General features: G+C 34.3%; 7 protein-coding genes across 10 annotated transcripts in view; 4 read left to right on the forward strand and 3 right to left on the reverse strand.

The window, feature by feature from the left end:
* Window positions 1-1,294: 1,294 nt before the first annotated feature.
* On the reverse strand, window positions 1,295-8,051 carry LOC133291422 (kinesin-like protein KIN-7E). The gene is made up of 13 exons (XM_061489687.1): window positions 7,723-8,051; window positions 7,233-7,322; window positions 7,019-7,119; window positions 6,825-6,938; window positions 6,673-6,754; window positions 6,460-6,527; window positions 6,298-6,363; window positions 6,063-6,187; window positions 5,263-5,599; window positions 3,508-3,612; window positions 2,469-3,419; window positions 1,887-2,206; window positions 1,295-1,769 (listed from the first exon to the last, which is right to left on the reverse strand). The coding sequence occupies exons 1-13, from the start codon at window positions 7,931-7,933 to the stop codon at window positions 1,448-1,450; spliced, it is 2,892 nt and encodes a 963-aa protein (XP_061345671.1). The 5' UTR covers window positions 7,934-8,051; the 3' UTR covers window positions 1,295-1,447.
* A 14,764-nt stretch (window positions 8,052-22,815) lies between these two features.
* LOC133291393 (glyoxylase I 4-like) lies at window positions 22,816-23,927 on the forward strand. The gene is made up of 3 exons (XM_061489656.1): window positions 22,816-23,054; window positions 23,149-23,266; window positions 23,364-23,927. Exons 1-3 carry the CDS (start codon window positions 22,885-22,887, stop codon window positions 23,649-23,651), a joined length of 576 nt encoding a protein of 191 aa, XP_061345640.1. The 5' UTR covers window positions 22,816-22,884; the 3' UTR covers window positions 23,652-23,927.
* Window positions 23,928-26,350: 2,423 nt separating this feature from the next.
* LOC133291383 (B-box zinc finger protein 18-like) lies at window positions 26,351-29,185 on the forward strand. The gene is made up of 6 exons (XM_061489642.1): window positions 26,351-26,530; window positions 26,647-26,769; window positions 27,186-27,282; window positions 27,368-27,483; window positions 27,579-27,821; window positions 28,702-29,185. Exons 2-6 carry the CDS (start codon window positions 26,677-26,679, stop codon window positions 28,705-28,707), a joined length of 555 nt encoding a protein of 184 aa, XP_061345626.1. The 5' UTR covers window positions 26,351-26,530; window positions 26,647-26,676; the 3' UTR covers window positions 28,708-29,185.
* Window positions 29,186-30,919: 1,734 nt separating this feature from the next.
* LOC133291368 (ethylene-responsive transcription factor 1B-like) lies at window positions 30,920-31,246 on the reverse strand. Its single transcript, XM_061489624.1, has one exon. It carries the CDS (start codon window positions 31,244-31,246, stop codon window positions 30,920-30,922), a length of 327 nt encoding a protein of 108 aa, XP_061345608.1.
* A 1,818-nt stretch (window positions 31,247-33,064) lies between these two features.
* Window positions 33,065-39,461, forward strand: LOC133291389 (probable serine protease EDA2). Of its 2 annotated transcripts, none has more exons than XM_061489650.1 (12): window positions 33,065-33,288; window positions 33,964-34,089; window positions 34,326-34,481; window positions 35,514-35,696; window positions 35,822-35,938; window positions 36,066-36,119; window positions 36,229-36,300; window positions 36,972-37,177; window positions 37,338-37,432; window positions 37,852-37,926; window positions 38,199-38,282; window positions 39,162-39,461. In XM_061489650.1, exons 1-12 carry the CDS (start codon window positions 33,106-33,108, stop codon window positions 39,248-39,250), a joined length of 1,440 nt encoding a protein of 479 aa, XP_061345634.1. In that variant the 5' UTR covers window positions 33,065-33,105; the 3' UTR covers window positions 39,251-39,461. The 2 variants fall into 2 exon arrangements, with proteins under 2 accessions (XP_061345634.1, XP_061345633.1); XM_061489649.1 differs by having other exon boundaries at window positions 39,129-39,458.
* A 3,199-nt stretch (window positions 39,462-42,660) lies between these two features.
* LOC133291387 (PHAF1 protein At3g51130) lies at window positions 42,661-49,580 on the reverse strand. 3 transcript variants are annotated; one of them, XM_061489648.1, is made up of 15 exons: window positions 49,292-49,580; window positions 48,784-48,866; window positions 48,498-48,572; window positions 47,245-47,312; window positions 46,868-46,973; window positions 46,701-46,761; window positions 46,451-46,617; window positions 46,239-46,301; window positions 46,045-46,092; window positions 44,693-44,806; window positions 44,508-44,607; window positions 44,322-44,398; window positions 43,997-44,101; window positions 43,842-43,894; window positions 42,661-42,862 (listed from the first exon to the last, which is right to left on the reverse strand). In XM_061489648.1, the coding sequence occupies exons 1-14, from the start codon at window positions 49,386-49,388 to the stop codon at window positions 43,847-43,849; spliced, it is 1,212 nt and encodes a 403-aa protein (XP_061345632.1). In that variant the 5' UTR covers window positions 49,389-49,580; the 3' UTR covers window positions 42,661-42,862; window positions 43,842-43,846. The 3 variants fall into 3 exon arrangements, with proteins under 3 accessions (XP_061345632.1, XP_061345630.1, XP_061345631.1); XM_061489646.1 differs by having other exon boundaries at window positions 44,322-44,401; XM_061489647.1 differs by lacking the exon at window positions 42,661-42,862 and adding an exon at window positions 42,885-43,524 and having other exon boundaries at window positions 44,322-44,401.
* A 15,346-nt stretch (window positions 49,581-64,926) lies between these two features.
* Window positions 64,927-70,630, forward strand: part of LOC133291355 (zinc finger CCCH domain-containing protein 44) — a 6,488-nt gene continuing 784 nt past the window's right edge. Inside the window, exons 1-10 of the mRNA XM_061489608.1 lie at window positions 64,927-65,578; window positions 65,828-65,907; window positions 66,298-66,485; window positions 66,683-67,613; window positions 67,710-67,837; window positions 67,963-68,022; window positions 68,105-68,155; window positions 68,579-68,649; window positions 69,188-69,342; window positions 69,441-70,630. The exon at window positions 69,441-70,630 is cut by the window's right edge and continues 784 nt beyond it. Coding sequence (XP_061345592.1) covers window positions 65,244-65,578; window positions 65,828-65,907; window positions 66,298-66,485; window positions 66,683-67,613; window positions 67,710-67,837; window positions 67,963-68,022; window positions 68,105-68,155; window positions 68,579-68,649; window positions 69,188-69,342; window positions 69,441-70,630 — 3,189 coding nt within the window. The 5' untranslated portion in view covers window positions 64,927-65,243. The remainder of the gene's footprint in view (window positions 65,579-65,827; window positions 65,908-66,297; window positions 66,486-66,682; window positions 67,614-67,709; window positions 67,838-67,962; window positions 68,023-68,104; window positions 68,156-68,578; window positions 68,650-69,187; window positions 69,343-69,440) is intronic.

The following is a 70,630-nucleotide window of genomic DNA, read 5'->3' on the forward strand; positions in this document are numbered from 1 at the left end:
GATCTATATTTGACCATAACCTATTAGGATTTTTTTTAGCCCTAACACTCAAAGTCCTATAATTTAGAGAGTTGGGTTAGGGTTGGATCAACTCTTTTCCTTCATCAAAATTTTGATTATTTGAAAAACTAAAAACTATATAAATTTAAATATTTATAAATATAAAATAAATTGTAAACATAATATAAATAAAAAAATTGTGAATTTGATGGAGAATATAAGAGAAAGTTAAATATGAAAGAAATGAAAATGAAGTGTAGAAAGAAAATCAAAGAAAGAATAAGATAAGAATAAGTATCAGCTCTTGAAAGTAAGTAAATATTATTATATTCTGAATTCACCAAATATCACTTTTTCCATCAAATATACGTCCTTATAGAGGACTCTAAACATAATTAGGGGATTAATTACTAATCAACACACCATTAGTGTGATGGTTATAGAATACATCAGAGGTCATGAAAAACAAAAAGTCACATGTTATAAACCATATAAAAGGTCATCCATAATATTTTACAATATTTCCCCTTAAATATATTCTACATTTCAACACCTCATTAGTATGATGGTTATAGAATACATCAAAGGTCATGAAAAATAAAGAGTCGCATGTTATTTGGCACTGTGGATTTTTGACCCTTATCTACACAGACTAAAGCGTAGGGATGGACTGTCGCATTTTGACAACTTTAGTTGCACTACAGCTTAACTTATTTCCGGATTTTTTGAGTTAATCCACTCAGTAAACAAATAAACATACACCGTTAAAAAATCTCATTTGACTAAATATGCTAAGGTTTAGGTATTTAAATTTAATGTTTATTTATTTATTATTAAATGAAAAAAGTATTTCTCCAATTATCGGAGATAAAGTTATCTCTAGTGAGCTCAAAACGACGTTGTTTTGGGTTTATAAAATTAAAAAATTATAATGATAAAGACTAATATAACTCTGCAATATATTATAATTACAAAAACACCTGATTTTCATTCTAAAATAATGTCATTTTGAGTTCACCGAAGATAACTTATCTCCATTGACAGGAGAAATACTTTCCCGTTATTATATATACATATAGGGTGGTTATTCTTACCCTCAGTTTATACTTACAATTTCTTGCTGTCATCTCTAACATCATCTCCATTGAGGAGCAATTCTATTCACCTAAATTGTTTTTAAATTAAATACAAAAAAATGCACGTAACGATATGTATTTAACCATTTATGATATTCCACCTGGACACAGTCTAAACAGATGAACCAATCTTTAACCTGAGAATTGCACATCCTTTAAAAACCACTTTACAATCAATAGCAATCAGAGTTAGAAACACAACAGAAATCAATTGTTTCTAAAATAGGGGGGAAAAGGAATTATCTATGTTATATATAGAGCCAGGAAATCCTTACATGGCTATAAAAAACTACCTAAAAAGTAATCCAAACTCACAAAATATGCCTCATACTGGCTGTCCATTTAAAAGATTTCCTACTTGTGGGGCTTGGGGCAAAGTTGAGTCCAAACATCTCCTTAATAGCCTGCTCTGGCTCTACTGAACCAACCAGCTTTACAACAATGGCTGCACTCTCTCTAATGTGGTCCATGTCTTCTGTGTTAGTCCAGAGGCGATTGGCCAACTGCAACCTCCTATCCTTCGAACTCAAACGAATGCCCCATTTCAAGTATAGGTTCTCCCTATCAGATTTAGAAAGCCTCCTCCCCATTTGCTTGATCAACATTTGCCTTTCTCTTCTAAGATATCTCATGCTGTTCTCAAGTGAAAGGATTTATAAGTTTTATCATTATACAAAATGCAAACTTCTAAAAATTTCAAATCTTTAAAAATAAAATAAAATAACAAAACTTCAATACTTGAAATGTTACCTTGACTCAGGGGTAAGGGTTCGTCCATCATACACTGTCTGATTGCCTTGAGAAAAAGTTTGCTTAAGATAGGATAGCCTTCTCAGCTCTACCTCCATATATATAGAATCTGATGGATCCCCTTTGAATAGAAGGAAAAAGTAAGTTCTGTGAACCAATGAAACATTACAAGCATCCCAGAGTTCTATTATCTCTTTTTGTAGTCTATTAAATTTTGAAGGCCAGTCTGATAGACTTTCTCCATCAGCTTGCATTGGGTCCAAGCCAACATCTTTGACATCCTTTGCAGACATGATGGGATCCAATCCTGTCGCCGAATCCTGTCATGCAAAATAACTAAAAGAATCACTGCCTGAATTCTCAATAGAGTCAATACAACCAGTCTAGGCTTTTGGTATGTATACGTGCTACTTATATCAATAACATGGATGGTTAAGCTTAATTATAACTATGAATCCATACAGCAATGGCTCAAAAAAATTATCAATTGGATTTAATAACTGACATTTGGCCCATCAAGGCTGGGAAATAAGACCAAGAGAGGAAGAAACAAACGAAGGAAGATCTGCAATAGAAGCTTACCTCATGATCAGCCAGTAAATTGAAGCTCTTAAGACTTTCCTTTTCCATTCTTTCTGAAGCTAAAGGACCATTACTCTCACTTTCCATTTCAGTGGAGGATTTCATATTCTGTACATCATCAACAGCAGAACTTTCCACAGAATTCTCATGGCCATTCCTTGACAGTTTCTCTGAATTGGCATTATAATCTAGTGCATAAACCTTCCATTGAAAGCCCTCTGGTCTTCCAGAAAAGTCTTTCTCATTCCCTATTGGGGGGGTGTTCTGAATTTCGTCTTCCTCTTCAAACCAATATGAGGATAAACTCCTCATGAGACTTGCTCTACAACTTCTACTTCTGCTCAACTTTAAGCTTCTAGAACTACTTGCACTGTTTTCTGTCAGCCAAGGAGAAGTTATTTTTGGAGAGGGAAGAACAAAATCTAGGCGTAAATGGTTCAATCTTTTGTCTTCCTTTAACCCAGATGAAGACAAATCCATATTTTTTGTGTCTTCATTATCAACTGCAACCAATCCTGAGATAGCTGTATTTGCACAAGGAGATGATGCATTAGAATCGGTGTATGTATTTGATCTTAAATCTGCGGGGTTAGAGTGTGTATGTGTGTTTGTAATTAGGTCTTCTAACTCAATGCTCCTAACTTCCTTACTACAGTCCTCTTCATGCTGATCTTCAATGTTCTTCTGATCCAGATCATTCCGTATAGCATCAATGCTTGTAACTGACAGCCCTGGGGAAGAACTTCTGACCAGAAGATTCTTTTCAAGGTCAGGGAGTTGGAACAAGTTCTCATCAGAACTAAAACTATGTCCATCTGAATATTGGGATGCGTTAAAAGACCTGACACTCTCCTCGCAGTCAAGACTTAATGCATTTGGCTCCTGTCTTTGATTTTGAAAGTCCCATGAATTTCTCACACGTAATTTGGGATACTGACGATCCAAACTTTCCTGGAGATTTGGCAGGAAAATGAATTAGATTAAAAAAAGGCATACCAGCTTATACTTTTAATGCTTTTGGGTGGGAAAATATACTCACCACTTCCATTGAAGACATATCAACTCCAGGCACTTGGAGCATGTCCTTAATTTGAGAGTGTGCAAGGTCCCGCTGCAAAGTCACCTCTTTAACCTCTTTCTTTAACTGCATGTACAGAGGGCCGATAAGACAGTTCATATTTACAGCCAAGAAGAAAAACATGCTCAAAGGTAGCAAAGCTCCAATGTCCTCGTATCTCAGGGTTAAATATTGAATGTTCAGGGACTATATATATAAAAAAGCACATTTGAAGTGTAACCTCAAAATTAAAAGAAGACCAACATAAATTGGTTGAAAATTGGTTGTTTCAGGGCAGAGTATTAAAATGGGAACCCCTTTGCCTAAGTTTACCTTTTGCTCTAGCTGTTGAAAGCCATTCCACAGGTGTTGACAACAATAAGATATTTGAGGTCCAGATAAGGTTTTACTCTTTTCAACATAGGATCAGAATGAGCTTGAAACCCATTATTTTGTAAAAATGAAAAGAAATTATCTCAAGTAGACTTTACCATTGAAGTTTTCCATAAAATATTCGGCATAATCCAATAAGCATGTAAAATAGCAGATGAAGTCAAATATTCTCAAAGTATTAGGACTTAACGGATCTTTTGACTCCAATATAAGATTAAAAAATTTTATCCCTCATCTCAGCCATTAATTTCTGTCCATATGATAGTGATAGTTTATTTAAAATTAATCATTAATTAATAGATATAATTTCATACACTACTGTGACTAGATGGACGGAAATTAACGGCTGAAATAGAGAATACTACTTCTTGATCTTACATTGGAGTCAAAAGGTTCTCCTCAACCCCCCCCCCCTCCCCTCTCTCTCTCTCTCTCTCTCTCTATATATATATATATATATATATATATATTGTAAAAAACCAATTCAATCCAAAAGCTTAAGATAATAAGTGATTGCCTTTTAATGGTTTTTATATATCTCCAACACGCCCTCTCACACGAGAGTCCATTGGGCTTGAAGGGTGGAGAATGTACAGACACAACTACCTCTGCTAAGAAATTCCACAACACTTAATTAATTATTAACTAAATGGGGGAGCAGTGAGGATCGAACCCGTGACACCGAGGCTCTGATACCATATAAAGAACCAATTTAACCCAAAAGTTTAAGCTGATAAGTGATGGCCTTTTCAATGGTTTTTATATATCTTCAATATATATATATATATATATATATATATATATAGATAGATAAACCAATATTTCAACTCAAGCTTCTACAAAGATTATGATGGATTACCCAGGGGTCCAAGTAGGAGGGAGTGCCACAAATCAAGTTAAAGAACCCATGATTAATGACTAAAGAGCATCAAATGGTCCATTATTTGCTATTGGAAGGAAATAAGAATAATTTAGGTTTTAATCTTTCAAATTTTCAGCATAAGTAGAAACACTCCAGGAAATAATATTAGGTGGAAACTTTATATTAGAAATAGTAGGTAACCAAGGAGATGTGATAATACAGTACAGAAGGTATGTGATTAGACGTGGACAGAATAACATTGCAGAATCAGTAACAGATTGTTGAATCAACAATCAGTGACAACATATACTACACTCACAAATAGTACAAATATATTATATGAAACTTCATGGCTGATATATTTATCAATTTATCTATCTGGAGTTTTGGTATTTTTCCTGGATGTTTTGTCAGATACATACTGCAAACCTATATTAGACCATAAAAAATAATGAATTTTGTTACAAAAGCTTTAATATTACCATCTCAATTTGGCGGTCTTTTTCTGTCAATAATGCTGCAGAATCAAATGTAGGACGGGCTGCCCCTGAATTTCTCAATTCACTTTCCAGTCTAGCCAGCTCTTTTTGTAATTGCTTGACCAGTGCTTTATCAGACATCACTACATTGACTTGTGCATTAGTTGCCACTTCTTTAGCACAACTTGCAAATAAGAGGGTGTTTCTGGTTTGTTCGACATGGCTCCTTGCAGGGCTCATGGTACAGATGATTGCAGTTCTAGCATTGCCTCCTAATGAGGACTGCAATATGCGGGTTAGCTTTGAATCTCTGAAAGGAATATGTCCATTTCTCCCCTTACTGCAACCAAATTCATCACTTTTAGCCTAAAACTAAAACGAAAGAAATATTAACCTTCCCCACCCCCCAGAGAGTCTTTCTATTAATTCTTTGGTATTCAATACAGCTATATGTGGTGGGTGCTATTGGTAGAATTAGAAAGGTCAGTCATAATTCATAATTTCATATGTGAATAGGAGACTAAAAAGGTCAACAAAGGAGATTATAAGAACATTAATCTCATGTAGCTAAAGAAAGCCATATGGTTATAAAAGTGAACGATATTATAACATCTCTGAATCCAGATTGTGTCTCTCTGCTTTTTCGAACTTCCCAAAGCTCAATTGCATGGGAAGCAAAGGTTCTGCTTTGGCTCCATGGCAAGAGAACTAAAAATTCTGGTTAAGCCTGAATGAGCACACTCATGTTCTGAATTCAGGGCTCTCACAAATATTGAAACACAATCTAATCTACATTATCTAACCTGAGTTTGCGGATAACGGTTCCTAGAGTTAGTAAACTACGATTTATGTGGCAACCCTCTTTCAATCTTGTGCCAGCTGAATTGGTTTGGGATGCCCGCTCACTTCCAGCAAGATCAACGAAATTCTGTCCCCAGAAAAAAAAAAAATTTATCATTTGATTTCCTATGGATGTTCTTCAACATAATAAACTGAGACTTGAACTGTTTTCCTCTTAAATGAGCAAATCAGTCATACCACTGAAGCGGAAAGAGAGCTAGACTTGTCATTTCCAAGGAATTCACGTGCAGAACTTTCAATTGTCTGAAGAAAGATATAGTATAGGAAATATAAGAGAAGATGTAACATAAAAGTTCACAAAGTTGGGAGCCCTTTAGCGAAAATAGTAACATATAATACCAGTCTTAGAATCTGATGAGATCTGGAGCTTGCTTCATTCAGTGATGTCTCCCCTATCTGCCTTTGAGCTGCAAAAATGCAATCAATTGAAGGATAATTATGCAGTTTGCTCTAGTTGGACAAAATTTCTGTAAAAGGGGAAATGAAAACATAAGGAAAGAAATTCAATCCAGGTAACGGGGTTGAAGCAAGAGTCATTCAAACTCTCCTTACTTTCGCAGAAAGAAATAAGTTCTGTAAAATGGTTCCAGTCTCTCAAAGTTTCCTCGGTCAGTTTCTCAACAACAGTCCCTCGCTGTTAAATTTACAAACTGTAAGTAAAATGCACATATACTAGGTCTGCAGAGAATGATGAACATATTTACCTCTGGATCATCAAGAAGTCTGAGAGGAGTACAGTCTGGACTAAGGAGGTCCCTGACAGATTCATTATAAATCTCAATTGCCGAAAACTTCAAAACGAATTCTCTTTCCATGTGCTATAAAAATGTAAAACCAAATCAAGAAATGGTTTTGAGATAGACAAGTTAATGCAATGATGTGTTCAAGTATCATTTACCTTTTCAATGTAGCTAAAAATATCTGCTACAGTGTATTCAGTTATACCACTCATGGTGTATGTCTTTCCGCTGCTTGTTTGTCCATATGCAAAAATGCTTGCTGACCAAGTAGAGACCAGGGGAGATCAAAAGAAAATGTTAACATAGAAGTTCCATGGATGCTGATGCTGATGCTGAAGAAGGAGGGAAAGCAGACAAAGGAAAGAAACTCACAGTTGATGCCACCGACAACCGAAAGAGCAACTTCCTTAGCTGCTTCTTCGTACACCTGCCTTGTTGAGCAATCTGACCTAAATACTCTGTCTATAGACAAAAGGAAAGCAAGACAGATCAGAAGATTGGAAGCAAAATTTGAAGGAATCAAGCCGAATATGATCTTGGCAGAATGGGTTCACCGACAAAAATAAATGAACCAACTTCAACTTCATGTCTATAACCACATTTTTAACATAACGACAGAAATATTCTCCCAAGTAGAATCATGATAACTCAACAAAACAAATAATATACACGCTGAACAAAGGGTATGAACAACATCAATTATGGTAAATTCCCACCTTATACTCCAAGCACATTAGTTCTTTCCTTAATTTTTTTTTTTTATTTTTTTTAAAAAAACACCTACACAGACAAATATATACACAATCCGGGGCTACATTATAGGAAGTAAATTAAATCAAATACGATGGTAGTGTGTTCATACCGAATGAATATGCTGTTGGGTAAAGGGACCTTTCAGAAGCTGAAAGGTTGCTCCTGTATATGATGGTAGTGTCATTAATGCATTCCCAGTCCGAAACATCATTTCTTGCAAGCTCCTTATCATTGAGAGGACGAAGACGAACAGAGACAAGAATTCTCTCCTCACGGCCTATAGGGTCTTGAATTGCCTCTTCCCCTCCAACAGAACCCATTTCTCACTCACTTCCTCCACAAAAACTTGCCTACACTCCAATTCCAACGATGAGAATGATCTCAAGTGTCATTGAACAAGAGCATACCAAAGATCACTTTGGTATTCAGTTAATTTATTACTGCTTTTCCATTTTTTTCATAACTCTTTTTGTTGCATTGTTGGGATGGTAATGGTATAGAAAACAAGGACCACTAAATGTTTCAGCCCCCAATCATTATCTGCAGCAACAAACTAATCAAAGGTTAAGGTTCCATCCAGCAGAAAAATAGATAAATATTCTAAACAATTTTATATTATATTCAGACATGTCAGAGGGAGGAAATAAATAGTAATTGACTGATATCACAAGGTCCTATAATTACAAGAACAAAATGCGGTTGTTTCTGTATTTTAAAGGAAAACTTGGAGTTTTCTGCAATGGTCCCCATCCCAAGAACAGACTGTCAAATTCTTCCTCACATGGAATGTGGAAAAAATTCAGAACTTTGGAAAAGAAAGTTTACCGAAGGTGATGATGATAAGGACTTGGGGAGTCGATTTTTCATGGGAAATTTTTCATCCAACTTTTTTGTGCAGATAAATTCAAAGAGAGAAAGTCTGAAAATGGAAGAGGTAAAAAATGAACGGATGTAATTGTCTCACTAAAAGTGCTATCTTTAAAAAAAAATTAAAAAAAATTTTAAAAAGAAAAAGCTGTTTTTTTCAGTTCTCCTAAAATTAGTCAAAGAAATTTCTACAAATAGTATATGGAATTATGGATAAAAACAAATCAATCCCAAAACTGTAAAATATCAGATTGAAACCACATTCTGATAGGATTGTTACTCTGACAGCAAAATTTGATATTACATCGGCAAACTCAAATGCAAGTAAATCTACAATTTTCACCATAAACAAAACTCCGTATCTGATTCTGGTCCTCATCATCAAAGACAAATACATCCTTAAACAGCTATAACAAGGAATAATTCAGTGAATTTTGGTCCTCCATTCTTGCTGTGGAGAACGCAATGTAGAAGTTCAAACTTCGAAGTTAACACAAACGAAATAATAATAATAATAATAATAATAATAATAAAGAAAGAAAGAAAGGAATTTCAGGAAATAAAAAATGTTGATATTCCTTCACCTCATGCAAATATGCTCTCAAATGGAAAAGAAGATCGTTGTGGTGCAAATGCAGGGAAAGAACAAAGGAGAGCTTAAAATTTAAGAGTAAAGAGAGAAAGCAGAAATAGCATTTTCTCTCTCTATTTTCCTTTCTCTGTCTAAAGGGATTGTGCGTCTGTGGATATCTCAGTGAAATTGAGAGCAGAGGTTATGGCGTCTCCCTCTTAATTTGTTTGTTGCATTTGTATTATATAACTCTACTGATCAAAATTAGCTGATGTTTCACCAAGTGTTTGAGAAGGTGTACGATAAATCATTTATGTAACAAACTTGCTATATGCTCGAATTTGAAGAAGAGTGTTGTAAATAATAGTTTAAATTACTAATATAAAAGTCTCATATTATATTTATCTTTTTGTATTTTTTTTCTTTTTAAATTATATAATAAACTTTTTGCTTTATAGTTAAAGGAAAATATAAGAATCATGTTACAGGAATGACACTGTTCATTCCTGCAACAAGGATCCGGCAACGTATCTTGAGGATACGGTGCCATATCCTGATTTTAGTTTGACTTTTTTTTTTAAGCGTAAAATCCATACTTGATTTGTGTGTACAAAAAAATGATCTTATCATGTCACATGAGATGAAACCAACCCATAGTTAAAACATACGACTTATTTATAAATCTTCTTGTCATATTCAACAAAACAAAACAACGTTAAAGCTAGACTATGATGATCCCAGATACCTCAAATTACCAATTTACCCACAGCCCTGTTTCTAATTTGCATTGCATGCATGGTGCTTCCAAATTTCAATAAATTGCTTATAATTGATAAAGCAATAAAAGACTCCATAATTTAGTGCAGGGAGCAGCAGGGAAAATAGTACTGAAAAAATAAAAGTAAGCTTTGAATCATGCAATTCTAGCCCATAAGTTGGGTGGAACACGTGATGCCTCATGCCTTATCCCCACTTTTCCACATCTTACAAGTGTATAATTACTTAAAGTTTCAAAAGACCTTTCCATCCTAGATTCAGTAATTTGAACATCAAGAATAATGCTTATTAAGATTCTTGCATCTAACAACCATATTGATTGGGATGATAGGAGATTTTTTTTTTTTTTTTTATAGATTTATTTAGTGTAAGAAATTATCCATCAAAACTACCAAACTTTTACGATAATAGAGGTGCACATTATTGTGGTCCTGTCAGTGTTGGTTGAGAGATTCTTATTTTTTTTTTATTTAGTTAAATACCATTCTCTCATAATATGTTAGATTTTCTTCTTGTGGTTAAACACCTTTGTTTGGGTATTACGTTCTTTCCCAATTATTCCTTGAGGTGAGGCAATTGAAAAAGGTGTTGGGGACCTTTTGACCTAAACAAGTAATGTAACTTCAACAGACCATGTGCATCTTGTGGTGGACATAGTTGGAGAGAGAAATTTCATTGACTAGGGACTGGAGAGACCCATTACTCATATGTTATGTGTACTATAAAATGGATGTTACATAATCGATTCCAAAGTAAAATACAAAACTATAATTTATGCATTTGGACTTGTATGTGCTCAAACAGCAAGCCTGCACGTTCATGAATCATGTCCCATTAACTTCATCCCTTATCTATCTACCTCTTTTTTTCTCTCCTATTCAATTGATTACATAGCCGACAGAGAATTTTCAAATATAATAAATACATATTAAAGAGTTTAAGCAACTAACGTTTGCTTTACAAGAATAGGAAAATTCTATTATAATGTATAGATTAGCGTGTCTTGAGTTAAGTTGGTTTCATATATAGTTTGTTTTTATTAAATTTTAGCAAAAATTATACGTGGTCATCTCGTTGTGTTCAGAACTCTTCAGATGACTTTTATTTAAGTGAGAAAGTGCGTTTCTGTTATACTTTTTCATATTTAAATATAAGATTAGTGTTTCTCGTGTTATAATCGATAAAATAGGAGATAATTGTATTTTTTTTTTTTTGGTGGGCAGAGATAAGTATATATTTAATGAATTTTATAAGAGTTATGTTGTAGGAAAAGTGATTGTGTAATGTTATAGAAATTCATTTTGCGTGCTTAATTTTTTATTTTTGTTTCAAAAAGTGCGGGCCTCACAAAATATTGTGTGGGTAAGAAAAAAATTTATGTCATGTAACATGATGAATGCAAATCCCACATTTAATACACATATAAAGTTTGTGATACCTTTTTTTTTTTTTTCTTCATATGGCCTCATATGAGCCTCATACTTTATATGCGTATAGGAGATAATTTTATTTATTATAACATGAAAAATATTAATCTCTTTAAATATATACATTATATATTGAGACAAGATCAACTTACACTCAATCTTAATTATTAATTTCTATCATTCAAGCAGTTAAGATTAATTGGATTATTTTTATTAATTAATTATTAATTTCTAATAAATTACAACCATCAAATTTACAAAAATCAATGATTAAAAGTGAATGTAAAATTTATTATTCTTACACCGATCTAAAAAAATATCCCTTATATATTAAATATGAGTCGGGAGTACCCTGCCTTTTATAGAGTATAACAAACTCAAATTAGGTAATAGTTACTAAAAGAATATGCTTAAATTTGAAAGAAAAATAATTAGATTTATTTTAAATTGAGCTAGTAAATATATTTTTACTATTAAAATTAATGAGTTGAAATTAAGATACACTTTAAATAAAATGAATGGTAGCTTTATTTAATTAAATTCAAATGTTGACTTCTGTATCGGAATACATGAAATAATATAACAATGAAGAGTATAACTATTTTCATAAATTAAAAAGAAAATCAATGTCACATATATGGTCCACAAATTGAAACCCAACCAGACAGTATGAACGTTGTCAATCATAGCCTGTACCTATGTATATTGTAAAAGTTTTTGAAGAACTATAATCTCTTAGAGACCACATGTTTGTGGGAGGAAAGGTGGGGAAATTAATTATTGAACCAAAATTGCACACAAAACGTTCGAGGGTATGCCAAATAGCATAAATTGTTATGAAAAATGAAACCGAAAACTCCTTAGACTGTAGGTAATGTTCCACGTATCGGAAGGGACACTACCCTATGTGACCCCAAGATACGGGACACCGCACGAACAGGTTATGATTGTGATTTATGAAGTAGAAACCTAATGCAGCATTGCGTTCTCAAGGTCGAACATCACACATGATTTATGATATTATTTTGTGTGTTTCGTTAACGTCCCCATGTTAATAAATAAAACTATTTATTATTTTTAATAAAATGTCTCAACTATTTAAAATAGAATATTTTTTAATATAAGATATAGAATATATTTTTAATAGTTTTAATTTTTAATTCCTTAAACGTTAACTTGTTAGGTATATCCATGTATTACCTTGGGAGAAAGACTTGTAAATCTCATGAAGGTTTTTCACAATATATATTATAATATTTCTTTTAAAGAAAATAACAAAGCAAGCTGCTAACCCTAATTAAAAAAAGGAGCAAGTATAACTATTTCAACTTATCATCCTCCTTTTACCTTTGCACCACTAGGATTAGCCTAGTGGTGTTGGGTGTGTGTAGTGTGTGTTAGGTTGCAAGTTCGATTCCTGTAATATTCAAAAAAAACTTATCATCCTTGTTTCAGTGATAATAACTATCAATCATAGTAAAAAAAAAAGGGGGGGACGAAATAATTGCAATAGCAAACATACGATGGTCGCATTTAGGTGTTAGTGAATGTGGATTAGGTGAGAGGATGATGTTCTCAATTAAACTTAAGTTTGATTGCAAACAGACAAACGAGTCCAGATGACTTTAGTAGTTAAATGAGCTAATTAACAGCGATTTATAGCCTAATATTTAGCATTTACTTTCGGTCCACGCTTGGATTAGGTTTGGCAAACGTGAAATCACTATCACATGCGACATTTGGACTTTATTTTGTTGCGTACTAGCCAGGTGGGAAGTATTCTCACCGCTAAATTATCAATTTTAGAAAAGTTAATTAAATCACATACATAAAAATACAAATACAATTTTTTTTTTCATCTATAAACAGACGAAAAGTATTCAAATCACATCAGAGATCACTTTACAAGTGAGAACAAATCATTATAAAAAATTGGTATTTTGTTTTTCATTTTTTCTACCGTAGATAACTTATTTATATTAAATCTAAAACGATGTTGTTTTGAGACAAAAATCAAGATATTTTTGTTATTATAATTTATTTTAGAATTATAATAGTCTTTTTTATTATAATTTTTTAATTTTTCAATTCAAAACGATGTCATTTTGGAAGCAAATATAGATAATTTATCTACATTTACCGTAGAAACATTAAAACTTTTATTTTTTAGTATAAAAATTTATTTTAAAATAGGACAGTACAAATTATTTTTATTTTTTTTGATGTAAAACGGCACGAACGGCACATTGATATTTGGGAAATATTACTCTCATGTTGCATGAGAGTAGTTCTCTCATGCTACAGAGAGAATCGAGGTGGGGTCCACCATTAAAAAACAAAAAAGAAAAAGAAGAAAAAGGGTGTGATTTTCGGAGGGAGACAAAATGAGATAACTATCTCATGTAAGATGAGAGTAATATTTCCCTTTATATTTTATATATATATGTATAAAATGGGACAGTACAAAATGGACAGAACTATTAATGGTTGAAGACCGCAAAGAAGTGCTACTCACTAATTACGCTAGCAGTTGAGCTGAGTTGATAAAATGTTATTCAACGAGTTGGAAAATTTCACCAAAACATATAGAAACTAATGTTGGGCTTCCTCCTTCAATGCTAAGCCCAAGCCCATTTGAGGGGTTTCCTAAAAACCCTAACCCTAATTTCCACCTCCTCTATATATACTCATTAGTTGTGGGTGGAGGCTATCTCAGATTTGAGAGAACAAATTTGAGAGAATTATTTGATTGTTTGAGCAAAGCTTTATGCTTTGCATTTGAAAGATCTCTAGAGAGAGAGTTTGAGTGAAACATCTCTAGGGTAGTTTGATTATCACCATTGTTAGAGAGGTTGAGTTAACCACCACATTGGTGTATTTGATTCGTTGTAACCATTATTTTCATAGTGGATTTCTGATCTGGACTAGGTCCCGTGGATTTTTTACTTCTTCATAGGAGAAGGTTTTCCCACGTTAAAAACTGGTTGTGTTCTTCTTCTCTCTCTCTCCTATTTTGATTTTTTCGTTTTTGATTGTTCCGCTGCGCTGCCTGACCTGGTGAAGTTCAGGTCGAGGTATTGTCGAGATCCGAGATCAGGATCTTGTTGATTGACTTCCGCACAAAGGCCCCTAAGCCGAGCTTGAGGGAACCGAGTTTTCCCAACAGTGGTATCAAAGCCCGAGTTCGACGGGTTCTGAGGGAGACGAGATGGAGACCAGTGGCATAACTCATGATGGAGATATGTTCAAGTTGACCGCTGATAATTTCACATATTGGAGACCGATGATGGAAGATCATCTCTACTGCAAAGATCTACATGAGTCCATTATCCTTGATGAGAGACCAGCAGGCAAGACAGATAAGGAATGGGAGATCCTGAGTCGGAAGGCGGTAGCCACGATCAGGAAATATATTGATAAAAGTCTCTTTGAGCACGTGTCCGAATTCACGAACGCGTATGAGTTGTGGACGAAGCTGGAGTCCATGATTCAGAAGAAGACTCCCAGGAACAAAGCACACTTGGTTCGCCGACTTGTTAAGCTTGAATACAAGGACGGCATGAGCATGATTGAACACCTGAACACCTACAAAGGTATTGTGAATCAGCTGTCAAAGGCTGATATGAAAATTGATGAAGAATTGCAGGCATTGCTGCTGTTGAGCTCGCTGCCAGAAAGCTGGGATACTCTGGTGGTGACCCTGAATAACTCGACTCCAGATGGAAAATTGAAGATGGATGTCGTGACAGACAGCCTCATAGGCGAAGAATCCAGGAGAAGAGAACGAGGTACTTCAAGTACGTATGAGGCCAACGTTGTTGAGAACAAAGGGAAATCCGACTCCCGCGGTAGAAGCAAAAGCCGAGGTAGAGGTCGTGACAGACAAGACAAGTCCAGAGGTCGGTCAAAGCCGAAATATGAGTTGAAGTGCTTTTACTGTGGAAAGACAGGCCATAAGAAGCCAGACTGCTGGACCCTGCAAAATGACGAGAAGAACGGCTCTGTGAAGCCGGATCAGATTATTCCCAAGAAGAGGGAAGACAAGAGCACCACTGCGGTGGCTGCAAACCCTGATGCCGAGATATTCCTCCTTGGCGAGGATAATTATTTGAATGTTGCATATGATGACTGCACTTGGATTGTTGACTCTGGTGCCTCCTTCCATGTTACTCCACACAAAGGTTTTTTCTCCTCTTATCGAGGTGGTGATTTTGGAGTCGTGAAGATGGGAAATCAAGTGACCAGCAAGATTGTTGGTGTCGGTGATGTAACTCTGACCACAGATGTCGGATGCCGACTTGTGTTGAAAGATGTGAGGCATGTTCCTGACATGCGTTTGAACCTAATCTCGGTAGGCAAACTTGATGATGCCGGGTTAGTGAACTACTTCGGTAGTGTGAGATGGAAGCTGGCCAAGGGAAACTTGGTCGTGGCCCGAGGTAAGAAAGAAGGATCCTTGTACGTGATGCAAGGAAAGATCAATGGAGGAGAAGCCAATTCTGTCCGAGATGAACCTAGCTTGGAGCTATGGCACAAGCGCCTCGGCCACATGAGCGAGAAAGGGCTACAGATCCTGAACAAGAAAGGATTACTGACTGGGTTGAAAGGCCAAGCGTTGGAGAGTTGCACGCACTGCCTAGCTGGAAAGCAGCACCGGGTTTCTTTTGTGAGACCGGATCAACCAAGACAACGCAGGTATATTCTTGACCTCGTCCATACTAATGTTTGCTCCATGTCGGAAAAATCTCTTGGAGGAGCTCAGTACTTTGTTTCATTTATTGATGACCATTCCCGCAAAGTGTGGGTATATTTGTTGAAGACTAAAGACCAGGTACTCCAATCCTTTAAAGAATTCCATGCTATGGTTGAAAGGGAGACTGGAAAGAAATTGAAGGTGGTCCGATCTGATAATGGTGGTGAGTATTGCGGCCTATTTGATGCATACTGCAGAGCGGCCGGTATTCGACTTGAGAAGACGCCCCCCAAGACTCCACAGTTAAATGGACTGGGTGAGAGGATGAACAGAACAATTGAAGAGAAGGCACGAAACATGATATCCAATGCCAGGTTACTGAAATCATTCTGGGGAGAAGCCGTCAAAACTGTTGTTGACTTGATCAACCTCTCACCATCACGGCCACTTGAAGGAGAAATTTCAGAAGAAGTCTGGACAGGTCGGAAAGCGGCCTATAATCAATTAAAAGTGTTTGGATGCCGAGCTTTCGTGCATATCCCTAAAGATGAAAGGACCAAACTTGATGCAAAGACCAAAGAATGCATTTATCTTGGTTCGCCGAGATGTGAGTTCGGGTTCCGACTTTGGGATCCAATCAATAAGAAGATAGTGAGAAGCCGAGATGTGATCTTTCATGAGCATGAGAACATTCATGACATCTCGAAGCCCAAAGTCCGGGTTACTGTTAGACATGAAGAACCCGTCCCTCCTGTCCGAGCTGAAGCAGGGGGAGAAAATCAAGAAAATGAAGAAATTGATAATCAGCAACAAGCTGAAGATGACCAAGACATTGAGGTCCGGGTTGATGATGAGAATGATGAACCGGGTTCTCAAGCTGAAGAACAGCTGAGATATCCAACTCAAGAAAGAAGACCCTCTACGAGATACCCATCTGATGAATACACCGTTGTTGCTGAAGACGGTGAGCCTCAGAGTTATGATGAGGCTGTGATGAGCTTAGAGAAAGAAGAATGGCAAAAGGCAATGCAAGACGAGATGAAGTCTCTGCACGAGAATCAGACTTATGAGCTGACCGAGTTTCCTAAAGGTAGACGAGCTTTGAAAAATAAATGGGTCTACAAGATTAAGAATGAAGAGAACGGGCAAAAGCCGAGATACAAAGCCCGGATTGTAGTGAAAGGCTGCAATTAGAAGAAATGAGTTGATTTTGAGGAGATTTTTTCTCCTGTGGTGAAAATGACCTCGGTCCGAACCGTGTTAGCCATGGCGGCTTCGATGGACCTCGAGGTAGAACAAATGGACGTGAAGACGGCATTTCTTCACGGTGACTTAGAAGAAGAAATATATATGGAGCAACCTGAAGGGTTCCAAGCTCCAGACAAAGATGACTTGGTATGTCGGTTGAAGAAGAGCCTCTATGGCTTGAAGCAAGCACCTCGGCAATGGTACAAGAAGTTTGAATCATTCATGACTGATCATAAATTTGAAAAGACAGATGTCGACCACTGCGTATTTGTGAAGAGGTATGAGGCCGGAGATTTTCTGATTTTGTTGTTATATGTTGACGACATGCTTATTGTAGGGAAAGACAAATCGAGGATAGCCGCCCTGAAAAAGGCGTTGAGCTCGTCCTTCGCAATGAAGGACCTCGGCCCTGCAAAGCAGATTCTCGGAATAAAGATTATCCGAGATAGACAGAAGAAGCTACTGTGGCCGAGTCAAGAGAAATATATTGAGAAGATTTTGAAGATATTCAGCATGGACAAAGCCAAAACAGTGAGCACCCCCCTAGCCGGACACATAAAGCTGAACCAAAAGCAATGTCCGAGATCTGATGAAGACAAAAATGAGATGATGAAGGTCCCTTACCAATCCGCCGTCGGATGCTTGATGTATGCAATGGTTTGCACTAGACCCGACTTGGCGTATGCTGTAGGAATGGTAAGCCGGTATTTGTCAAACCCCGGCAAAGAGCACTGGGAAGCAGTGAAGTGGATCTTCAAGTACCTCCGAGGTACGACCAACTTATGTCTCCGTTTTGGAGAAGGCAAAGCCGAGTTGCAAGGCTACTCGGATTCTGATTTAGGGGGAGACGCCGACTCGAGGAAGTCGACTACAGGATATTTGATGAGATTTGCCGGAGGAGCTGTCTCTTGGCAATCAAGACTTCAGAAATGTGTTGCACTATCGACAACTGAGGCTGAGTACATTGCCGCTACTGAGGCAAGCAAAGAAATGTTGTGGATGAAGAAGTTCCTCATGGAACTCGGCCATGATCAAGACAAGTACGAGCTGGGTTGTGACAATCAAAGCGCAATCCATCTTGCGAAGAATTCAACCTATCACTCTCGCACTAAGCATATTGATGTGAGGTATCACTGGATCCGGTATGTGGTGGAAGGTGGAGAGCTCGAACTCGTCAAGGTGCACACTGACCAAAATTGGTCCGACATGATGACAAAGCCGGTTCCAGCAAGAAAATTTGAAGACTGCTGTGAAGGAGCCGGGTTGATGTTGAAGCCGACACATTGAAGTCGGAGGGGGAGATTTGTTGGGCTTCCTCCTTCAATGCTAAGCCCAAGCCCATTTGAGGGGTTTCCTAAAAACCCTAACCCTAATTTCCACCTCCTCTATATATACTCATTAGTTGTGGGTGGAGGCTATGTCAGATTTGAGAGAACAAATTTGAGAGAATTATTTGATTGTTTGAGCAAGGCTTTATGCTTTGCATTTAAAAGATCTCTAGAGAGAGAGTTTGAATGAAACATCTCTAGGGTAGTTTGATTATCACCATTGTTGGAGAGGTTGAGTTAACCACCACATTGATGTATTTGATTCGTTGTAACCATTATTTTCATAGTGGATTTCTGATCTGGACTAGGTCCCGTGGATTTTTTACTTCTTCATAGGAGAAGGTTTTCCCACGTTAAAAACTGGTTGTGTTCTTCTTCTCTCTCTCCTATTTTGATTTTTTCGTTTTTGATTGTTCCGCTGCGCTGCCTGACCTGGTGAAGTTCAGGTCGAGGTATTGTCGAGATCCGAGATCAGGATCTTGTTGATTGACTTCCGCACAAAGGCCCCTGAGCCGAGCTTGAGGGAACCGAGTTTTCCCAACAACTAATAAGGTGAGTTGAGTTTGAGTTAACAGTGATATAACAACCGATCTCACCGGCCGATTCGGTCGGTTGAATCATAAACCAAATCCCCAACTAATCCGGTAAACCGATTTTCAATCGGGTTCAATCAATATTAAATATGCATCAATTTTTTTTTTTCAAAACTTTGATTTTGTGAAATTTTGAATAAAATACTTGAAAAATATCACTAATAAAATTTGAACTTAGATCATATTAATTATAACTCGTAGCTCTTATTACTAAACAAACTCTAATTATTAGTTTAGTTGAGGCATGAGCTGTCAAAAAGGGCTCAAGTCTTAGGGCCAACCCATCAAGCCCTAGGGCCAGCCCTATAAAATTTTAGCCCTCTATGTAATGGGGCCATTTTAAGCCCATCCTTTTAAAGCCCTCTCATTATAGGATTAGGTTGGGGCTGGCCCGCGGGCTACAATATTCAACCCAATTTACAAAGAAAAATTTCATCAAAAGTTTTGACGGAAAAAAGAATTCCTTCAAAAATTTTGACAGAATATTTTCCGTCCAAAATCTTCGATGAAAATGTGACCCAATGAAAATTACAACGGAAATATTTTTTTTCAAAATTTTTGAGGGAAATGTATCTGTGAAACTTTCGACGGAATTTAGATTTCGTAAAGATTTTCGACAAAATATTTTTTTCGTTGAAATTTTTTACAGAAATATTTTCGTCAAAGTTTTTTACAGAAATAATTTTCGTGGAAAATTTTTAACAAAAATGTGTTCCGTTTAAAATTTTGATAGAAATATTTTTTATCGAAAAATTTGTCAAAAATATTTTTCGTCAAAAATTTCGACAAAATCTTTTTTCATCAAAAATTTTGACGTAAATTGTTGTGTCAAAAATTTTGACGAAAATTTTTTTCGTCAAAAATTTCGACGGAAATTTTTTTCGTCAAAAATTTCGACGGAAATTTTTTCGTCAAGAATTTCGACGGAAATTTTTTCGTCAAAAACTTTTACGGATTTTAGATTCTGTAAAGAATTTTGACGATTTTTTTTTTTCGTCTATTTTTTAACAGAAACATTTTCTGTCAAAACTTTTTACGAAAAAATTTCTATGCACTAATTTTTTTAAAAAGTGACAATTTTCTAAAAACTATTTATTTTTATTTTTTCTAATAATTTCTATGCACCATTTTATTATAAATATTTTTAAAAAAAAATTCATATTATTTTTTTAGAAGTCCCGCGGGCTAGCCCTAACCCATAGGGCTTTGGCCCGTGTGGATCTATATCATTGTGGGCTTTTTGACCCTGCGGGTTTTTTGGCCCTAACCCACTTGGGCTAGGGCTAAATGGACCGGACTGGCCCATTTTGACAGCTCTAGATATACTTACCACCAAAAAAGTTTACCACTTTTACAACCAACCTAATCACCGTTGATTTCCGTCAATCTAACAGTTATAATTTATTAGAAATTACTGTATCACATTTATTAATTAATTATTAATTCTCATTAAAATCCAATAAATTATAATCGTTAGATTGACGGAAAACAGAAATCAACGGTGATTAAGCTGGTTGTAAATGTGGTAAACTTTTTTGGTGGTAAGTATATCCTTCCCCTAGTTAGTTAATATACTTCTAATTTTATATTTATTATATTTTATTATATATATTTAACGAATTTAAAATTTTTAAAATTATTTTAGATAATTTTATCTAATATTTATCAAAATACACACAGAAAAGTGTTTAGTACCCATATTCTCTTTTTTCTTTGCCCATATTTTTTTCTTTCTCTTTTCTCTTCACATGGATTTCACATGAATTTTTATGTGTATTTTGATGAAATTAGATAAAATTGTTTAAAATAACTTTAAAAAATTTAAATCCATATTTAATTTATACAATTGAATCAACAACTCATTAATTAAACCGGTAGCTTAATATCCAGACCGAATTAATTATCGGTTCGTAAATTTGATAACATTGATTGAGTATAGGTAATTAGCTATGATGGGAAGGAGCCCACTTAATTAAGAAATAAAGTTGTCTACCTACGACTTACAGCATATGGTTTGCCAATTGCCAGAGGTTGGGTTGACAAAATATCATCCCATCAATTAAGTGGGCCCTCCTGACTTGGCCGAATATATTGGCTAGATCGTTTTTTTAGGAAAATAATAATTAAAAAATTAAAAGCTTTTGTTTAATTTTTTAAAAATATAAATTATATTAATTTAAATACACAAATTTCCTGCTCTTTCGCTTTTTTAGTTTTAATCCTATAAAATGATAAAAAAATTATCTTATTGATTCAAAATCTAAATATTTTATTGATTAAAATAATATAATGAAACATGTAAAAGGTTGTGTATGTTTAAGTTACACATAAAGGGAGAGTACAACTCACACACAGTGAAGACGCACCTATCATTTGACGAGAGTTACAAGTTGTGATGGAGGTGTGCGCATTCAAGCACAATTTGCACTACGCACCGCTTGATAGTCGCACATTTGCATATGTATTTCACTCAATCGCGGACGTAGGTTGGTTCCATTGTCCGCATTTGCAGGCATAGAGTTGAGGAGAAATTTTTTTTCATAGGATGTGTGATTCAAATCAAGTAAAAAAAATAAAAAGATAGAAAGATTAAAAGGAAAAAGATAAAGAGTGGAGGAGAATCAAACGGAATTTTTCATGTTTTTTTATGAAACAAAACTGGTCAACTTTGGATCAAATAGACATCGACAAAGGTAAGTTTTTGATCGATTAACCCCTACAATCATATTATATTTTACAAATGTCTTTCTGTAGTGTTTATTTATTTTTTAATTATTATTATCGATTATTTCTTTAAAACTTTGGTTGATTCACCAAAACTTTACTTTTGAAGTGGAAGCAAAAATTGAATCATGATTATGATCTTTAAAAAAAAAACCGGGGGAGGCACCCCCAAACCTCCGGCTTGAGTATGCAGACATAAAAAAAAAATTCTGGGTCCGCCACTAATTCCACTGTATTATTTTAATAAAATTTAAATTTTTAATCAATCCAAAAAAGAAAATCCTATTCTTAAGATAAAATGACTGTTCTTTCAAATGGATAGCTAATAACGAGGAAAGAGGAGTAGGTGCTCCTAACAGTGTTTGTACATGTCATTATTGTATTTTGGGCTCACAAAGAGTCCAAGATTTGAAGTCCGAGTTTGCATAAAGCCCATTGAGCCCATATGGGGAAGATTTGCCAACTTGCTCTTCCAGATGTCCCCATACTACGTGTAAATAATACGTAGAAGAAAGAGTGGGTCCGTACATCACAGAGCAAACTACGTTACTACGTAGACAGAGTGAGTAGTGAGTAGTGGTCTTTGAGTAATACACAAAGGAAAAAAAAACGTAACAACGTGAAGTTTGTGCTGGGAAGCATCTTCGAAATTTCTCAAATGTTTTGAACCTTGTACTTTCTGTAGGGTACTAACCTCTACACTGGTCAGTGGCTGAAGTTATACGATACGACCACAATTGTGCCAATTTGTAAGCTTCAAGAGCAAACAAACATGCACAGAATGAAAAAAATAGGCTTAAATCTAGTATGTTAATGAGGGCAGTGCAGCATTAAAGAATCCTCCACGAAAGTTCCTACTTACATCGACAAAAAAAAAAATGGTGCATTGGTTTGGATAAAGTTCTGAGATATTACTAAATTCCTGCTATATATAAGAACCAACTTAGCCAATTGGATTCACTGCAAAGTTCAAACTTCAACACACAAGAGAAAGCTAAGCTGAGCTTAGTGCAGGTGCTTCATTAAGAGAACAAGAGTGGAACATGGAGATTGAGGAAGTTGGCAACTTTGAAGCACAAGCACTTCCCTTGCTCTCATTGAACCATGTGTCTCTCTTGTGTAGATCAGTGTGGGAGTCTATGAGGTTTTATGAGCAAGTCTTGGGCTTTGTTCTCATCAAACGCCCATCTTCTTTCAATTTCAATGGAGCCTGGTTAGCTTATCACTTTCTCTTCATTGCCCTTTTCTATATTAATTATCTTGTTACAAAGAATATTAATGTGGTTACTTTTATTTTATTTTTGTAGGTTTTACAATTATGGTATTGGAATACACTTGATTGAGAATCCAGACATAGACCAATTTGATACCTGCGTGAATGAATTACGGCCTATTAATCCCAAGGACAATCATATATCATTCCAGGTAATTAGGCTTTCAATTATAGTATCATTAATTAAATGTTCACATGGATCACGATAGCTATGTTTAAAAGAAATTTTTGCAATTTGGTTTTGGGCAGTGTACGGATGTTGGACTTGTTAAGAGTAGGTTAGAAGATATGGGGATGAGGTATGTAACAGCTGTGGTAGAGGATGGTGGAATCAAGGTGGAACAGGTGTTCTTCCATGACCCTGACGGGTACATGATTGAGCTTTGTAACTGTGAGAATATCCCAATCATTCCTGTTTCTTCATGCTCTTTCAAGCCTCGAGGCCAGAGCTTTAAGAAGTCTCCTACCAAGTGTGGACTCATGGAGAGTGTGATGATGGAAAGCTTGAGCATGGACATGATGAACTTCTCGTTTTAATTTGTCTATAGTTTTAAAACAACAAAGTGAAGGACATTAACTTCACTTCCTTTTATTTTTTGTTTGTAAGATAAGTAAAGAGTTTGTTGATCAAAACAGAGAAAAAAATGATAGGTTGGGGGATATGAAGAGAAGACTGATATTGATTTATGTTAAAATCTATCCAAAATCCTGTTTGTGGTCTTGAAGTCTTGGTTTGTGAAGGTTGGGCCAAAGAAAAACACTATTGTATAATGTGGTGTTTGAAATAATAAGAAATTGTGAGATTGCTCAGTTGTGTCTTATGTTCTCCAGCGGTTATGTCTGTATCTTTTGATTCTTTTCCGCATGAGGCAATGAGTTTGCAGCACTGTGTTGCTTCCACAAAGCACAGAGTAGAGCTGGCGAAGGCACAAGGTTACCAAATTCATGGTTCAAATTCAATGCAACAAAGTAGTAAGACTAGCGGTAATATATTAAGCTAGAATAAGGTTAAAGTACGAGGCCAAGTCATATTCTAACAGGAACAAAATTGAAGTTTTTCGACTATGAGCTATACTCGTAGCATCAGCTGAGAAAAAAAAAAGAAAAAGGGCAAGACATCTAAAGGTTGTTGGTGGTGAATACGGGTGTTAACGGACCGGGCCGAGCCGAGCTTTGGTCTTAAATGTGTCGGTCTTACCAAGCTCGTTACCTGTTACGAATATAATTATCGGTTCGTGGCCTGCCTTATTTACAAAAAATAAAAGCTAGATTTAGCCTGTTAGAAAAAAAATAAGACAACCAAAATTTATCCAAACAGAATATACAATCAACAACATTAATAATTCCATAAATATTCATAAATTCAATATATATCCAAACAACATAATATAGAACAAAATCATTCAAAAAATTTGTTTAACTAATAAAATAGGAGTGAAATATTGGATTGAGAGGAGAGAGAGAAAGAGCTATTACAAATAGTATAAAAAATATAAATAAAAATTAATATACTAGGCCAGCCTGAGAGACTCCAAGGCCGAGCTTTTGAATTGGAACCTGAGGCCTTTTTACTAAACGAGCTTTTATACAAGTCCAAACTTGGTTCTAACAACCCTAAACCAGACAAAGCAACAAGCAATAAAACCAAAAACAGATAAAGCACCTAAACTATAAGACAAGTAAGCTTCTCCAGACCATACAAGTGCACGCCAAGCCCATGCAAAGGGTTTGGTTAAGATATGCCAGATTCCACCAAGTATACAAATGGAACCCAACCATACATGCCCTCCAATTATATCTTCCAAATCGTCCACACTAACAATCCAACTCTCTCCTCCAAAAGGTGATTTTAATAAATAACCAAATATAATACTTGGAGTAAGGGTTAAATTGGTAATTTTTCTTACATCTCCCCCCTGGAGCCCAGGTATCATATATACCCCCAAAATACAGAGCCTTGAATACTAGAAGAAAAGCACCTATACCTAATAAGATTAAGTGAATACCCAAAATGGTAGTCATTTTATTTCTATCTTTCCATACATAACCGAAGAATGGAAAAGATTCTTCATGCCTTCACGAGCCGCCGAGCCAAAGACCCCTGAAAGGTCATCGCTCATTTATCACACCCCTAGCGGTGAATTCTCAACTTTAAAAGAGTATTAACTAAAATGGTAGCTTCCGAAATGTAGGAGTCTAGTTTAACTGAACTTCTGAAACAATTTGATGCTGTGGAACAATGAGGTGTTAAAGTCAAGCTCAACATAAGTCTTACTAGTTCACTTCTAGTACAATTTGGGAAAGTTCTTCTAGAATCAACAAAAATTATAATTTTGTGAATATCCTTCTAATTATAGATTTGAAACAGCAGCCAGCAGTCTAGAGTTTTTTTTTTTTTTGCCTCAACTATAGAAAGGTGTTTAAAAACTGTAGTGTTTTCCTTATCATTATTCACTAACATAGATATCAAAGGATCAAACCAAATCCACCAGCCCCCTAAAATGCAAAAAACAGTAGAAATCTTTGCATTATTTTGTGTCTCTTAAAAGGGAAAGTTGGGAGATACGCAACGTGAATAAAAAAATCTTCTTTTTCCAAATCTAAACTCTAAAAAGACACGCGTCAGTGTCTCTTGTATTTTCCATGCCCATTGGATATATTTTTTTAGTTAATTCAACTCTAATTACTTTTTAAGGCGAATTGACTACTCTGTTATTCACACAAATTTTGACTCTTTGATATTATTGAAGTGGGGATAATAAAGGATGAAAATATTTAAATTCCTGGTGAATATGGCACATGTTGACCCTCTCCATTTCCCATAGTCAGCTCCCTTACCCCCATTTGTTGCACATTGGATTTTCAGTAGACTGCATAAACAAGTTAAAGAGTTTGAAATTTGCCCTCCAAGTCCCCACAGCAAAAGAATTGAACGGAACTATAATGCAGAGAAGACATAAATGGAATTAGGTGAAGGAGAGCGAGATTCGTTTCTTTGCTTGTTTGTGGTTGAAATGGAAGGGCATGCACGAAAGGCAATGTTAATTAGGCTTGGCAACAATAAACACTACAAGGAGATGGGTCCCATGTGAGACAACATAATTGGTGGGTGAGAGGGAACCTTGAGTTGCTGTCAACCCCACATTGGCTTTAAATTTGTGGCTATGAAGTAACCTTTTGAGCCCAACATGGTTGACAAACACTCATTTATTGGGTCTTTGCATAGTTCTGGAATCAACCCCAAGGTCCCCCACTTCTTCAAAATCCTCTCTTTTTTATCCTACACTCTAATCATAGTTCTTCCCCATCATCGTCATCAAGTAGCACCTCCACCTCCTCCAGTAACACCAGGCAACATACCAACATAGAGAAAAACAACAACAAAAACAAAAAACTGTCATACCCACATGGATTTGGTGAAAATCTGTCTTGTTCTGTGTCTTTTTATATATTCATATTCTTTTTTGTTTCCCGAGGAGGAAATTCAGGTGTTTCTTCTGAATCTGACATCAACTTTCTCTTCATTTGTTAGCTGATGCAATGAAAGTTAGAGAGTTCAATTATGCGAACGCTTTGTGACGCTTGTGAGAGCGCGGCGGCTATCGTTTTCTGCGCCGCCGATGAGGCCGCACTCTGTCGTGCCTGTGATGAGAAGGTATTTTTTCTATCTGTAATAGTATCTTTTATATTTTCTGATCTTCGTTGCCGCTTCGGTGTTGATTCGTGTTCACAATGATGTGTCGGTGTTTCTCTTAGATCACTGGCTGTGAATGCTTTAGTTTGATGTTTCCTCGGTAATGTAGCAATATTGAAATCGTGGTGCTAAACTTGGAGAAGTTCATTGATGGAGGAAATGAGTAGAAGTACCTATGGGGGTAACAAATTGAAGGACTTGCAATTTGACTCTCCAGCTTTATTGTAGCTTCATAAATAGACTTTGATCCAATTTTATTCTTTTTTGTGGATTTTTTGTAAATTTAAAACCAAAGATTGTTTTTACTTTTTTTACTTTAATCTGGTTTTTTACATATTTCAACCAATGGCTCAAAGGTTTAATTTTGGAGCTGACAGGTTCACATGTGCAATAAGCTAGCTAGTCGGCATGTAAGGGTTGGTCTTGCAAGTCCAAGTGATGTGCCAAGCTGTGACATATGTGAGAATGCACCAGGTAGGGAGTTTCCTCTTTCTGTTCTTGTAGTGTTGTTCCTCTGATGCCTATTGCTTATGTCTTTGCCCTTTCAATCTGGATGTAGCTTTCTTCTATTGCGAGACAGATGGAAGTTCCCTTTGTTTGCAGTGTGATATGATAGTTCATGTTGGAGGTAAAAGAACTCATGGAAGATATCTTCGGTTTAGGCAAAGAGTTGAGGTGTGCCTCTCCTTTCAAACATGAATTGGTCTTAATTTGTTATCTTGATACCGTTTCGGGACCCATAAAATGTATAATATCTCCTTGTTCCATAGTTTCCAGGAGATAAATCTAGTCATGCAGAAAACCCAGCTTTGCAACCTCTGGAACCAGGTGAGATTAAAAGAGGACAACATCCATTTCCCAGACTAAAAATGGGAGAGAAGCAACAAAATCACAGGATGCCGATGGTTCTATCGCCAGAATCTGATGCTGATGGGCATGCCAAGATGGAAACGAAAATGATTGATTTGAACATGCAGCCTAACAGAATACATGAACAAGCATCAAATAATCAGGTTAGAGTGCATGGGAAGTAAATTTTGTCTGGCTAGTTAGAAATTTCTTTTCTGGTAGAGGTGTGTTTCACATAAATGGGATACTGCAAATACTTGCAAACTGAAATTATTGAGCCTGTTGTTGGTGCAAATTGATATCACTAGAATATGGGGTATTGCAAATAATGCATTGAATGTAGTAAACTTGTTCAAGTAGGTAAGACAGTTATGATTGGGATATGGGACTATATTTAAAGGCCATGTGATTGTTGAATTACTTTATGTTATGGTTATCTATAAATGGAATTTGTAGCAAGTAGTCATTCAGTCCTACAAATTGCTTGATACTTGGTTCCAGTTCCACTATTGCACTGAGTCATGTCTTGTGGGATCAAATGTGCAGCTTTACTTGAAGGGACATGTTGTGGTCCCTTGCATGTCAGGACTCACCAAGAAGCATAGATATAATTCCCCTTTACTACTGCAACCTACAGAAATTAACATTGTCAAGGTCAATATTGATATGTATTTATAATTGTGGGCTTGAAAATTCTTAAGATTAAAATAAAAATAAAAAATCATATTGAAATGTGCTCGGAACTTTTACAGATTGCTTCCTTCTGAAGCAGGGATTCATATATTCTCATAAAACTCCCAAAATTTTATTTGGTTAGAAAGTTCACCTGAACAATGATATTGAGCATAATTGAACACCCCCCATTTTTTTACTCAACTTCAATACCACTTCATTCATCTTTCCGTCCTCAATGCATTCATCTAATGGCTGGATGAAAGTAGAACCTTGTAAGTTGTAACATTTGTACTAAACAGTCCTTGTTACAGTATGCATGACGTGCGCTTACAAATATATTTCTCAGGAATGCTTTTCTTTTCTTGGCAGCCATAAATCATGCAACTAGGCAATGCAGTTCTGACAGGAGCTCACACCAGAAATATACCAATGGAAAAAGCTTCGTATTGTTCTCATGCATGCTAGTCACAAGGATGGCATACTCTGTTAACATCCAGTTCTGGCAAATGAGGCACCGAAGTCTTTTGAGGAGTTTGTTCGCTTATGTAGGAATTTAATTTGGTAGTTCAACACAACATGTCTATACTGCAAAAGCACTGTTAACTGTATACCTGTGATCTCTTTCAATGAATTGTGTGTTAGACTTTTGTTTCTGGTTTCAGTTCTGTATGCCATAACGCTCCCCCCTTGCCAAACCAACATACGGTGGTAGAAATTGTAGCTTCTAAATTTTCTGATTCATAATTTTTCCTTTTTGTTTCTTTGTTTGAGATGGGGATTGGCACCCCTCATGTTTTGTTTGTGATTATGATTTTAGTCTAATTTGAGTCGTGTATAGACAAATCAATAGTTTTTTTTTTATCTTAATTTTTTTCCCCCCTCTCATCACCTAATTTGTCTAGTATCATTTCATGAGTTCATGTTTCCAATTTTGTGACATGAAGGAATTCATAATGATTGATATATAGATCATAGGAAGTAGCCTTGCTTCCAATTTCGTGAATTATTGAGCACTGTCTATACCTAGAAGACACTATGCATGATTTACTATAATGATAAAGACCTTCACGGTTACGAATACTTTCTCACCACATGGGGAACCAAATCATTCATTGACCATTTGTCATTTCTTTCATGATTAATTCTTTTACGTTTTATGTTAGGGAAAAGTGTGACACAATTTGTGTCATTTTACTCTAATAAAGAAGTGGGACTTACACCTTTATTATTATTTTTGTCCACTCTCTCTCTCTTTCATAGTTTATCTCTTTTTCTCACTTAAAATGATACAATTTTATATCCTTTAAAATGACACACACTCTTCTTTTTATGTTAACTCGAGATTTGGGAGTATTTATTGAATGTTTTAAGAGATAAAATTGCTTCCCAAAAACGTAAGAGTGGAAATTATTTTCGAAAAAACAAATCCAACTACTACATTGCCATAATGCCATTCTTTTTACGGAAAAATGTGTGTCATTTTAAAGGATGTAAAATTGTGTCATTTTAAGAAAGAGAAAGAGATAGATAAAGGAGGAGAGAAAGTTGACAAAAAATTAAAAGAGTGAGTCTCACCTCTTTATAAGAGTGAAATGACACAAGTTATGTTATTTAAGGGAAAAGTATTTCTTCAGTCACCGGATATAAAGTTATCTCAGTGAGCTCAAAACGATGTCATTTTGGAGTTATAAGATTAAAAAATTATAGTGATAAAGACTAATATAACTCTGCAATATATTATAATTACAAAAACACTTTGATTTTCGCCCCAAAATGACGTCGTTTTGAGCTCACTAGAGATAACTTTATCTCCGGTGACTGGAGAAATCTTTTACCCGTTATTTAAAAGGATAAACATTTTTCCTTTTTTTTTATCGAGGTGTTTGAACTTTACTATTGTTTTAATTATCTCTGTTATATTTTTAAAAGTTTAATAATAATGAAAATATAATCAAGTGGTTTTTAGGGCTTTTTGACCACTGTAGCCCTTTTTTAATAATTAATTACCAAATTGACCTTGATTATAAACTATTTCAAAAATTTAACCTCTTCAAAAAACATAACATCAATCTGCCCATGTTTGACCGTTGACCATCAAGTCTACCCGGATATCCCCCTTCTTACCCGGGTATTTTTTGAAAATTTTATCCTACCCGAGTAGGGAAGGTGATACTCGGGTATATTTCATAAATTTGGAAGAATATTTGAATTATTTACCTGGGTAGGTAAATTTCTTAACCTAGATAGACGTTGGGGAGATAATCATAGACAAGAAACTTTTCTTCCTTAGCATAATAATGAGCTTTGAGTCTAAGGTGGTGTTTGGTTGAGGAGAAATTTTTTCAAAACTAGGGAAATAGAATTGATAGGGAAATGGTAAGAAAGTGAGATAAAGTGAGATAGATAGGAAAATGTAAAAAAAAGTTGTTTGGTTGGATAAAATTTTACCAAGTAAATATATCCAAATTTTGAAAACCTATGTTTGGTTTTGGAAAAAATATAAATAGGTAAATGTTATAAAATTACAATTTGATCCCCGATACCCTTATCCTAAACAAACAAAAAGTGGACTGTATGCCATTTGTCCTCAATCAGAGATATTTTCAAGCTTAAACATCTTCCAGATCAGGTGGCATGTTGTATACCCCAGTTGTGTTGACAAATTTCTTTGGATGCAGTTCCACTCCTTGAGTGCAAGTGCTGGTGAAAAACCTTGCAAGCAACCATATTTGATTTCTTGCAAAGATTCTTTTACCCTTTTGACTGGAAAATTGAGTGCAGCTTTATGGCCTTTCATGGAAAATGCAGTTTGGTCATTAGCTAAAGCAGCAGACTCTGCACTATCAAAGGTTCCAAGCCAAACCCTTGTGCCATTCCTCGTTGTATCTCTAATCTCTGCTGCAAATTTTCCCATGGATACTCCTTTGCAAAACGGTAGAGCAGATACAACCTACTGACGCCCTAAGCTGACCACACACATCATCTCTTGCATCGTATTATCTGTCTTGCCTTTTCAAAGGGTATATTGGTTACAAAAAAATGAAGTCAACAGTGGTTTACCCATGGTTTTACAAAAAGCCACATAGCAAAACGCTTTTGTAACAGTGCGGAAAGCTGTCTTTTTGCTTACAAATTGAAAAAGCTATGTATTTTGGAAAAGTGGCTTTCTGTATGAATCTATTCAGCCAAACACTGGCTTTCTGGAATCCAATGATCACTTGCCTAGGTAAATTTTGTAAAGAGGCCAGCCAAACACCACCTAACAATGTTTTGGTGCTTTAGCTTCCCTACAACATCCATATGTTGAGGAATCCAAGTGTGAGTATTGAGTGAAAAAGTCCCACATTGGTTAAAAATGGACTAAGTGAGCATCGTATAAGTGGAAGGACCCATGCACCTAATGTCTTAAGGTTTTGGGTTTGATTGTGGTGTTCCGAGCTCACTTAATGTTGCTGCTCACTTAGTCCATTCTTAACCAATGTGGGACTTTTTCACTCAATCACTCACACTTGGATTCCTCAACAATCTCCCCCTCAAGTGTGAAACCCACCATTGGTACGCTCCCCCTCAACCGAGTACCCCAAGCGCAAAGTACTCGACCCGCCTCCTAGCCAATCACCAGGCTAGCTCGAGCTCAACCCGGCTTTGATACCACTGTCAGGCGGGTCCAGGGGAAGCCCGTGGCGGGGGACCACCACCAATGAGCTAAGGCTACACCAACCGTAGCAAGTGGATCTGACACCATATCTCAACCCAAAATCTTAAGGCATTGGATTCATGGGTCTCTTCCACTATGGTTGACGGTCTCTTCCCGCCATGAGCTCCCCGTGCACGGCCCAACACCATATACTGTTCAAACTCGTTCCTCTAGCATGGGTTTGCGTCTTTGAGTCTCTTCACAGCCACAGTGCATCCATCACCAAGCACTGCTCTGTAAACCGTACCCAAGTTACCTTTCCCAAGCATCTCTGCCGATGCTCGAAGCAGATCCTCAAGCTCAAACTCACTCCTCCTATCGAAAAACACAAGCTTGCTTCGTTCTGTCTCAGTGGTCCCATCACTATCTCTATCTGCAGCACCCAAGTGCTTGATGATTTAGCTTCTTGACTATGTTAAGAAATTTACCCGGGTAGCCGCCTCCCTACCCGAGTAAATAATTCAAGTATTTTTTCAGATTTATGAAATATACTCGAGTATCCGCTCTTTATTGGGTAGGATAAAATTTCAAAAAATATTCGGGTAGGGAGGGGATATCCGGATAGATTTGATGGTCAACGGTTAAACATGGGTAGATTGATGTTATGTTTTCTGTAGAGATTAAATTTTTGAAATAGATTATAATCAAGGTCAATTTGATAACTAATTATTAAAAAAGGGTTACGGGTCAAAAAGCCAATTTTTAGTTTCATATATTTTAGAAACATATTTTACATTAATTTCTATATATGTTAATAAAATATTAAATCATTTCGTAATGATGTAAAATTTTACATATATGATGTAAAATAACCTATCCCTTTATGAAATCCTTTAATAAATAAGCGCTATTTATTTTTATTTTATTTTTTTGGTTAAGACATCTTATATATACACTTCTGTCAACGCAAATATTGTTAAGATTGGCTATGATATTAGGCTGCATTTACTTTTACTGTATAAATCGAAGTTGCGTTTTTCTTTATGGCATATATTAAGGGATATTTATATTCGAAACAGCATCATTTGAAGGCGGGGTTGGGGGTGGAAAAGGAGACAATCGTGTTGGAAACGACGATGAGAGAGGGATGGACAGTGACGATGTTGTCGTGTTTGTTAGTGTCTCTGTTACTGTTATTCCCGACGGTCAAAGCGGCACCTCGTGCGATGCTAAATCGGTTGTCTGGGAATGGAAGCGGCAATTATCTGACGAATGAAGAACTGTGGTTCTCTCAGACACTCGACCACTTCTCTCCCTATGTACTTGTCTCTTCTCTAAAATTACATCCAATTTTCTTACAATTATTCTCAACGTTTGCTTGCCAACATTTTTTTTTGCTTTCAAGCAAACCTTAATTATTCATACATGTTATAGTTCAAGACCGGTGATTGTAGGTGAGATTTAATTCCAGCAACTGAACACTTTTTTTGTTTTGTTAACTAACAAGTACTAGGTTTATATTGTTAGTTCAGCACTTTAACTAACAAGATGCCCAAATATCAAAGTCAAAATTCCTTGTTTGGTAATTGGTATGATGATGAATGTGGATATCTTGGTGTAATGGTGTTAACACTTAACATACCAAATACCCCTAAACAAGGCTTTTAGCCTACTATTCAACCTCATGGTCCTCATCTTTATGTAGATTTAATTATTCTGGAGAGGTTTAGTTTAGTAGATGATAGTGGTTAAGCAATTTGCCACATTCCTATAGTTAGATTATTATACTTTGAAGCATAAACCCTGTTGAAATTGAAACTCTTAAAAAATATCACATTATGCATTAATTTCAGAAAAAGAGAAAGTTTTCTTAATTTTGCATTAAAGTTTTTTCTTTTTATGTTGAAAATTTCCAGTCCTAGAATCTATTCACCACCTTTACTTGTCAAATTCTTATATGGTTGATTCGGCTTATATTCATGCATGCACTGCAGGATCATTGCAATTTCCAGCAACGTTACTATGAGTACCTTGACTATTTTCGGGCTCCGGATGGACCAATTTTTTTGGTAATCTGTGGTGAAAGTTCATGCAATGGGATAAAAAATGACTATATTAGTGTAAGTCACAATTCTTGGTCCAAATTTGTATTCTTATACTTTAATGGTTTTTCTTGGTTTAAATATCTGCATTCAAGAGCAAAGATTGGAAGTAAGATCATAAGTTGTAGCTTGGCTAGAGTCCTATGTATCATAGCACCAACAAGACTGACTTTGTTTATTTAAAAAATATTATGGCTTTTAAGAGGCAAATATATTAATTTAAAGAAAATCTCCATGCGTTGTAACATCTCTAGGTTCTGGCAAAGAAGTTCCAAGCAGCTGTGGTTTCTCTTGAGCATCGCTATTATGGAAAGAGTTCTCCATTTAAAGCTCTGACAACAGAAAATTTGAGATATCTTTCATCCAAGCAGGCACTCTTTGATTTGGCTATTTTTCGCCAGAATTACCAGGCAAGTTAAACTTTTTTACCTTCCTGTTTGATGACAACTTTGGAGAAATGAAGCCAGTAAAGTAGTATCTTAAGAAACTAGTTGAAAAAGTTATAGATAGTCTTCTGTTTCTTTTTTTATATGACTGAAGTAGCATAGTATTGGTCTAGTTCATGTATAAGTTGCTAAAAATCAAAATGCACATGTTTGTAAATGCTTGACGATAGGGATTTCATTGATGTGAATCAGGTTGAGATATTGTTTAGGTCAGTAATTAATTATCAATGGCACTGTCCAGAAAAAAGGCCATTTTATGTCAATTCGTGTCAAATTAGATTTATATGATTTATATTTAGATGTCATAAGATGTTTTATGTTGCTCAAGTATATCTAAATTTCGTCAATTTAATACAAGTTGCATGGATTGCAATATTGCATGTAGTAATTGAAAATATCTTGATGGGTCCAAAATTCACTCTTGAAGCTTCAAAAGCTATTATCCAAGAAGATGCAAAATAGTTTATGTTGAAAAGTTACAAAGAGAAAACAAGGGTTTGGCTGATAGAAACAAGAGAGAGAGTGTGTAAAAGGCTGCAGGACGAAGCATAATAATTTGCCTCCAGCCAACATCTCAATTTGCACTAAATGCTGGAGGTATAATTCAAGAATACTCAACCATCTGAATCAGCAATCAATTGCCTATACCAATACTATCCTAAATATTCGCTGACAATATGGACTCATAAGAACAGAAGATTGGGTCTCTACCAAGAATTACTTCTTGTGTACTTTACCTGGGCTTCTAGTATGTCATGATTCTACTTGTGCTTATTGATGCATTTATATGGTCCTACGTGCACACTTGTATTTCTACAATTCTAGCAATCATGTTTCATTATACATAAAGTATATATGGTAAATCAATAAAGAAATTTCTTTGTGTTAATTTATCTTCTTTTTTCCCTCAGGTTTTAATGATGACTTAAGGAGCCTATTGTGTTTATTAAATTTGCTTTTCATTTTATTTGATTGCTTATTGTATTTTTATTGTAGGATTCCTTAAATGCAAAGCTTAATAGAACAAAATCTGAAAATCCCTGGTTTGTTTTTGGTGTCTCATATTCTGGAGCACTGAGTGCATGGTTCCGTCTTAAGTTTCCCCATTTATCATGTGGAAGTCTTGCAAGTTCTGCAGTTGTTCTTGCTATTTACAACTTCACAGAATTTGATCAGCAGGTGAAGATATTGATTTTTCCTTAATGGTCATTTTTTTGGTTTTGTAGTCTAGATACTATATACCGTATAAACCTTCCCTATTATTTAGTGTCAGTCATGGTGAGATTTCTATCTTCAATATGCAGATTGGTGAGTCAGCAGGTGTTGAATGTAAAACAGCGTTACAACAAACCACTCAACTTATTGAACAAAAACTGGGAATCGATGGGAAGGCATTGAAGGCTTCTTTTAATGCAGCTGATGTATGTTATGTTCCTTTCTTACACTTGCTGAAGCATATTATAGTGTACTGCAAACAGAGCCACGTTCCCTGCTAGATTTTCTAAAATGATTTTCATGTTGCATGCTGACCATTTCCTAGTTTTGCAGCTTGTAATTGATGGTGACTTCATGTATTTTTTGGCTGATGCTGCTGTTACAGCGGTAATTGATATGATTCCTGCTGTTTCTTTATTAAATTGTTGCAATATATTATTGCATTCAAATTTATAATGTTGTTTCCTCTTTTGCTGGTTTTCTTTGAATGTTTTAGTTTCAATATGGAAATCCAGATATATTATGCAAGCCTCTTGTTGAAGCAAAGAAAGCTGGAGAGGATTTGGTGGTATGCTTTCAGTCTAGCTACTTTTGCCAGATTATTATGAAACGGTTCAATCCTCAATGAACAAGTTTCTGATGTAAAACTTAAAATGTACCTTTTATGATTTTATTTTTTTTATCTTGGCTTCCATTTGTATGTCAGTATTTTTTTTTCCTTTGTCATTACAATATAGTCATGTAAAATTCTTTACCTCATCATACAGCTCTATGTCGGTATTTGTTTTATGCCTCAAATTCTATAAACATTGGAGCATAAAGTGTTCAATGTTAATGTTGATGTATATCCCGCGAGGCTTAAATCTTTGTAACATCCCTACTTAACCAGTTTTTTTCATCTATTTTCAATTCGCTGTGCTAGCTCTTGTATTTTCTGCACTGTAGTAACCATGATCTTCAAAACTATTTTATCATATAATGAGACTCTTGAATTCTGATTGTCGCAACAATCCAATCAGCTTTAGCTTCTGTAGCTATTATACAATGAATTAATTTTTCAACTATTCTTTTCTCCTTTATCACTTGGTCTTTGTCTAAAAATAATAGATACTGCATTATGTTAGTCAATGATTGTCTTTATTCTATTTTATGTTCCTTTGTCAAGATGTCTCTGGTGCCCTTCCAAGACTGCTCTGTCTCCTGTTATCTGATCCATCTGATGGCAAATATCCCATGCAGGATGCTTATGCCAAATTTGTCAAGGAGTATTACCTTGGAACCTCTGGTGTTAATGTACAAAGTTATAACCAGAAGTACTTAAAAAACACTGCTGTCAGTGAAAACAGTTCTGATAGACTATGGTGGTTTCAAGTTTGCACTGAATTTGCATACTTTCAGGTGGCTCCATCAAATGATAGTATACGGTCCTCAAAAGTTGACACTAGGTAATTTCCTTATCGCCACTGTTCATATACTCTGTTAACAATATTCCTTTACTCCCTTTTGTATATCACTGTTAAACTATAGTTTTAATACTCTAGTTTTTGCATATTTTTTCATCATAATCTTGTAAATTTGTTTAGAGTGGTTTCTCATATATTGCAGATATCATTTGGACCTTTGCAAAAATGTCTTTGGAAAGGGCATCTTTCCTGATGTTGATGCAACTAACATATACTATGGAGGCACAAAAATTGCAGGTCAGAATCTTACCTCTGCCTCAACTGTTATGTAAAAATTAAGAATTAATTTTCTTATATGACTCTTAGTTTTCCCCAAATTCACAGTATATCATTAGTTATTTCTCGTTTATTTTATCTTTCGTGTTATTTGGACTAAATGTTATATCTTTATCAGGCCTTGATGATTGTTATCCTGCACTTTAAAGTAATTTTGAATAGGGATGTCTCTTTCATGTTTACATATTTTAATCTGAATTATGTGCTTACAATTATGAGTGAGTTCTTAAAACAAACTATATATGTTCTTTATGGCATATTATGGCTGGACACTACATATTTTACATTCGTGTATGGTTTTATTCTGAATATGCTATTATATAATCATCTTCTTGAATTTGACTTCATTTCATGTATCCTAATGTAATGTGCATGGACAGGTTCCAAAATAGTATTTACAAATGGCTCACAGGATCCTTGGCGTCATGCATCAAAACAAATTTCATCCCCTGATAGTGAGTTGGAATTTACTTTTATCAATTATGGACAATAACATTATTTATTTGCGCCATCACTGTGGCAATCTGTCAAAATTGAATTTCTCTCAAATCCAACATGGATTCAGATTGTTTGATTGCTATTTAGTGACAATTGACCGGCTCATTTCTATCAATGCTACATTATATAAAACATAATGTTGTGCCTTTTGAGTTTTTATGTGTGATGCACAATTACTATGCTCTTGTACCATTAGCTGAATGCTGCCTAATCACTACTAAACTTTCAGTGCCTTCGTACACTATGACATGCTATAATTGTGGCCATGGAACTGACATGCGAGGATGTCCTCAATCTCCCTTTAATATTGAAGGTATGTATAATTCTTGCACGCCAATGATTCTTGTCATTTTGATATGTTTTAGGCCACCAATCTTGAACCTGCAAATTATTGGAGTTAACTTATGGTTTTTATCCGTATTTCAATTGCATATTCACCAAGATTTCTTCTCCCACGCATCAACAAAAAGATCTCATGCTTATCAAAAAGAAGAAAATTATATTTTAATAATAATAATGAAAACGTTAAGGAACGAAGCAACAAGAAAATTGTATGACCAATGCTTATTAGTAGTTGTCATCTCTAAAACACGGACTGGCGTTTTTTTTTTTGAATTGTGCGTGTCGGACACGCTCCGACACACGGTCAATATTTTGGGACACGTGGCAACTCTCCGACACGTTTTTCGTACACGCAGTCAACTTTTTCGGACACGTGGTCAACGTTCGGACATGTTTTTTTTTTCTTAATTTTATTTTATTAACTAAAAATAAAAAATATCATTTATAAATCAATTTTTTTCTGTTATGAAATTTGACATGAAAAATTAACAAGGTACGAAAAATTATTTTTGTTTATATTTATGTTATGAAATTTGAATATTTAATTGAATATATGACTTATTATGGACTGTTATATCTACTAAATATAAATTATATTATATATATTAAAAATATTATTTAATATCAAAACGTGTATTAACGTGTCAAAATATGCCATTTTTTAGAATTAACATGTCGGCGTGTCGTGTCCCGTGTCAGTGTCCGTGCATCATAGGTTTTCATGCTATATCTACACACAACCGTGTTAGTTACTTGTAACATGTATACGGGATCAAACTACATTAAACAACATTCTAATTGTGAAATTTTATTTTAGGTAACGACAAGAACTGCACATCCCCTGATGCAGTTCACAAAGTTAGGCAAAAGATCATTGAGCATATGGACTTGTGGCTATCTCAGTGCCAGGACCAGGACACGGGCAGGAATTGTATCTGATTATGAGTTGCATGATGTACGGCAACAACTTACCCTTGATTTCTATTACAACTTACTCCACGATGTATATTGTTTTGAATCACCTTTGTGTAAACTAACCAAATAACAGTCAAAACGTATTTGTACAAAGAATACCATTTCATGCAATATACATATTCTATCGAGTTGTATATAGCATGTCTATGCCATCGCCAGATAAAAGCTTACCAGTTGTTGTTTATAACACTTGGGTGTCATGAACCTCTGGTGAGATTCACCAAGAACATGCTTGTTTACTTGTGAGTGTAGGCCATTTTTCGTTAACTTTTCTAGTGTTTTTCGTTAACTTTTCCCAACTTACCATGAGAGTTAACTTGTTTCATTTAGAATAATAAAGCAGTTAACCCTACTTCTATAGCATCCAGATTTTTAAATGATTATTTAAGGAGTTCTTTTATATTCATTTTCGATATTATATACAATGATTTTTTTATTTTTTTATTGGCATAACTTTTTAACCCTAGCTAATTAAGCTAACAAGTTATCTATATTATATTAGTTAAACAATCACTATTTATATCAATATGGTCCGGTTTCCAGAATCTAACGATTCAGTTTCAACTTCCAAGCAATTTTAGATTCTCCGTAAGCATAGCCCTTAACGAACATTCCTTGCTTGGACTGTTCAGACTATCTCTACCAGTTGGTTCTATTTATAATGTATTATTGCATAGCCATGGACAGGAGAGGGAGATGTTAAATCTGATGCTGCGATACACAGCCTAATCAACGGTTCCCGGGTGGTTTGAGTGTGATAACTTTGTCTTCTTGTCACCTAACTTAGTTCAAGAGGTGGGAGTGTCCAAGATCCTTTATAAATCCCACGTTAGTGTCTTATGGCGGTTTTCATTCTATTGACACTGACCCGACAGTAGCCCTTTCTCTCTTTTTGAGGGCTTCACTCATCTATCAGTAACAGACCTTGAGATCACCACTTCAAAAATTAGCTCAAAAAGTGAGAGTGTTCAAGGCTATATATACCGCACACTAGTTGCATATTCAACTAATGTGGGATCCCCAAGATAAGTACCAAAAATTACGGACCAATAATCACCCAAAAAGTTAGTAGCTCAAAGAATAGAAGTATACAAAACCTTATAAACCCTATATTAGTTGCTTATAGAATCAATATGAGATTCGTAACAATAATCGGTTGCAGTGATGAGCATAACAAAAACCAATAGCATCATTGCCTCAGACACTAAATATATAAATATTAAATATATATATATATATATATATATATATATATATATATATATATATGGGTTTAAATTATCTTATGTTGATGACGAGAATTTTCTTATGCGAGTGAGACATGAAAAGCCGTGCTATTCCTTCTTCTTTTTTTTGATTTTTTAGAAAATGGTGGGACCCACATGATTTGTTTCTATAGCATGAGGTAAGTCATCTCCTACTGTAGGAGATTAATAAATCCTTGTGTGTGTGTATATATATATATATATATATATATATATATATATATATATATATATATATATATATATATATAGAAAAAAGACTTCTCATGTTGCATGAAAAGTCTCCTCTCCTACCACTCTCACTTCGATATTCGTGCCAATCACTTTTTTATTTTTTATTTTTTTCTTTAAGGTGGGCCCCACCCTTTTCTCTATATATATGTATGAGATAGGATCATTTGACATTAGTATAAAATTTAAAATTTGACACCTCATCTGAAAGCCATTAAATCAAAAAAGATCAACAACACACAACACTGGTGTCAAAATTTATGAAGTACTTGATTCATTCAATTTATAAAATTGGCTGAGCAAAAAATGAGTTGAAAATAGGCCAAATCAGTTCAAAATTAGTAGCGAAATTTTTAATGTTATGAGCAAAAAAAAAAAAGCCATGTGACATTATAATGACTTTTTTAAAGAAATTAGACGACATCATTTCAAATATTGTTATGTTTTGACTATTTTTAAATATATTTCTTCATGTTATAATCTTATAAATATTATGCTCATTACTAGATTTTTATTATTATGTTACTTAATTGGGAATGTTAATCAATATATTATTTTATTGTTTAATATACGGGAAGGGTTATATTTAAAAAAAAATGTTTACAAACTACACTATATACTTCTCGAAGTACATTACATTATGTACTTCTGGAAATACAGTGTAATTTGTAAAAATTTGTAAACAGATCCTTCCTCTTAATATATTATATAATTAAAATATATATATATTTAAGGTTTTGAACCACCATTTCCTAGTTCAATAACTGGTCAGTTTTTAAAAACATTAAAAAAAATGTCTTGCTCCATTGATCCGTTACTCTAAAAAATGTTTGGCTCAGATTTTCCATTTTACCTAATATTATCGCCTACTAATTAAACGCGATGAGATATAACTTTCCGAATATAACTTTCCGAATATCTTCACTCAAATGGCAGTCATATTCCTCAATAATTAAACGCGATGAGATAAAGCGACGCCGTTGTGCTTTTTCTTTTTTGACCATATTTCTTTTCAAATATTTAGCCTTTGCACTTAGCATAAGGTAGTTTCCTCTTTCCTTTTTGTCATTGTGCTAGAAGTACTTCTCGGTCAAAAGCGCAGTCACAGGAAATAGAATGGGACTCTTCCTTCTTCTCTGTTTCTTATGTGTGCTCACATCATTCTTGTCACTATCTTTTTTCTAGACATATATGTGGTCATTCTGTCAAATACCGAGTCTTCTTGCAGGTTGCAACTTGCAACACCTTTTGTCCGTCGTGACATGAATGGACCAAAAGACCAACCAATTTTGATGTTCAAATCACCCAAAACGACACGGGAGAAGCTTTTCCGGACAGTTTCTTTGTGGGTCCTTAAACACCCTCGTTCATGAAATTTTCAATTTATGTATATGGGTCCAGCCATTAACATCAATCGAATTCAGTTTTTGGGTGTTCGTTGGTGATTTAACACGTGTTGCATCAGATGTAATAGTCTTGATAGTGATTCACAATTATTGTTCACTTTCATTGGTTTTCAGTGTTATTAAGAAGGTAAAACTACATATTTTTTATAAATAAAAAAGGTAATAAAACTCTATGCATTACATATTAATTGAGATTTTTATCGACTAATTTAAGTGCATACTTATTTGAGAAGATTTAAATTTAAAATAAAAATTCTTCCATGCTTGATTACTAACGATAATGTCAAGAGAACTCTACTAAACACACAGAAGGGAAACTTGCTTGTTTGATCAGGAGTGAGCTTAAAGAGACGAAAGGGAAGGAGAAGAGACAAGGTCGACAGAGGAAAACTGGAGCATGGAAAGTAACCGAGAATCTCACAAGGTGAAGCAATCCGAGATAAAGCAATATGAATTTATTACATTAGCTTTGTGCAAGATGTCAACGTTCGATAATTACATTATAATATGACAGGGATTTAATATTTACATTTTGTTACACAGCTGTACAATTGTTATCGCCCCTTGCCACGATAATGATGACAATGATGATAGCTGAGCTATTGATACACAATGGCCGTACAAACCTAGCCTGCTACTCCTTGTGAAGTTCCATAACCATGCTTGAGAGAAATCTATGACCAAGACACAGAGAGAGAGAGAGATTAAGAGCAACCAAAAGCCCCGGCAATGCACAAAAACTCAAAACTCCGTGTTATCAACTATAATAAATATGTTTAATATGTTGATCCCTAGAGGTTTGACGACCTTTTGAATTAGTCCTTCGAGAGTATAAAAAGATTCTAATTGGATCCTTAAAATTAGCAAATGCTTCTCATTGAGTCTCCATCAATGACCACTTTTGTCAGACATCCATTCATTCAGTGCTGCTGTGGCCCCCCACCACTTTGTCTGCATAGACTAACAGCATGTTTGTTTTAAGTTCTTTCAACCACCACCGAGAGTTGATAAAAAAAGACCATTTTCTTCACAGTGAATCGCTCCCAAAGAGCGTGTATTTACCTCAGAAAACGCGTGAACCTCTGTGTGCGAATAGAATCTCAAACAAACATGCTTTAAAAGGTGGTCTCAAATGTTCCATTTCCCTCTCCCTGAAAACAATCACATGACTGGCACATGATATATTTCCTTTAAAACAGTCACACGACAATGTTTTACGGGTGAAATGGGCTGATTTGACCACCTTTTGATCCACACAAACCGAACCGAATGGCATAATGGGAACCACATGAGCTCTCCACTTACCACCTCGTCATTAAATTTGTAGATGTCCGTGCTGGTCGCAATAGGGATCAATTAGAAACATTTATAATTTTAAGAACCCAATTAGAAACTTTTAAACTAGACTAGGCCAAAAACTTGGTAAAACTATCGAAATTAACATAGTAAATAAACCTAATAAATAAATAAAAGTTTAACAAGAATGAAGCTAGAAAATATTAAGACAATGATCTAATACTGGCTGGTAGCAATTAACTTGGATTTTTAATATTGAAACAATAGCTAAGATTCAAGAAAAAAAAATTAGGTTATAGCTTGCTATCTAAAGAAGAATAAATTTACATAGAAAAACACACAATAAAAGAAATGTACCATCATCATGACTGGAAGAGAGTTATAGTTGCAATATAACCATTCTTCATAACCTGATAACATCACCAGAGTATAGATTAGCAGTCTCTTCAAGGCACCATAGTGGACTAAACAAGTAAATTAGCAGGGCACAGTAAGCACATAGAATGACGCACCTCGAAGGCTATATTTTGATAACCATATACAAGAGTAGAACCAAAAGGGTTACTTGCAGAGCCTTGTGTTTGAATGGCCGCTCGCCCACAATCCCCAAGTATTTCCTAAAAGAAACAATTACAAGCAATCATAATTCATACCATAACTTCTATTAATGATTATAAGAAATCCACATCAAAGCTTGTCACAATTTTCTTCCCCAAATTACTTCATATAATTAAATTAAAGAAGATCTTCCAAAATTCCAAAAAAAAAAAAGGATCTTCCAAGGTGAAACATCATTTATAAGGGCAAACATACAACTTGGAAGGGATAAAAAATCACCTTCACTTGTTCCCATTTTGTGCTAGGTGTAATAGCCCTCTGTTTGCTGTTATTTACTTCCTGAAAAGATCCTCCAACTGCTGGAAAGGGAAAAAATGATTTTATCTCTTTTTCACAACAAAAATCTACATAACTGTAACTTCAAGACCAATCTAATTACTGCAATGCAAATAAAAAAATTCTTACAATCTGAGCCATAGATAACAAAGTTGCACTTAATGTAAGAATTGAAATCAGCATGACCAGGGTAGTTGGTATGCAATACAAACTTCTTGATTTTGTGAGTCTGAAAATACAACAGACATGTAGGAGCTTACGTTGTCAGTTGTATCACTGTGTATAGAAACAAAAGGATGAGGTAAGGTGCAAACCTGCCCATCAAATAAGATGTCCAGACCACGAGTAAAATAATTATAGAAGTAATCTCCACAAAGAGTTGTTCGTGGCCGAAGATCTGAGGCAGAATGAATAACCATTTGATCTACCTGCAGAATTAGGAGTCAGAATCTACCAAAACAAAATACTCATTCAAGGAATTTACTAGCTATAAACATTACAAAATTGCTTTGTACTCAAGGTAGAATTCAGATTCAGCCTCCTTAAAATAAATAGTTAAGTATGTAGTGAACATCAAACTACTCCATGAACAGAGAGCAACTAACAACAATATTATAATTTTGACAGTTAGCTCTGTCTTGATAACTTCTGTTTGACTCCCAATTCCTAGTCTTAAAACTTGTCAACCACATATTCACCCAAAAATAACTTGCCAACTACATTTGCATGTATCATAGGGGGTCTAGCAAAGCCTTCTACTAAAATATTCGGTAGAGAGACCATACAAGAAGAAGTCTGCATGTTCCAAGCATATCCCCAAGCATTTAATCAAGCCTAAGGCTTCCATCTATCTCATATTACACAAGAACCATAAAAAAAGTACCATATCTATGCAGCTCTGTGTATAAGAAAAGGCCCAAAATAAAAAGAAACAAAGATAAACTTACGAAGATGAATAGAACAATCAATTCACATAAGGGGAGCACATAAGGGGAGTTCTCAAAAGCAGAAGCTGCATAGATTGTGGAATATGACAGAAGCGTGGGTAATTTTGGTTATATATATAATTTTATTTTTATACATTTTTCCTCAATCTTTTTGTACTTTTCATTTGGGTTCATCTGCCACTGACTCCAACTAGTTTGGGATAAATGTGTTGTTGATGTTGGTTCTTCCCAAACTCCAAGGGAAAAATAATTGGTGGACCACATGTACCTTCTTGCTTCAATTCCCCCCCCCCCCCCCCCAACATACCGTCTGTTTTCACCCATCCATCCAAACAAGAAATTTCTCCTTACGTCAATTTTCCCATCCCCCACTTCTTTCCTCTCTTTTATCCTCAACCAAATCACCAAACAAAAGGATAGTCTAAAACATGCAGCAGTTATTGCCTAGGTCCTCATATGATCCATTAAAGGTAGAAGGTATTGTTAAGTTAAACTTGCATTGTATACTTGCTGACAGACTTGTGAAATGTACAGAAAAATCTCAATATCAGAAATGTATAAAGCTTCATAAATTCAATTCTCCACAGTACACCAACAATAAAGACATAGAAAGAGTTTACTCAGATTCTGCAGACATTACTGCAACATATATCAGTTTAATTCCACAAAAAGCCTACAAAATAATCACATTCCATTTAAGAACTAGAAATTCATGGCACCTGCTTTTGATGAATGCCACAGGGACGACCTAGCTCAGTCCACACATCCTGCAGGAAGGATAACATAAACTTTGATTTAGATAAAGAATACAAATCAAGTGGAAGATGACAAAAGAAGAAACAGAAAGCACAGGAAAATAATATGATAGAAGCATAGCTCAAATGGTTTCAATTGTATGTAACATAAAGCTTACCTGTGGAGAAGCACCAAAAGGAATGTGTTGAGAGCCAACAGTGAAGTACAATTCTTCCCCCAGCTATATAACAGAGAAAGAACTGAATTAGACGCCAATATTACAGCCACCTTGCCAAATCAGGCAGAAAGTTTCTCTAAAATGAAGCAAACTAAAGGTGTCATACTAAATAAGCAAAAACAAAACTGATACAGGGCTTAAAGAACCCAAACCTTGACAAGAACCTCTTCCATGTAAATGCTGCCAGCAGGTAATGGCGGAGCAGAAGCCTTATCCATTAAGGACCCCACACCAACCTTCTTACCGGAGGAACTATCATATATAGAAACACGGCATGTAACTGGTGTGGTCCCATCTGGAAACTCCAATGGCAATTCCACTTCCATAATGAAAAGAGACAAACAAAATTAGAACTAGAAAACTCAGTGCAAAATTTCAATTTCAAGACGATATAATAAATACCTCCCCCGTCGTGACAGCAGTCTGTAAACTGACTTGGAATAGGAAATGCAAAGGAAAGCCCCTAAAAACCAAACCAAGAAAAATACAAACCAGAAAATATTAATGTGGACTTGTAGAACAAAAAAATTAATGGCAATAATTGTGCATTTGACATCCCAGATATGTACCGGATAGAATAGTGTGTAAATGCCTCTATCCTTATCAAAAATTCCAGGATATGTGGGCCCAAAAAGTGCATATACAGCAACAAAAGTAGCTAGAGTCGACGGTCCCCTAGAAGTTGAAAAGATGATCAATAAAGTGTTTTACAATAAATAGATACAAAAGTTAGGATATGGATCTTTTAAAATTTCCCATAGTCTTGTCATGTGAAAATTTTATGCCTATCTCTCTGTTTATAGATATTCACAAATTTTGATAGGGCCCCACCAATTTAAGAGTTTTGAAAGAGAGAAATAGACACAAAATTCTCACGTGACAAGGTCATGTAAAGTTTTAACAAGAGAGGATCCATTCCCCAAAAGTTTTAAGTCTAGACACTCACCCAATGAGGGAAGTGGAATAGCGCATTTGAAGCCGCTTTACATCAAATATTTCAATAAGTCGCAGTCTCTAAAATAGTATTGGAAAGTTTCATCACGACAAAGTCATCTTGTCATAATATATGGGTACCAATAAATAGAAGCACTATACAACAGCTTAGAATGATTGAAAGCATAAGAACTGCTACATATAATAGAGGTTAAAGCTTTAGATTGTAAGAAGCAGCAAAAAAAATTCAGAAATGCTCCATCAACTTTTGTGAATAGCAGCAATATCAGGTTAAAAAAATACAAATTATCTAGCATGGTATTTTCTTGATGGGAAGGAGCATGTATTTGTAACTAAAGAAACAGACCCAACGAAGAAAAAAACCCCAAAACTTCAAGTATCCCACCCCAGTGAACTTGGAGAAAAGAAAGTATAGCTAAATTCTAAACTACAATTACATTACTCCCACAGTTTTTCATTTGCATGGACATAGTACTGCAAGATCCTAATACAATTTTTCGTTCTTACGATTCTCTTATCAAGTTCTAAAATGCAGATAGTATGAACTTAAAAGATGTTAGAGAATAATATAAACCATTAAAAATGCCTTCACTCTACACCTTAAAGTTTTGGGTTGAGTTGGTTGGTTATTTACATGGTATCAGAACTTCAGTGACCATAAGGTCACGAATTTGATCCTCACCGCCACCCACTTGTGGAATTAAGCATAAGGTAAAACCAAAAAAATTGGACCTATGCAATATCCACATTTCAAGCCCAAAGGGCTCTTACGTGAGGGAGTGTGTTAGAAAATAATATAAACCATTAAAATGGCCTTCACTCGACACCTTAGGATTTTGGGTTGAATTAGTTCTTTACAAAAGATAATACAAACTAAAAACTATTTCTGAGAGTCCTATAACATTCAGAACCCATTTATTTTCTACAGGAATTCTTCCCACACTTTCTGAATTTTCATTTTCAACTATATGTCCATTAAATTTAATTGTGTTATGGTAATAATTCATGCGGCCACAATGCTATAAAACCAAAGCATTAGCTATGGCTCCCGTAAAATAAATCATAAACTTAATGTACCAGCTAGTCATCCACTCATGCTTCCTATTAAAGACATGAAAAATAAAAATTTCATTAACTGAGCCGCATAATCTCATGTTTTCTCCAAATAAGCACTCTGCACAGACACACACACTTGGGAATAAATCAATCATTGGCAGCAAAATGAAAGGGGAAAAGAAAACCCACCTGAGACCAGGGATCGAAACGGAGATGAAACCCATGATCCGGAAAGCTTATAACAATATCCAACTTCAGAGGCTCCTGCATATAAACAAAGTAGAAGAAATCAAAATAAATCTTTTACGAACTAAAACAGCAGATGCCTAACACAGACAAAGCAATCCGATAGTAGTCTGCCCAAAGCTGACGGTCAATTCAACAAAATTGAATAAACTAGCGTATTTGTGTGAGTTAACACGATCATAGACGACACAGATAACAAGAAAATAAGTCATAATCATATGTTACAAACCTCATCATAATACTTCACATGCACCACATCGTATATGTTAGGCTGCTGCTCTATCTGAGCAAATGCTTCACATATAGGCATTCCTAAACAGCATAAAGAAATGGTAAGCTAAGTCAGTAACACACAGTAACAAAAACTCAAACGATAAACGGGATGCCAATAACATCGAACTTCAATTGTGCCAAATAAGCTGAGCTATTGAATTGACACAAAAAAAAAAGCCTCCATGCTACTGAACAACATCACATGACTGTTAATAAGCGATAAGCTCATCGGTCCCAAAAAAAAGAACAAAAATAGAAACAAAATTACTATTTATTCAACCTAAGTTTACAAACAAGCAAATGAAGAACGTCTACTATAATGCAACAAGTAAATTCGATTCGATCAAGTGAACTGAAATTCGGAAATGGATTGGATTCTTCTTCAATTCGAAAACCGAGAGCGACCGATATTCGAATTGCTAAAAGCATCAAACAATAAAATCGGGTCGGGTATGGATAATTACCGAGGGAGAAGGGTCCGATACCGAGACCGGGTCGTAGATCGAGAACGATAGCGCCCATGGCTGTGCCCTCGCAACGCCGTCTGGATCTCTGCAACATAGTTGAAACTGATTGGTAGGGGGTTGGGGGTATTTTGGAGTTTCTGGTTAAGGAAATCTCTCCGTTACTTTCGGTGATGAAAGCCCGAAAGAACACGCAGGTATTGAATGCTTATATATAGGGTTGGATTGCATTTGATTTGATGGAAACAAAACCACCTTCCGTTTTCCTTTTTTAACACTGCAAACGCAAAAGATGCCCCTCTAGCACGTCACCGAAAATCACATTTCTTTCTTTCATTCTCTTTTTTATTTTATTTTTATTTTAATGCTTTTTCAACACAACCCACGCATGCGGAATAGTGCCGATCCTTTTCGGATTCATGGCTCATGCATATTTTTCCAACATATATAAATTTCTAGAATAAAAATTCTGGCTCATGCGTGTATTCGACCTCCTCTTCTAAGGTACTTAAAGGGTTTCCAAAAGTGAGGTGGAAATTCTATATTTAATATAAGAGATAAAAAAATTATTATAATGTTTACAAGGTATCTAAAAAATGAAAACTCGTGAACTGGAAAAAAAAAATCACTCCCACCGATGAAGGTGTGAATAAATCTTTCACGATAGAATGGACAAAATATGATTACTTTTGTTATGGCCAACTTATGGGTCTATAGTCTAAAGAGCTCAATAAAGACAAATAATTATGAGAGAAATATGAAAATAATTTCAATTTTATCATATTTTCAGTGGATGGCTCCCAATATTTATAAAAGATTCAAAATTTTACTATACACATATAAATTCTCAATAAATAAATAAAAATTAAAGTATACATTTTTTAAGTCTCTCTTAGCTGCTATTGTATCATTTTTTTTAGAGTATCTCCCCTATAAACATTTGAGAAAGAATACAAATCCAACATGGACTTACCAATCCCAAATCGAATATCTCCATCCTACTGGATCGAACAACTTTAATTACTTAAATATCTTTCGAGTTTGTGATTCTTTGCTTTATATTTATTTGTTGCATCGCATCTATATGGAATTTGCTCTACAATTTTCTCTCGGTTCTTTCTGTGCACTTGTTTTCCGAACATATCATTTAAACATCATCAAGCAATCTCAACCAAACTTTTTTTTTCCTCTTCTCCCTACATTGCTTTTAAGTTTTACCATGAAAGATGCAACTCTATTGCTGTATGTGCAAAAAAAATAAAAAGTAAAAATAGATGCTATATATTAGGGGTCAAGTTGCAAACATCTTTCTCATTGATTTATGGAAGATAAATTAGTGAGTTTATTTTTTATAAATAGATAAATCACTAAGTTACCTAACCTTTTTCTTTCATGTAACTATATTCTTCTTTATACATCATGATTTAGACAATGATATTAAATGTTAAAATATCTCCTCATTGTTACTTTCAACAATTTAATATGTTGGATAGAATTCAACGATCAAACACAATTTAGTTTATTTTTAAAAAAGGATTAATCTATTTTAAAATTATTTATTTCTTTGGAATAAAAAAGAATATTAAAAATTTCTCCTTCATTATTATGATTCTACATAAGCCTGACTTGTTTAGGTTAAACTATAACCTAAACCAACCTATTTCCATACCTATTGATTACTAATGGATATCATAAAAATAGATTCAAATTCCTCAATTTGTGACCTACCATGACCTTTACATAAATTGGAAACTTTCCATTTGAAAATGACTTGTCATGGTCATGGGCTTACGCAACGAGAAAGTAATTTGTATTGACTCTTTTATTTATTTTTTTATGGGGAAGGATATTGCAACAATTAAATAAGGTTATTGATGAGACGAAAATTAGTTCTCATTTAAGTCCATTGTGATAAAGATTCATCTGTTCCGTTACCTGCTATTCATTTTTTGCTATTAAAAGACGTTCCCAAACCATGAGAACAAAAATACCAGAAGGGAACGGATGTTGATATAATTACTGATAAATGAAGGAAAAAGGGGAACGAATTGACTTATTTCTACACATGCTCCACTAGCTTATCCTCTCACCCTTTTTTACAGGAAAAGTCTGAAAATAAGCTTCTAAAAGCAGAGAGAGTGCATCAGTCAAGCTGCAAAAAGAGTGTACACCAGATAAGGAAGGATGCTTATTGGTCTAAAGAAAGGAAAAGCATGTTGGTTTCAGAATAAAAAAAAAAAATCAATCCTAAGTTGTCTATTCAAGCAACTTGCTTCATCTGTCAGAGCAACAGTCCAGCGCCTCTCCATACCAACACGGGATAGATGACAAAGAACCACAAGATTGACATCACATTCCTCAACCTATAAATAGGAAAGTCTTAGACGAAGAAAGGATCGAATTCCTTAACAAGAGATTATAACTTTCATAGTTTAATTTTCTGTTTTGTAACTTGTATAGTTTTAACAATTGCTAAGTGACAACAACCTTTCCCACATTCTCTATCACCATTTGAGACTCCTCACAAGCATATTTTCATATTTCTCCATTTTTATTTCTCAGTATTGTAAGACTTGATGTTTATTAATATACGTCTGTTATTTCTTTTCTCTTCTACTCATTATCTTTAACCTGAATCTCGGGTTTATGGAATTTCAGATTTAAATAACTATGTTTGTATTTTTAGCCATGGGCTAAGTTATTTTGGAACGGAAAAACTGTGAAGTTCTTAAAGAACTATGTTCAAAACTGTACTGAATTTTTTGTATTTATATGATTTAGGTAATTTTACTTCTTTGGGTATCAATGGAAATTGAACGCAAACTAAGAAAAGAACTCCCTTAAGGGAGAGATTTCAGACAACTTAATCACATGAGGAAGGTAAGATTGTGGAAACAATCTTACTGGTTGCATTAGGAATAAGGAACCACATCGTTCCTTGAAGGTTTTGAACTTAGTAACTGTTGGAGTCAAGGAAGTCATAGGAATATGAAAACTTGTGAGCCATTTAGTCCATGATATGAGGAATCAGAGTTTGCAGTGAAAAGACCTGAACAAATTCAGAATGGTTAAGTCTTGAGTTGAGAACATAGCTATTTAACAATGGAACAGTGGATCCGTTCCTTGTGTAAAAACAGTTTTTGTTGATCATTTCATCTTATTGTCTGTTAATTATTGTTATCTTTAAATTCTGCAGTTAATATTCAGTTATCACAACACTAAACCTCCCATGATTTTATCGTTCCTCCCGAAATCAGGAAGGACTCAATATATAACGACGGGAGGAGTTGTTTAAAGTCAATCTGAACTTATTATCTTAAAGGAACTTCCTTAAGATACTAGGGAACGAGAGGCAAACAGTTCCAAACAATTCTTTTATTCAGTTCAAATTCTTTCAGATTAGTTCAAAATATTATTTAGAGTTACTATCCTCGTGGGAACGATAATTTGAGCACTAATAATCCCACTTATTACTTGATGCGTGCACTTGCGTGACTGGGTCAATATCTTGAGAACAAATGTGTTTTCTCTTAATAGACTAAGTAAGGGAACATCCTTCAAAGCACCAGCATCCAACATTTACTACCAATCAATTTCATCGTTAGATCAATTATGTTGATCTAATGGTTATATTTATTTTCATCTTTGTATGGTTATGATTCATCATATTTAATACTTTGTATGATTATGATTCCCCATATTTAATGTTTTCACATTAAACATGGGGAATTATAACCATACAAAGATGAAAATAAATATAACTGTTAGATCAACATAATCGATCTAACGATAAAATTGATTGGTAATAACATTGATAGTAACCCTAATTGATTGTTACAATATCTTACCTTTTTTTATTATGATAAACTTTATGATATTATACGTAGAGTAGAGACTGAAAATAAATTTAAAATATTAATTCAAAACAAGAAACACAAATATTTTAATATATTAAAAATACTGTATTTTTTTAGAAAAGTATTTTACAAAATTTCTTTGTTGAGTATGTTAAATTATTATTACTATTATATATTTAAGTTTACCATTAATACTATCGTAATAATACATCAGTATAACAATAATAAATTTTATGCCAAATCTTAGCCGTTAATTTTTAGAAAAGTATTTTACAAAATTACTTGCTGAGTATGTTAAATTATATTTATTATTATTATATCTAAGTTTAACATTAATACTATCATAATGATATTTTATATACATGGTAAGATATTCTTATACCAGTGTAAGAATAATATATCTTATATTAAATCTTAGCTGTTAATTTTTAGAGGAATGATCCGTTTAGAAATTTTTTTTTACAAATTACACTAAGTATGACCGGTCATACTTAGTGTAGTTTGTAAAAAAAAAGTTTGTAAATATAATCTTCTCCTAATTTTTATATATCTGACAATGATAATTTATTAGAAATTAATAATTAATTAATGAGTATAATTTAATAAATTATGATAATCTAACATACAGAAATAAACGGCTAAGATTAAATGTAAAACTTATTATTCTTATATTGGTATAAGTTAATTATGTCAATTTTATATATATATATATTAGTTATTTGGAATTCTATTTTTAATATAATAATAAACAAAAAATAATATATAAAGAGCAAGAAAACGTTGGTTGGTATAAATGTTTTATGTTTTGAACGGGCTAGCATGATAAGAGGATAGAGGCAAGTTGTCGAAGTCCATGTTTTAACGGTGGATATGTGGTTGCCCCCTTTAATTTAATTTTGCCAAAATATGGGCCATTACTTAGTGGATAATAAATATGTCGATAAATAATTGATGAAAGTTAAAACTAGTTATTGAATTACTACATGGCCGAAAAAAGTTACTGAATCACTACGTATGGAGATGAAGCAATAGAAAAATGATTATCATATTCAAATGATCAAATTGGGCTACGGGGGCATAGCTAACGTTCTTCTAGCAGAACTGATTGCCATTTTTAAAGGGTTGCAGATTGCGTGACAGTAAGGTTTTCGTAATGTATAGTTGTATACTGCGAAAGTGACAGTCTTCGAGCTATTCGCATTGAGAACTCTTTTGTTGATGACTTTTATTATTTTGCGAGCATTATCTGTTAAATTAGTGCGGGGTCAAGATAACATAGAATAAAATAAGACATAATGAAGTAATTTTTTATTTTTTTTGCATTTTATGTTTTATTTTTTTAGTGAAATTAAGATATAATATTTTTAACTTTATGTTCTATTTTATTTAATTTTTAAATTATATTTAATGTAAAATAAAACAATTTACTGTATTGTGTTTCCTTTTATCTATCTAGCCAAAAATATGTGTCTTGGAAGTGATGTCCGTTTTGTTCACATTTTGAGAGAAGCGCGCTGACTTTTTAGCTGAACATGGCGCTTTGGGTTCAGACATGCTGATTGTTCTTGAGAAGTCTGCTATTGGTCTTCTTCTTTTTTAAAAATTTCAATTTATTATTTCGCGATTAATTCAATTTGAAAAGATAAAATACATATTCTTATTTCTATATGCTAAACTTTATGCGCCAACTGAGCTAGCTGTTGTTGGCCTTGCATATGTTGATCCTGTCCTTCTAGCGGACACTACAGGCAGCATGCTCCCTCATGGTTAGCCCTTTCTTTCATTCACTTTTTTAGATGTACCAAAAATAAATTGATCAAATTGAGAAATGTTGCTGTTTATTTATTGATATATAAGTAACAACTATTAACTGTATTATACAGATGTTTTTAAATTTAAAACTAAAATTTTAAAAATATAAGTTAATTTTTTTTGATACGGACTATTTAAAGTTATATTAAAAAGATATTTAATAATTATTTTAGAGAAAATTTTAAAAATGTCTATTTAAAAATTATATTAAAATTAAAAAATAAATTGGAAATTGCATGTGTTATTTATTGCGTTTATCAATTTAACCAGGTTGGTTACCTCACTAATGTCTTAGAATCTATTAGAAAATTCTATTATTTGCTTTCTCAGTGAAATTGTTCACTTGGTTATGTTGTCTTAGACTATAAAGAACCGAAACTATATTTTTGAACGTGTGAGTAATTATAAATCGTTCTTTATAGTTGTGAACCTTTTTTCTGTAAGATTAAATCTTTTGCAATTGTGAACTATCACTAAAAGTGTGGTCTGGATGATGGTGGTGTTGCAACTGTGAGAGCCTTAATACATTGACATTATAGAGCAATTTTTATAGAAGTTTTATATAACAAATTTGTGTTACTCATAAGTATATCGATCTCAATTTCAGTTATTTGAACTAGCGGCGTGTATGGGGCGGTTTATAATCAGTTTTAACAAAAACAGAACCGAACCAATTTTAAACGGTTGGTTTTCAAACTGAACCAGTTTTCTTAATTTAAAATCGATTTTTAATTTTCTAAATCGGTTTAAACCGGTTCCAAAACCGGTTTAAGGTTTATAACCAGTTTTGATTTAAAACCGGTTTAAAACCAGTTTTAAATCAAAACCGGTTATGAACCATAAACCGGTTATCAAGTTCAAAACCAATTTTTTAACAAATTTAAAATCGGTTTTTGATGAATTGTGCTATTTTTATAAGTAGTCATTTGTTTCTCCCGATTATAGGTAGTTGACCAACTATTTCTTGTAAGAATCTTCATTGTTTTGGAACTCTCCGGACGAAATGATTCTTAAAGAAATTGTTTTATGTTTTTTTGAGAGTGATTGGTAGAATAACAGTTAAATTATTTTAAAATTATAAAAAAAATTGCTCTTCGTTCTCTCAAGATTTATGTTACTAAGAGTTTCATTTGAACTGATAGAGGAAGATATGTGTATGGGTGTTCAAAATGTCCGAAAGAATTAAATCAATCCATAACCAAACTGCTCTACATTTTAAAAACTGGTTATTTTTAAAAATCGATTTTATATGAAACTGTATTTTATTTTTATAAACTGGTTATATACCAAACCATAAAAATTATTGGTTATCCATAACCAAACTGCTCTATAATTAAAGAACAAATAAGTAAATCCATTGTAAGTTGTCATTTTAACGGCGCTCTCAGAGACGTTAAGCCAATTGATTAATTTTGTTGCACTTTTCGTTATATTTTTTATTTTCATCTTTGTCATTTCAAAGTCTTTGCCTTGTCAAGTTATGAGTTTGCTCGGAGGCCTGTATGTGGTTTTTTTTTTTTTGTGAAAAAAAGTTGTTACGTTACATAAGAAGTGCTTTATTAAGATGCGACCTTTCGATTTATGTGTAATTTTTAAAAAAAAATAAATATTTTCTACTTGAGCTGCTTAACTTTTTTTGTTAATTTATTGTTTGAAAGTTTGAGTCAATTGTCTAATATAATAGGCATGATAAAAGATAATCCTTATTTGTTATTTAATTATAAAGTAGTTTGGTTATGAATAACCATGGATAACCAATTATTTTTAGGGGTTTATTAGTGACAAGTAATTGTAAAACCAAATTTGGTTCCTGCACACTCATTCAAAACGGAACCCACTAGGTGAAATGAAAAAAAACAAAAAAAGAAAGAAGAGCTCACTTACCGACGTGAGAGCAGGAAATAACATGATTTTGGTGTTACTTGATACAAATAAAATCCTTATTTTTATGGTTTGGTAAATAATCAGTTTATAAAATAAAATGCAGTTTCATATGAAATCTGTTTTTAAAAATAATCAGTTTTTAAAATGTGGAGCAGTTTGGTTATGAATCAATTTGATTTTTTTGGACATTTTGAACACCCCAAATTTGAAATTTATAATTCAAGAATATGAACTTGTATTCCATTGCAATTTGTCTGTAATATTATCCATATACTATGGTTTAAAGATTCACTTGGTTCTATTTAAATTTGTTTTAACTATTTATGGAGTGAACGAAGGCCAAGTTTATCGATATCATAATTATTTTAAATTTAATATTTTAACTTAAATTTAAATTCTTTTATTTTGCAGAAAAATTGATAGTTGCAAATGGCATATCAATAATATATAGTTGCTATTTTTTTTTTTAAATATCATTAAATTAGTCACGTTTCAAATGTGGGTAAATGTGATCATAATCGTAACAAAATAAATGTTATCACAATCAAATAAAATGTAGCCAAGTAACATAATGAAGGTGGCTAAAATAATGCCATGATTAACCACATTTGGGAAAAGTGTGGTTGCTTTGATTAGCCTCGTTTTTTATGCTATTTAGCCACGTTTAAAAAGGTGGCTAAACACAATCTTTTTTGTAGTGACTTGTGTTATTTATTTTTCTTTTAAAACAAAGGGTACAAGATTGAGTAACTCCCTATTAAAAGTAAAGTACTTACTAATTAGTTTATATACAATACCTAACCTCATTTGGAATTTGAAAATACTCTAGCTAGAAAATAAGAAATAAAAACAGATAAAAGTAAAAAAACTAATGAATAAGAAAAATGAACTGTATGATAGATGAACAATTATATTTAAAAATAATTAATTTAAGAATATTAGAAAAAATAACAAAAAAAAAGATGTTTTCAATGATGAAAGCTCATGTCTAATAGACGAAGGGAACATAATAAAATATTACATATCACCCTTAAGAGTGAGAATTATATTTTATTATATATGTAGGGGATGAATAATTTCGAATCTTTAGTTTTGAAAGTGAGATAATTTTTTATGTATTTTTTTCATAACTATTTGTATTTTTTTCATTTTATAAAGGCCATGTATCCTTATTTTAATTGTTTTCTTATCTTTCTTAATTAACAATTATTCATTCTTTAATAGTAAATGCTTATATTAATTAGGTATAAATAACAAAGTGTGAAAAATATTTTGCTTAAATTGTATTTTTAACGTCCAGCCACTTACAAGATTAATAGTTATCCCCACAAACTAACATAAGACTTTCAATGTATTTTATCCCTCACGCACTTCCTAATAAACTTTATAGGAGATCACTCATCCCATAATTTCTCTAAGTCAAACATACTTAAATATGAAGTTCTTAAGTTATGAGCTACCAAAAAGTAGATGCATCTTGTTAGTATTAGTACTATATGTTATTTCTTTTAAACTATCCTCAACTTTACAGTCCATACCTGTACAGTCTCTAGATCCTTCTCGTTTAGATGTTGATTATAATCATTCATATACCCCTCTAGTTGGAAGCTTGCAAGGAGCTGCTCTTTGTCTGTGCTTCATCTCTTTTGCATCGACGATCACTTTCTGTCTTCATCAGCACCTAGGATGTTACATTTCCACCAGCTTCTGCTTGGTTCGTCCTTGAATCACACTGTATTGAGAAAGAGGCCTGCTCTGATACCACGTGTAATGCCCGACCACTTGCAAGATCAATAACTGTCTCCACGTACAAACCAACACAAGACTTTTCAGCATGTTTTGTCCTCACTTATACACTTCCTGAGAAAATTTCCAAAAGGTCACCGATCACATAATTGCTTCAAGTCAAGCACACTTAACTATGGAGTTCATAAATTATGGGCTACCGAAATGTAAATGCATCTTTTACTATAGGTAGTACGTATTATTTCCTTTAAGTTATCCTCAAGTATACAGTCCCATATTTGTACAGTCTCTGATACCTATATTTTGGGTGTTGATTTGATTTATTTATGTACCCCTCCAGCTAGAAGCCTACCAGGAGTCATTCCTTGTCTGTACCTCATCTCATTTGCATCGACGATCACTTCCCACCCTCGTTAACACCAGGGATGTTTCAGTATTATTTTAACTAATCAAATAAACATCTAATGGAACAAATTATATATCATTAATATTATTATCTTATTTATCATTTCCTTATAACATAAAACTAGGAAGTTTGATAGAGAGTTCATAGAAAATAGTTAAGAGAGGATAATTAAGGGTTATGTACAATACCATAGATATTTATTTAAGTGATAAGATATTTATTCCCCCTCGCAATTTGAGTCTTGAAAATTAAAAAAAATGGTTACTTGAATAACCATATTTATATGGGTCCGAGAAAGTTTAATTTAGATTAATCAGGTTTTCCATAAATAAGTATACATTTGCCTTTGTTTTTTTTTATTATCCCCTCAGTAATTTCATAGGTTTCCTATGGACTAATCCGAAGTTTAAGGTGAGTTCAAAATTAAGGCTTTAAACCCTTCCTAAAGATAATATTAAGGATAATCGAACACATGCTCACACCCCATTAATTTTTATGCGCCAATTGAGCTACCATCATTTTTCTTTGTTGCTTAAAAGAAGATGCAATGTTATCATGGCTATCCGTGTTACTTGAAAGGTTAAGATGCATCATTGTCAATCAAGAAAGAAGACTCAAAAGAACATGCAATGTTGCCATGGTTGTCCATGTTGCTTGAAAGAAGATGCATGTAGAAAGAAGGAATGTGAAATGAAGGCATTAGACTAACAGGTAAAAAGAGAAGGAAAAATAAAACCCTGCATCTCCTATCATATCTAAAAAAACATGCTTCGCTTAGTTGTGGATTAACGACCTAAAGGGCTCAGTCTTGAAAGAAATTATGTATTATTTTACGGGTTTGATGTTTCTCATGTTGTAGGAGATAAAATTATCCTACAGCATGAGAGACATTAAATCCTTATTTTAAATGTGAACTAATGGCCTAATGAACTTATATTTAAGACTTTGATGAAATTTAATAAAGACCTTGTGATTTTCACATTCAATATGTAGACTTGTATAGTTAGATAACTAATCCAATATAACTTAGTTTTCAAATTGGGTTAATTTATTTTTTTAGCATAAAATTTTTAGATTAGGTTAGATATCGATATTCCACTAGAATCGAGACAGAAGTCTCCTCAATTTTTTTTAAAAGAATTAGAAATCGCATCGCCAATGAAATCCTCAAGTTGAGTTATGTTGCGACTTTGGCAAGTGCACCAGTCGTAAAAGTAATAAAAATGTACTGAGTACGAGATCGTTCCCACGAAGATTGGTTTTCAAGCACTAGTTCGCTAATAACGGTTTAGTTGGACAATCAAGATTAAAATGAAGAGAATTTGAATTTAAAAATAACTAAGAACATGCAATTTAAAATTCAGAATTAAAAATAATAATTGAAAAGATGATTGATTGATTAAGGATTAAAAACAAGCGTAGTTAAGGTTTCGACTTCCCCCAATCTCCTCTATATGCAATGAATTAAATTGTCAATAATCCGTTCTTAATATAATGTCAATCAATTATTTCTAAGTTAATTACAGCTCAGTTCCTTGTTACCCTAAATCTATGTGATCTTGAAAGAACTCTAGTTCCCCAATTATTTCTCAAGAAAACATGCATTAAGATCAAGAATTTAAAGATTGCACAATTTCCCTATGTCTATCCCTAGATCACAAGGATTATAATAAATTTACCAAGTCAGGGTTCATGCACCAACATCCCTATTGTCATACAATTCCCCTAAATCAGTCTATAAGGAGCAAACTCATAGAAATCATTAAAGACAGATAAATTTATTCAATTATAAAAAGAAAAGAATTCAGAGACAATTTAATTCAAGACATACGATTCAATTGGGTTTCATCTACCATTAACTACATAAAAATTTAGCATAGCGTATTGAATTCAAAAACAATTGGAAAGAAAAAAGAATCCCAAGCCCCCATTGGTGTGATGTTGACTTGGTTACTCAGTGCTCCAACGCTCCGCAACAAGATTTCTCCTTCAGGTCTCTGTGTAATTCTCTGATTTTGTGAATTGATCCATTCCATTGACCCCAAGCTCCCTATTTATAACCTTTGAAGCCATATCTTTTAATTCTTCATCAAATCTCCCCAGGAATCTCTATCAATTCCTAATCAAATCTTGATTCGTTTCTGCTTTTATTTAAGATCCTGCAGATTGGGCTTCAAATCTTTGTTATGATTCCTTTATCACTTCTTAGCACCAAATCTTGTGGATTTACCTTCAAAATGAGCAAGATATCAAAACATTAGCTCAATTTTCAAATCTTTATGATTTCATCATATAACACCTTGAATTCCATGCAATCTACCATATAATTCTTGTAGAATTTAGCATAAAAACATGGTAAACCAAGGGTTTATCAAGTTAATTTCTAATTGAAATTATACAATTATGATGCGTGTAAATATAATGATTGTGATAGTTAGATTTGTAAGTTGTGTGAATTATCATTCCAATAAAAAGACGAGATAATAGTCTATGTTATTTAGGAATTGATCATCTCATATTAAAATTTCATATAACTTGGTTATGTAAATTTTTTGTATCTATCTCTTTATTGCATGCGAAGAAAGAGATCGACACATAAATTTCACATGACCAGATCATAAAAAATTTTAACATGAGAAGATCCACTCTCATTCTATTTTATCATGTGCATCTAGTGCACCAAATGAACCTCAATGTTAAGTCTCTATATGCATGAAAATATAATGATTCTGATAGTTGGAATTAAAAGTTGTGTGAATTATCATTCGAAATTGTATTTTGTTTTTCAACTGGATTCAAGTAGCTAGTCATTTTTTTCTTTCATTATTTTTACATGGAGCGTTAATTGAGCCGAATTGGAAATTAAGGTATCGTCATTTTCAAATAAAATAGTATTTTTTTCTCTGGAAATTAAACTTCAACAATCACCAAAGGCATAAGAGCCTATCTTAAAAAACTATATAATCCATTGGATCATCTAAGCAAATAGCATGTCACAAGTTTCGCATAGTTTGCAAGAGCACTTGCTACCCTATTATATTCTTGTGGAACAAATCCACAATCAAATATAGGAAACCAAGAAGCCAATAAAGTACATCCCGTAGAATATACTATTTAGCAACAAGTCCGTTATATTATGTTTAAACCCTTGTACACTTGCTTTGCGTTGTCCTCCAAGAAAATAGTGGTTAACCCCATCTCCCATGCAAATTTCACTCCTTCACGTGGCACCATTAGCTCCCCTTTGTATGTATTTCCAACACCCTCCAATTCTTCATGGCTCTTGCTGTTAAACTCCCAAGTAATCTTTAATTACACTCCTAGCACCATAAGCCATTCAATTTCTGCTGAGAAGACCATAGCATCCACATAGTTTTTGAACACATTTCTATTCGGTTGTCGTCATTGTTGATGGGTTTGAGTCCCCTCTCCACTTCAACTAGGGTGATTCTTTAATGAACTCTTGACATGGTTGGAAGTTCAACTGTGTTGATAGAGTAATGTTATATCTTCTTAACAAATCTTTATACATCTTTAAAATTATTTAAAATAGTAAGTATTAAATAAAGTATAAAACATTTAATGCATTAATAATTTAAAATTAATACTTTTTTAAATAATTAGAAAAATCTTTATATAAAATTATTTTTTATTATTTTTTTTGTAGCATGATGATATAAAATTATTATGTCAAATAAGTAACTTCAAGATTTTATTCATCATTAAGAAATTAGCATTTATAAGTTTATAACGGTTACCAAATAACATGTGACCTTTACCCTTTTTTTTGTTCTACTCTTGGATAGCATATCTAACCTTGAGAAACTAAATTCTTAATTGGGAGAGTTGTGGCTATGAATGACCCTTGATGCAAAATATCAGATCGGTGACAATTGATGACAAAGCATGTGTAGCCCCCCAAATTTTGGTTGTTGAAACTCGACATATACTCTTTGCATGCATGACTAAAAAAATTATATCGGATACTCAATCGTAATTGGTAGTAAAAAAAAAAAATTGTAAGCTACGCAAAAATTACTTAGGAGTTTAAATAATGAAATTGTTACTATGAGAAAAAATATTTAATTATTACTTCTCGCCTGAAATTGCATGAGCAATTATTTGCATATTTTTACAAAAAAATATTTAAGTTTCTATTTTCTGGTTTTAAATCAATCCTTATATATATGAAATTTCAAATCTCAATTGTGAATAATTTTTAAAAAAAAAATATGAAATCAGTTTTAATATTGCGATATTAGTCAACATAAAGCTTATACATTCACAAGTAAAAGATGGGCGGCGAGTATTTAATATATGTGTCGAGTACGTGCTGGATAATGCATGAGTAAGATTTCATTAAAAAGTTTTAAAGGTTTATTAAGTGATGAAAGTAAATGTTTAATATATGACAAGGCATATTATTACATGCATACGTTGTAATGTTATGAATTCGATTTTAGTTTATACATTAACTCTTTTAATATAATAGGAAGTGAATGATAATTTATAAGGTCATGGTGGCTTTACAACTCTACCAATTTTTTTTTTTTTTTTTTTTTTACATTTAAAATAAAATAAAATAACAATCAGGTAGCCGATCCCATCCTTTCATTTACTAATTAAAAACTATCTTTCGAATCCTACCAACACCATCTGGGAAGGGGCATAAGTACCGTAATTCTTGGTCTCGCACCCGAACTCTGAATTAGTCCCATAGGCGGCTCAAAGAGTCGAACTTGTGAAAATACCGGGGATTCTGATTCGCCTCAAATAAGTAATTAAGATCAATTAAAAAAAAAAAACTATCTAATAACTTCGGAAGCTTAGCTTACTTTAGAGCATTTATTTGTAAGTTTTGAATAAAAAATTCAACGTTTCATTTTTTCCCTTTATCTTTCCTTTTTCCCTTACCCTAATAAAGATTCTCGCTTTCTTTTTTAATTATTGTTGTTAAAATATTGATTTATCACTACAATTTTACGTTTTTATGATTTTTTTTCATCAAAATAATTTTATTAATATTTCAAACATTTTTACATTTTTATGATATTTTTTACATTATAATTTTTCGTTTTACAATTTTTTAATGCTTTTTTAATTTTACTTAAAATCTCAATCTTAATAACATTGGTTCTAATAACGAAAACCACCATAAGAAACCACCATAAATTCCAACTCAAGTATATGGTAACCTTCTAATTCTAAGTAACACAATTCCCAAGTCAAACCAAGCATTTAATATGGATAACATCTTAACATAAATAATGCCGGAATTCTTGACAGGCATCATAATAGTGACGTAAATATCCTGATCAGCCCGAAAGAGTAAACCTTATTTACAATTATGTAAAATCCACTTTTTAGTCACTAACTCACTTTTCTTGTGCAATTTATCTTCCTAATATTCAATGGCGAGGAATAATACACGCACACAGGGACGTGAATAGCCTAGTTCTAGCTGGCATGGTATGAAATCATTTTTTTTAAAGAATATTCTACCTAAATTGCCGAAAAAATTATGCCTTGCCAGTTTTAGAAAATTACCACTATAAAAGAATCCAATGAATAGATGGACGGGAAAGCAAGTAACCAAGCAGAATAAGAAAGCGTTTATTTGAAAACATTTAAATTATGAAAAATAATTGTAGTGTGGTTTTGTTAAACAAAACATAGGAGTTGGACGGTGTTATTGGCGTTGAACAAAATAACCAAGTGGCTCCCACATTGGCTGGCCTTTCTTTGGCACCCACTAACCACGTGGTGCTCGAGAAACACTGAATCGCGTACTCAAAAGGAGTCGTATTTGACGATTCACAATTTTGAATTCCAATACACTCGTAAGATTAAAATTGAAAACATTAATTAGTATTGTTAGAAAAGGTAGAAAGGAAAAAAAAAAAGAAAAGGAAAAAAAGACTTAGAGGAGCTTCCCACGTTCAACCAATCCTCAGTAACCATGTCGTCTACCTTGTTCTCACTCTGGAGTCAGAATCCAACACTCTCTCTCTAAAATCCATTGGGGATCTCTTTGCTTTTTTACACGAAATTACCATCAAAACAAACACTGTCTTGTTACATCTGCACCCAGTCCAATTCCATGTTTCCACTCAACACCACACCACGCTTCAGTTTCTACCAATACTAGGGTTTTCTTTCTTTCACGAACCTCAACTCAAATTCATGTTCTCCAATTATTGATTCTCTCTCTCCGATTCGATTCGGTTAGATTCGATTCGATCTTCCTATGGAACAACCGCTTCAACCGGAAACAGCCTCCAGCCTCGGCGCTTCCGAGAGGGCGGCGGCGGAGGTCTTGAGCCGCGGTGTTAGGGATTTGGAGGAGTCGCGGCTCGTTGGAGCTCCTGTCTCGCTCGCTCGCGATGTTGACATGGCGGAGAGAGACGGTGGTTGTAATTTGGAGGTCACCGTCGTGGACGGTGGCGCCGTTTTGAAAAGGAAGCGGGGTCGACCGGCGAAGGGGATTCCGAAAATGACTCCTCCTTTGAGGCAGAAGAAGGACGAGGAGGATGTTTGTTTTATATGCTTCGATGGTGGGAGCCTCGTTCTCTGCGATCGCCGGTGAGTTATGATGATTTAGCAGTTGTTTCACTTGGTGGTTATTTATACAGAGATTCGGGGACCTTTAATTGCTCTTTATTGGGCACTTGGCAAAAATTTGATTTTGTCTTTGTGTTTATAAATTCTATCTCCACTTGGCTTTTAGCTCGCAATTAAGGTGGCTTATGCGTTACTGAATTGTAATCATTCGAGTCAATATTTTGCAGTATTTATTTATTTCTCTTTCTCTCTTTTCATTTCCTTTTTTAGGGGTTGTCCAAAAGCGTATCATCCCTCGTGTATTAAACGAGACGAGGCTTTCTTCCGTTCAAAGGCCAAATGGAATTGCGGTATGTTGCTTCTTAAACTGCGTTTCTTCTTACTTGTCTTTACTTTGCTGGCATACCATTATTAACATGCAATTGGATTTAATTTCGTTAACCTGATTTGATTTTTGAAATATAGTTCAATTCCCTATGCACGCGTCACTTCTTTGTGTTTTTGCTGGAGACGTTTGAATAAATGTCTTAATTTATACAGAATCAACTCGTTATTCTCTAACGCTATTCATCTATTATCTCGTTTAATAGTCTCGTAGTTATTACATTTGCCAATTAATGCACGCTCACTCCTTATTTTTGAGAAGTTAATCGCCTCTATTTGTTTCGGATTTTAGTAATTTAGTATGTATTAAATTGCATAGCTTTCTTTTAATGAACATTCAATTTTGTGCTACTCAGGCTGGCATATATGTAGCAGTTGTCAGAAGGCATCCCATTATATGTGCTATACTTGTACGTATTCTTTGTGCAAGGGATGTACAAAGGATGCTGATTTTGTCTCTGTCAGAGGAAATAAAGGTTTATGTGGAATATGCATGAGAACGATAATGCTGATTGAGAACAGTGCCCCGGGAAACAAGGAAACGGTACGCTAAACTTTTTTATCTGTGCTGGTACACTCATACTATTTACCCCCTACACTCCTCTCTCTATTTCTTATGTATGCCAGGAGAGGAAAAAGGTGTGTGGGGGGCGGGGAGTTTACTTGATGTTGAGTTAATGATTCACTATTCCATGATGGTCTAATCTTTATCTTTTTTCTGCCCTTGTGCTGCTCTTACAGTGTGAAGTGGATTTTGATGACAAAAGCAGCTGGGAGTATCTTTTCAAGGTGTATTGGATGTATTTGAAAGGGAAGCTATCTCTAAAGCTTGATGATCTCCTTCGAGCTAAAAACCCATGGAAAGGTGATGCACCTATTAGTTGTAAGGTTCAAACTCCCCATGAACTTTATCATCTTAAAGATGACAAAGGTTCTGGTTCTGGTTCTGAGAACTCCTGTATAGACATAGAATCAAATAATTTGAAAAGCAAGAAGTTCAAGAGACAGCCGCAGCTTCTTAGTAAGGGAGATTGCTTTGATAGGATAAATTCAGGTGGTGACAGCATTGTGTCTTTGCCTGAATGCCCAAAATGGGCATCAAAGGAGCTTCTAGAGTTTGTTGCACATATGAAAAATGGTGATACATCACTCCTGTCTCAATTTGATGTCCAGACTCTCTTGCTGGAATATGTAAGGGAGAACAGTCTTCGTGATCCTCAACAGAAATCCCAAATTGTTTGTGACTCTAGACTAGTAAATTTGTTTGGAAAAGCTCGTGTTGGCCATATTGAAATGCTAAAGCTCCTTGAATCGCACTTCGTTATAAAAGACAATGTCCCAACCGTAAATACTTTTGGAGCAGGAATTATTGGTGCTGTTGCCAGCGAGCGGGAGGCCACTGACAATTACAATAAACAGTTGATGTTAGTTAATGATACGAGATGTAAAACACATAAAAAAGATGGTGTGCTAGTGCCACAAAATAATCCAGATGTATATGCTGCAATAAATGTTGACAACATTAACTTGATCTACTTGCGGCGAAGTCTGATGGAGAATCTAACTGAAGATACTGAAAAGATTCATGAAAAGGTTGTTGGTTCATTCGTGCGGATAAGAATCTCAAGTAGCGATCAAAAACAAGATATGTATAGGCTTGTCCAAGTTGTAGGTATGTGAGCTTTGACAACATACGATACTCACGGTAAATTTCACTTATTGTAAATTGCATAGGACTTGAAACTGGTGTTGATAACTATTTGTGCAGGTACAGTTAAGGTTGCTGAACCTTACAGAATTGGCACAAGAATGACTGATATTAAGCTTGAAATTTCAAACTTAAACAGGAAGGAGGTCATATCGATAGATGAGATTTCGAATCAGGAGTTCTCTGAGGTGAATGGGATTTTACTTTAATCATATTTCCTTTTGTGGATTCTCTAGAATGTGTAGAAGATTTATGTTTCTTCTATGGGCATTTGCCGATGGTTAATAACTTAATATATTTATTTCACGTCCAGGATGAATGCAAGCGCTTGCGTCAGAGTATACAATATGGGTTCTCAAAGAGATTGACTGTGGTTAGTGTGTATATTATGTCAACTTCCATTAAGTTTCCTGTATTTTGTGCGAGTTCAAGATGACTGTTTTTCTTGGTTGTAGGGAGAGATTCTGGAGAAAGCACTGACACTTCAAGCAATTAGAGTTAATGATGTAAGTTCCTTGCTTTTCTTTTTTGTCTTTTTGAAAAAAAAAAATCTGGTATAGAAATAGAAATATGGTTCATGATTAATGCTTATTTTTATTGTAAGAAAAACTCAATGCATAGAAAATTATATAGAAATTTAATAGGGTACCCTATTATGTGTTAGTTAACTACATCCGCCCTTATCATTTGAATGGCATACCTTTTATTTGCCACTTAACAATTGCCAAGTGCATTCAATGTGTGAATTTGGTGAATTTTTTTGGTAGAAACAGCAATTCTCTTTTCATTATTTCTTTCTTATTTAATTATCTAAGTAATATATATATTTTAAGCATGGTCAATGTCATACTTTAATATTGTATCTTTAAAATTTTATTAAGCGTATTGTTTGTCTAAATTTAAAACTTTGTGCTCTTTTATTGATGTAGTTGCTGGAGGCTGAGATATTGCGGCTTAATCATCTTCGTGATAGAGCAAATGAAAAGGGGCATAGAAAAGAATATCCTTTACCTTTTTATACTATACTCTCTTTTTCACTCCTCTTCCAGTATACTAAACTGTGGGTACTGTATAATGCGTAGTTTGATTCTACAACTATTCATTATCCATAGTTGAAATGTACGCTTACGAATACGGATAAGTTTATGTGAATTAAACAATTAGGGATACCTAGATGAATGAAAGTTATAATGTTTGGATTTCTATGGAGGCATAGAAAGCTACATGTTAAAAAATATTGTAGTTTTATTTATTCATTATTTTGTTTTATTTTATCTTGTACATGTATCTATTCTTGCTTAACTACATTTTTATTTACCGTGTCTGTTAAATTTATATTTGCTTAATGCATAAATGAATCTGCACTCCTGTGATATGGTGCACTATTTTGGTTTTAACTAAGAATTGGACATACATGGAGTTAATATTTGTAAACAATGGAGAAAATTTAACGAGTGGGTCAAGCAATAAATGGGTAGGTGCACATTAGTTGGTGATTGCTTCTCTGCTTATTTATATGTTCCTTGACCAAACTGCACGCACAGAGAATGTGTGGAGAAGTTGCAGCTACTGAACTCACTGGAGGAACGTCAGCGTAGGCTGCATGAAATTCCGGATGTACACTCTGACCCCAATTTGGAGTCATTGTTTGAGTCCGATGAAGATGCTGCAGAGTCAGATGAAAGTAAGCAAGGTAGCATTCATTTACCCTACAGACCTTGTTTTCATGTTTCTTTTAGCAGTTATCCAGACAATGCTTGTCTCATGGTAACTATGACTATGTATAAGCAGATGATAGATGCAGAACCCAAGACTTGCCCAGTACCCACGAGCCAATTGGGAATTTATGCATGATAAAGGATCATATCAACCCTAATGACACAGGAATTGATGATAGCTCTAACTTAGTTGTGACATCAGATGTGTCCAGCGTTCCGGTGGACATTTCATCATCACTCCTCTCTACAGGGATGGAGCTGGCATTACATGATTCTATGAATGACAAATCGTGGCATTATCAAGATCCAGCTGGGAAGGTTCAAGGACCTTTTTCTATGTTGCAGCTGTATAAGTGGAATGCAAATGGAGGTTTTCCTCCAGATCTCAGAATATGGAGGATAGATGAGAAACAAGATAACTCTATATTGTTAACTGATGCACTAAGTCAGAAGTGTTCCAAAAATGTGTCATTGCCATACAACAACCAACTGCTGTCTTTAGGGGCCAGTTTGACATTGGATAATAAAGATAATAGTCAGGATGATGGGAGGAATGCAACAAAGAACGATATTTCAGCAGACAGCCGAATTATTGAGCAGAGTAGGGAACATAAAGTGGATGATATCGCTACCCAGTCTAATGGTAAAGATGAATCTGTTAGGAGCAATGGATGGCTTGACCTGCTGCATGTTAACCCTTCCCTACCACCAACTTCCTTTTCTGAGAAATTGAATGGGAATCCTTCTGATAAATTAAGGAAAGGTCATGGGATTGAGGGAAACTCTGAAGATAATGGAAATTATGGTTCGAACAGAACTTCTGATGGTCAGAGTAATAGTGGGAACAGTCATCAGAAGCAATCAGATAGTGAAGAGATTTCAGGGCAATCTTCTGGACAGAACTGGAAACACCCTAATGTAAATAGTTCTTCCAATTGCTTCGTTACCACACCTTCTCAAGTTTCTGGGACAAAAACATCACCACATAAGCTGGGATTTGATTTGAGTTGTCCCCCTTCCCCTCCACCATGTATTACATCTACATGGCAGGCAATCATTGGCGAACCCACTGATTTTGATGAATCAGTTTCAGATCTGTTGGCAGAAGTGGAGGCAATGGAGTCACTTGGTGGCTTGGAATCTCCCACTTCAATCATGAAATGTGGTGAGGAATTGACTGACGGTTCTAAAAATGATTGTCTCAGTTTTGCAGATGGGCTTGGCCCAATGCTTGATGCAGGTAAAGGTGATGCACTGAGCTCC

This window comes from Gastrolobium bilobum, unplaced genomic scaffold (genome assembly GCF_033153095.1).
Source record: "Gastrolobium bilobum isolate Gb01-03AN ecotype WA unplaced genomic scaffold, APGP_CSIRO_Gbil_v1 utg12132, whole genome shotgun sequence".
Classification (NCBI taxonomy): Eukaryota; Viridiplantae; Streptophyta; class Magnoliopsida; order Fabales; family Fabaceae; genus Gastrolobium; species Gastrolobium bilobum.

Excerpts from the sequence above, each read along its gene's own strand:
- LOC133291422 (XM_061489687.1), bottom strand. The coding sequence starts at position 7,933 with ATGGGTTCTGTTGGAGGGGAAGAGGCAATTCAAGACCCTATAGGCCGT. Across the intron at positions 7,323-7,722 it reads CCCAACAGCATATTCATTCG|ACAGAGTATTTAGGTCAGAT; the intron begins GTATGAACACAC and ends TTTTGTCTATAG. Across the intron at positions 5,600-6,062 it reads ACCGTTATCCGCAAACTCAG|TAAGGGGAGAAATGGACATA; the intron begins GTTAGATAATGT and ends ATTTGGTTGCAG.
- LOC133291393 (XM_061489656.1), top strand. The coding sequence starts at position 22,885 with ATGGAGATTGAGGAAGTTGGCAACTTTGAAGCACAAGCACTTCCCTTG. Across the intron at positions 23,055-23,148 it reads TTCAATTTCAATGGAGCCTG|GTTTTACAATTATGGTATTG; the intron begins GTTAGCTTATCA and ends TTATTTTTGTAG. Across the intron at positions 23,267-23,363 it reads ACAATCATATATCATTCCAG|TGTACGGATGTTGGACTTGT; the intron begins GTAATTAGGCTT and ends GGTTTTGGGCAG.
- LOC133291383 (XM_061489642.1), top strand. The coding sequence starts at position 26,677 with ATGCGAACGCTTTGTGACGCTTGTGAGAGCGCGGCGGCTATCGTTTTC. Across the intron at positions 26,770-27,185 it reads GTCGTGCCTGTGATGAGAAG|GTTCACATGTGCAATAAGCT; the intron begins GTATTTTTTCTA and ends TGGAGCTGACAG. Across the intron at positions 27,484-27,578 it reads GGTTTAGGCAAAGAGTTGAG|TTTCCAGGAGATAAATCTAG; the intron begins GTGTGCCTCTCC and ends CTTGTTCCATAG.
- LOC133291368 (XM_061489624.1), bottom strand. The coding sequence starts at position 31,246 with ATGGGAAAATTTGCAGCAGAGATTAGAGATACAACGAGGAATGGCACA.
- LOC133291389 (XM_061489649.1), top strand. The coding sequence starts at position 33,106 with ATGAGAGAGGGATGGACAGTGACGATGTTGTCGTGTTTGTTAGTGTCT. Across the intron at positions 33,289-33,963 it reads TCGACCACTTCTCTCCCTAT|GATCATTGCAATTTCCAGCA; the intron begins GTACTTGTCTCT and ends CATGCACTGCAG. Across the intron at positions 35,697-35,821 it reads TCACAGAATTTGATCAGCAG|ATTGGTGAGTCAGCAGGTGT; the intron begins GTGAAGATATTG and ends TTCAATATGCAG.
- LOC133291387 (XM_061489646.1), bottom strand. The coding sequence starts at position 49,388 with ATGTTGCAGAGATCCAGACGGCGTTGCGAGGGCACAGCCATGGGCGCT. Across the intron at positions 44,402-44,507 it reads TGTTATCTATGGCTCAGATT|CAGTTGGAGGATCTTTTCAG; the intron begins GTAAGAATTTTT and ends TTCCCTTTCCAG. Across the intron at positions 44,102-44,321 it reads CAAAATGGGAACAAGTGAAG|GAAATACTTGGGGATTGTGG; the intron begins GTGATTTTTTAT and ends TGTTTCTTTTAG.